The following is a 72,089-nucleotide window of genomic DNA, read 5'->3' as shown; positions in this document are numbered from 1 at the left end:
TATTTTGATTTCTTTTTTGATTTCTTCTGTGATTTGTTGGTTATTCAGCAGCGTGTTGTTCAGCCTCCATATGTTGGAATTTTTAATAGTTTTTCTCCTGTAATCTTACTGCACTGTGGTCAGAAAAGATGCTTGGAATTATTTCAATTTTCTTGAATTTACCAAGGCTAGATTTATGGCCCAGGATGTGATCTATCCTGGAGAAGGTTCCATGTGTGCTTGAGAAAAAGGTGAAATTCATTGTTTTGGGATGAAATGTCCTATAGATATCAATTAGGTCTAACTGGTCTATTGTATGGTTTAAAGTTTGTGTTTCCTTGTTACTCTTCTGTTTAGTTGATCTATCCATAGTTGTGAGTGGGGTATTAAAGTCTCCCACTATTATTGTGTTATTGTTAATTTCTCCTTTCATACTTGTTAGCATTTGTCTTACATATTGCAGTGCTCCCGTGTTGGGTGCATATATATTTATAATTGTTATATCTTCTTCTTGGATTGATCCTTTGATCATTATGTAGTGACCGTCTTTGTCTCTTTTCACAGCCTTTGTTTTGAAGTCTATTTTATCTGATATGAGTATTGCTACTCCTGCTTTCTTTTGGTCCCTATTTGCATGGGAAAACTTTTTCCAGCCCTTCACTTTCAGTCTGTATGTGTCCCCTGTTTTGAGGTGGGTCTCTTGTAGACTACATATGTAGGGGTCTTGTTTTTGTATCCATTCAGCCAGTCTTTGTCTTTTGGTTGGGGCATTCAACCCATTTACGTTTAAGGTAATTACTGATAAGTATGATCCCGTTGCCATTTACTTTATTGTTTTGGGTTCAAATTTATACACCATTTTTGTGTTTCCTGTCTTGGGAATATCCTTTAGTATTTGTTGGAGAGCTGGTTTGATGGTGCTGAATTCTCTCAGCTTTTCTTGTCTGAAAAGCTTTTGATTTCTCCTTCATATTTGAATGAGATCCTTGCTGGGTACAATAATCTGGGCTGTAGGATATTTTTCATCACTTTAATTATGTCTTGTCATTCCCTCCTGGCTTGAAGAGTTTCTATTGAAAGATCAGCTGTTATCCTTATGGGAATTCCCCTGTGTGTTATTTGTTGTTTTTCTCTTGCTGCTTTTAATATTTGTTCTTTGTTTTTGATCTTTGTTAATTTGATTAATATATGTCTTGGGGTGTTTCACTTTGGGTTTATCCTGTTTGGGACTCTCTGGGTTTCTTGGACTTGAGTGATTATTACCTTCCCCATTTTAGGGAAGTTTTCAACTATTATCTCCTAAAGTATTTTCTCATGGTCTTTCTTTTTGTCTTCTTCTTCTGGGACCCCTGTGATTCGAATGTTGTAGCGTTTAATATTGTCCTGGAGGTCTCTGAGATTGTTCTCATTTCTTTTAATTCATTTTTCTTTTTTCCTCTCTGATTCATTTATTTCTACCATTCTATCTTCTAATTCACTAATCCTATCTTCTTCCTCTGTTATTCTAATATTTTTTGCCTCCAGAGTGTTTTTAATTTCATTTATTGCATTATTCATTATATATTGACTCTCTTTTATTTCTTCTAGGTCCTTGTTAAACCTTTCTTGCATCTTCTCAATCCTTGTCTCCAGGCTATTTATCTGTGATTCCATTTTAATTTCAAGATTTTGGATCAATTTCACTATTATTATTTGGAATTCTTTATCAGGTAGATTCCCTATCTCTTCCTCTGTTGTTTGGTTTGGTGGGCATTTATCCTGTTCCTTTATCTGCTGGGTATTCCTCTGTCTCTTCATCTTGTTTAAATTGCTGAGTTTGGGGTGTCCTTTCTGTATTCTGGTAGTTTGTGGAGTTCTCTTTATTGTGGTGTTTCCTTACTGTGTGTGGGTTTGTACAGGTGGCTTGTCAAGGTTTCTTGGTTAGGGAAGCTTGTGTCGGTGTTCTGGTGGGTGGAGCTGTATTTCTTCTCTCTGAAGTGCAAAGAAGTGTCCAGTAATGAGTTATGAGATGTCTGTGGTTTTGGGGTGACTTTGGGCAGTCTGTATCTTGGAGCTCAAGGCTGTGTTCCTTTGTTACTGGATAATTTGTTTGATATGTCTTTCCCTGGAACTTGTTGGCCCTTGTGTGGTGCTTGGTTTCAGTGTAGGTATGGAGGTGTTTGATGAGCTCCTGTCAGTTAATGTTCCCTGGAGTCAGGAGTTCCCTGGAGTCAGGGTTTGGACTTAAGCCTCCTGCTTCCAGTTATCAGTCTTATTTTTACAGTAGTTTCAAAACTTCTCCTATACAGCACCATTGATAAAACATCTACGTTAAAGATGAAAAGTTTCTCCACCATGAGGGTTACCCAGAGAGGTTCACAGCATTACATGGAGAAGAGAAGAGGAAGGAGGGAGTTAGAGGTGACTCAGATGAGATGAGGTGGAATCAGTAGAGGAGATAGTGGGCTAGCCAGTAATCACTTCCTTATGTGCACTCCACAACTGGACCGCTCAGAGATGTTCATGGGGTTATACAGAGAAGAGAAGAAGGAGGAAGGAGGCAGAGGTGGCCAGGAGGATAAAAGGGGGGAATGAAAAGGAGGGAGACAGATCCAGCCAGTAATCAGTTCCCTAAGTGTTCTCCACCGTCTGGAACACACAGAAATTCACAGAGTTGGGTAGAGTAGAGAGGGGTTAGGGAGGAGACACAGGTGGCCTGGTGGAGAAAAAGGAGAGTCCAAAGGTAGAGAGAGCAGTCAAGCCAGTAATCTCGCTCCCTAGTGAAAAATGGGTCCTGAAGATTGGGTTCTTAAAGGTACAAAATTGGGAACAAATATATAAAAGCAAAAATTAAAATCTAGAGTAGAGTTTGGAATTTCAAAAATACAATGTTAAAGAAAAGAAGACGGAAAAGAAAGAGAGAAAAACAAAGAAACAAAAACAAAGTTGCAAAAATTATAAAGAAAATATAGGTATAAAATTGATAACAAGTGCCAAAAAGCAAAAGTTAAAAATCTAGAGTAGAGTTTGGAATTTCAAAAATACAATGTTAAAGAAAATAAGAAGGAAAAGAAAGAGAGAAAAACAAACAAAAACAAAGTCACAAAAATTATAAAGAAAATATAGGTATAAAATTGATAACAAATACCAAAAAGCATAAATTAAAAATCTAGAGTTTAGTTTGGAATTTCAGGTATACAATGTTATATAAAAGAAGAAGAGAGAGAAAGAGAGAAAAAAAGTCACAAAAATTATGTATATATAAAATATATATATAGGTACAAAATTGATAACAAATACCAAAAAGCTAAAATTAAAAATCTAGAGTAGAGTTTGGAGTTTCAAAAATACGATGTTAAAGAAAAGAAGAAGAAGAAGAAGAAGAAAAAAAAAAAACAAGGTCAAAAAATTATAAAAATATATATATATGAAGTTTGCTTTAAAAAAATAGTTTTTTTTTTTTTTTTGCAAAGTAATAGTAGGTTATAAAAGTGAAAATTAAAGGAATAATAGAGGACTTAAAAATTTTTTTTTAATTAAAAAAAGAAAGAATGATCGTAAAAATAGTAAAAATATATCTAGGACTTTCTCTGGTTTTGTTGTAGGTATTGTGGGTTCAGTTCATTTTTGGCTAGTTCCTTTGTCCGACTTATATTCTCAAGATCTATAGGCCCCTTCCTATGTAGACGGTACTAACCACAGGGTTTTAATCTATTGCCTGTAGCTTCCAAGGCGGTTCCCTCTGTTATAGCTTCTTCTGTTTTCTGGTCTCCTCAGTGTCTGGTTTCCGCCCTGACACAAAGGGGACGGTGGAGGACACTTTTTTTTTTTTTTTTTTAGGCTCACTTGTTTAGTCATGTTGTGGGGAGGGAGGGACGCTGCAAACAAATAACACTGGCGTGTGCTCGCAGTGACTCAGCCACACTGGGTCTGCCCCTGCTCACCCCGCATGTAGCCTCCCTGCCCACACTGCTCAGGCTCTAGGTTGCTCCACCGGGAACCCTTGGTGGCCGGCCCTGGGCTGCTTGCACCTGCCTGGTCCAAGCTGCTCAGGTTCAGGCACTTGGGTAGTCCTCAGAGGCGCAAACTCGGTTGGCCTGTGTTTTGTGCCCTTCCCAGGTCTGAGCAGCTCAGGTGATGAGGTGTTTGGTGAGTGCGATTGCTGTGACTTATCGCCTCCTCGCCGCTCAGTTATCTAGGTGTACAACCGGCGCACCTTCTCAGGTGGATGTTGACCGTCCAGACCCCCAAGAAGACTTTGTTAGCAAAGAAGCCTGCTTACAGTTTTATGGATAACGTCTCTCTGGAGCTGCAATTGCCCCCTTCCAGCTCTGGCTGCCTGTCACCGGAGGGGGATGGTCTGCAGCCGGCTATCTCTGTTCAGTCCTTTGTTCCGTGCGCGGGCCTGGCGGTGTCTTAGGTTAGGGCTGGCTTTTCACGTGGTAGATATACCACAGTCTGGTTTGCTAGCCCAAATTATTTTGCTCAGATAGTGCTTGGGGTATTCAGGCCAGATCCTTACTCTAAGTGATGCAGCCCATGCCACGCCTGCCTGCCCAGCCCCCGCTTGCTAATGGCAGATGCAGGCGTCTGCACTGCTTCTCCGCTGGGGGAGTTACCGTAGGGCTTGTAATCTGTGGGTTTTAATTGTTTATTTATTTTTCCTCCCTGTTATGTTGCCCTCTGTGCTTCCAAGGCTCCGCACAGATTTGGCAGTGAGAAGGTTTCCTGGTGTTTGGAAACTTCTCTCTTTTTAAGACTCCCTTCTTCGGAAGGAACTCTGTCCCTCCCTCTTTTGTCTCTTTTTTTGTCTTTTATATTTTTTCCTACCTCCTTTTGAAGACTTGGGTTGCTTTTGTGGGTGCCTGATGTCCTCTGCCAGCATTCAGAAGTTGTTTTCTGGAATTTACTCGGCGTTTAAATGTTCTTTTGATGAATTTGTGGGGGAGAAAGTGCTCTCCCCGTCCTACTCCTCCACCATCTTAGCTCCTCCTCCCTTAACTAGAGTTTTAAGTTGATTTTCTTACAGAGAAAGGTTGTCAGGGATAGCCCCCCCACTCCCCCCATTAATGTTAGAAGAGTTGGTGAAAGTCGTGAAATAGTAAAACAGACAAATTTTGGTTTTGGTGTAGATGCTCTGGCAGGTCCAGGGGGGTCCCTTGAGCCCTGACTCGCCTTTGCATATCAGGTCTCTCCGCATGACCTTTGTCATGGGTGGGAACTCCCGTGCTGGCTCCTGACAGGCAGGCAGATTCTTTACCACTCTGCCACCTGAAAAGGATTCAAAGATGCTAATGGTATTTAATTAGTATGATTTGATATCTGTTTATAGTGTAAGGCAGTAGAAAGAGGAATATAAGCTATAGAGGAAACATTTAAGTTGGAATTCGTTCTGAAAATACTTGAAAAAAAAAAAAAAAGATCAGGGATGGATAGAACACAATTGTGCCCAGACTGACAGCTTTGGGAGGAGTGGGATATTCCAGTCTGGAGTACTCTGGAATATTCTCCATACGCCCCAGTGCTGAGCACCAAGCCTGGCTCAAAGCTGACAGCCAGCCAGTGTGTGTTCATCCAGACTGAAGCACGTGCATGTTTGCATGTGAACTGCTCTCTTAGCTCATCAAAAGGAGTATCTTAGAGTTTTTCACTTCTGATTCCTCCAGGGGTTCCTATCATGCTCCCCTGGATTATTGGGAGAAAACTGGATCCTGAAATTAGCCCAAGGGAGTGAGAACTCAGAAGGCCTTGCCTTGAAGTTCAGAACCTTGAAGCAGCCATGCAAGATGTGGCCAGGACGAGCTGCCAGTGCTGCTGGGCTGGTGTGTAGAAGAGGCCCCCTGGCCAGCTCATCAATCCCTCTTCCCAGGAGCCTTAGCATCCAGAGCAAGGTGCTGGCTCTGAGGTGCTCCAAGCTGCAGGTGCTTCATCCATATTATTGTTTCTAACCTGCTGATGTAGGCAGCGTGTAAGTACAAGGAAAGGAGCAACTTGGGTTCACATGAAATCCACCTGAGCTGCCTGCAAATCCAGCAAGCTGCTGCTTGCTGCCTGCCTTCCAAGAAGAGATGTGGCAGCTCTGCTACTGAATCTCAGCAAGTCCTCTACATGTGTTTGTGATAGAAGCTTCCTCTTCCAGAACACAGATAGTGTTGGCTGTTTGTTTTCCTGAGACAATCAACTTGTGTTCTTTCCCAGCAGAGCGCCTACACAGCCTTAGGCTTCTATTTCTCTGGATTGTGGAAACATGACTCTCCTTTTCAGCTCTCCTTGGAAAACTGTTAGGGACCTCCTAGAGAGGAAAGCTATTGCTTGGGGTTCTAAGTGGATTCAGGGGATGAGTAGGGTGGTGTGGGCACAAATGATACACATACCCGTTTCATTAAGTGAGACAATGCAGATTGTCCACAATATCAAACGATACACCTCTGGAAATCCTAGCTGGCCAGGAGGTGGTTCACAGCTTAAGAAATGGCTTCATAACTTATTCAGAGTGTGGCAAGTCCTTCAGGATTCTGAGCCTAGTTTTTCAAGCTACTCAATGACATGGGAAAGAACAGGAATGTTCTAATGTGAAAAAAATGTAAAAGAGACCTAAGTCACATAATAATAACCTTACATAGTGTCTCAAAGAAGCCTACAGTAAGAAAGAGTTTTAGGTATTTGAGGAGCTTTTGGATATATGAGAACACAGAGGAATTTGTCTGTATCTGCTAGGTTATCCGATTTTTTTTGGTATATAATTGTTCATCAAAGTCTCTAACAATCCTTTGTTCTTGTATCCTATCATTTGTAATGTCTTCTCCTTCATTTAGAATTTTATTTCAGTCCTTTCTTTATCTTGATGAGTCTAGCTAAAGATTTGTTCATATTTTTAAAAAAACAGAGCCTATTAGTTTCGTTGATCTTATGTTATTTTTTTAGTTTCTATTTCATTTATTTCCATTCTGTTCTTTTCCTTATATTAATTTTGGGCTTGGTATGTTCTTCTTTTTCTGGTTCCTTATTAGGTTGCTTATCTGAGAGCATTCTTTTTTCTTAATGTACACATTTATTGTTATAAACTTTCCTCTGAGAACTTCTTTTGCTCCATCTGTTAAGCTTTGGTGATATTCATTTTCTTTCAGAGAAGGCAATGGCACCCCACTCCAGTACTCTTGCTTGGAAAATCCCATGGACGGAAGGCTGCAATCCATGGGGTCGCTAAGAGTCAGACACGACTGAGCGACTTCACTTTCACTTTTCACTTTCATGCATTGGAGAAGGAAATGGCAACCCACTCCAGTGTTCTTGCCTGGAGAATCCCAGGGACGGGGGAGCCTGGTGGGCTGCCGTCTCTGGGGTCGCACAGAGTCGGACACGACTGAAGCGACTTAGCATTTAGCATTTTCTCTCTCTCTCTCTCTCTTTTTTTATTGGGGGGGGGGTGACTAATATCTATTGTTTAGCTGCTGTGCTATAAAACCCATCATAGTGTCATGCCAAAGGTGCAAGTTTCTTTATCTGACTTTCAGGAATCTAGTAGAAAATTAATGTAAGACATGCTGGAGCAAAACAGAGCAAAAAGCACTGAAGCTTGCAGAGGCCACTTCCACCTAGTAAAGTCCCCACATGTAAGATTGCCACCCAGAAATAGAGAGAGCCATGGTGTGCTCTACTTGGGCATCCTGAAATAATCCCAGAACTGCATGTTACAGAGATTTCCTTCAGTTTCTTGTTTGTAACTCAAATGTACAGAATGAAACTAGTTCCTCAGGCAGTATCAAAGCAGCTTTCCTCATGTCACAAAAATTTCCATAAGTTTGAGACTTAAAAATGCATCCCCAGTGGGGGCTGTGGTGTCAGAGCCCACAGCAGGAGCCCAGGGGAGAGGCTTACAAGCCTCCACTCTCACCCTGGCTCACACACCACACACCTTATTTAGAACAGGTTACTCTAAATCAGCAGGAAATTCCATGCATGATTAGATCGCACAATGACCCATTCACTGGGTTGAGTGCTCACAGTGTGGCCACGACTTTTCAGGGTGCAGCGATGTAGCAGGGACTGAGACACCATACTTCCTGTCATTGTGGCATTTATAGTCAAGCAACGTCTGAAGTAACCTCATTTATAAAGAGGCAGAAACCTGGTTTTGGTAGATTTGATTGTCAGAAAAAGAGACAGTAACCTTTACACTTTACTGTTCTTGTATTTGCTGTGTTTGTGTTTTTGCATCAATTTTTCCTCCTAGGACTCCATCTCAGACCAGTTATGTAGTAGTCTAAGAAACTAGCAGAAGTCCACAAGTTGGCTCCAATACCCTTTTTTTTTTTTTTTTTTGGTGGGTGAAGTAGCATAATCCACTAAATCTCTTAAGTTTTGGTACCGCTCTGTCATCTGGGAGTACTCTAGGAACTCTGAATTAGAGAAAAGTTGACAAATAAATTAGAAATCCCAGTGAGGTTGTTTGGATGTCTGGGTCACATGTGTTCCCAATTCTGTTCTGAGATATTCCATTGACTATCGATGCTGAGACGCCATGTCTTATGTTGACCTGGCCTTTGTAAAGCAGGGGAAAGTGAAAGGGAAGTCACTCAGTCATGTCCGACTCTTTGGGAGCCCACAGACTGTAGCCTACCAGGCTCCTCTGTCCATGTGATTTTCCAGGCAATAGTACTGGAGTGGATTGCCATTTCCTTCTCCAGTGGATCTTCCCAACCCAGGGATTGAACCTGTGTCTTTCACATTGTAGACAGATGCTTTACCGTCTGAGCCACCAGGGAAGTCCTCTTGTAAAGCAGAGGGGTCCTGGTCAAAAATGTGGTCAGCATTCCACTGCAGAATCATGGTATCTCCCTAAGAGGAATATTAACCTTGGTTTCCATCACTCATTGAGAAGATAGAATAGAAAGTTTAAATGCTGGCTCCAGCATTTACTAGCAGTACGACCCTGAGAACTTAAGCAAGTTAATATAACCTCTCTAAACTATTGCTTTAGTTCATCATCAATAAATGAGGCTAATAATATTTACCTTGTAGTGCTGCAATGGTTAAATAATAAAGTCCGTGGCAGAGGGTTCATATACACTGTGGGCTTCCCTTGTGGCCTGCAATAAATAAATAAATAATCGGCCTGCAATGCGGGAGACCTGGGTTCATTCCCTGGGTTGGGAAGATCCCCTGGAGAAGGGAAAGGCTACCCACTTCAGTATTCTGGTTTGCTTTACACTTGTACCCCCAGGCATCCCCTCACATGCTGATTGTAAAGCAGAGGGGTCCTGGTCAGAAATGTGGCCATGTCCAGATGAGCATTGACCAGTGGAGCGTTAGCAAGAGTGATGCAACTGAAAGCCTGGTAAGTCCTTGTACATTGGGCTCTATTTTCTTGGAATCCATCTGCTATGCTGTGAAGAAGCATAAGCAGCCATGTGGAGAAGCCCACTTGGAGGAGAATGGAGGCCTTAAGCCAACTCCCAGCTGGGCTCCCAGCCTGCAGCCAGTACTGATTTCCATCCATCTGTATGAGTCCATTTTAGATCTTCTAGATATCCAACTCAAAGCCAGCAACATTCTTGAAGCCTAGTAACCCTGAAGCCTAGTAACATTTTGGTCAACCCCCAGAGCTGTAAGAAGGAATAAGAAATTGTGGGAAGCCATTAGATTTGAAGTGATGTGTTCTGCAGCAGTTGATAGCTAAAACAGAATCATGTGGAGTCCTGCCACCACAGGTGGCATTGATTTTGTGTCTGGTGGAAGAGTGGACAAGTTTGGAGGAATGACAAAGAGTCTGTTTGGTGCAGGCTGAAACACAGTGGAGGCTATCTTACTGGAAGCTGCAGGAAAGATAACTTGAGTTCTATAGCCACAGAACAGTTACCAGAACTATGCTGGTGGAAATATGGGAACTAGAAGAGGCACCTCATGAACTTGCGGTCTGGCTAAGGATTTTCCTGAACAGGATGTTGAAAGTGTCATCTGCCTCCTTTTAGACACCTGTGGTAAAGTCCAGGAGGAGCTACTTGAGCTAAAGAAGGAAATGTTTAGATTTTGAGCAAATTTAGAAGAACTGAAAAGGCACTAGACCTTGTGGGTTTGATAATAAAATTGCTTTCATCTCTCCAAGGAAAAATTTCTCAAAGTGAAAAATGGCCTTGGTTTGAAGATGAAATCCACAGTTCTGTTAGTAAAACATGACCTCAGGGTCAACGTCTCTGTGAAAACATGAGCAAGATTTAAAGAGTATCTCAGTGATCCTCTCAGCTAAACAAGAAAACTTCTAAGAATCTTAAAGGTACCATGTAAAGAAGAACTACCAATCATCCAGAGGAATGGGGAGAAATGTTACATTGTTATTAAGTCTTTAAATATATGGGTGGTTTCTTATGCAGCAATAGATCAGCCAAACAGGTCACTAATGGTTTTTAGATGCACTTGTATAATGGTAGGATAAAATATTTTTGACTTCACGTTTGACTTTTGCCATATAGTCAGAAAAGGGCTACTTTTGCAAAAATATTCAAAATGTTCATTTTTACCCACATGACTTTGTATTTTTGTCAACATCTTTATTTTCTCTTCTTAAATTGTTAACTGGTCAGGTTGTATATAAGGGCTTCCCTTGTACGCTCAGTTGGTAAAGGATCTGCCTACAATGCAGGAGATCCGGGTCTGATTCCTGGGTCAGGAAGATATCCTGGAGAAGGAAATGGTGACCCACTCCAGTATTATTGCTTGGAGAATCTCATGGACAGAGGAGCCTGGCAGACTACAGTCCATGGGGTTGCAAGAGTCAGACACGACTTAGTGATTAAACCACCACCTTCACAAGCTGTGTATATTCTCATTTATTATTGGCTTGACATATTTCAAGCAGTTCTATGATATTTCTTTCATCAACTACATGAAATCCTGCACCTTTTGCAATATTTACAATTTCTTTTCACTTTTACTGTCCTTGAATTTATTATTTGCTATAATGTTGGTAGGATGGATACTAATGTCTTGAAGAATGGGTCTTCAGTTAGACGTTAATTTTATAAGTAGTCAGTTTATTAATGAATAATTTTTCTTTAAGAAGTTGTGCTTCTTTTAAACAACCCAGACATTGGATTCTCATATAATGAGAGGCACTCCGGTACCACTCAATTTATAACTGAACAGGCCCTAGGACCATACAGGGCTTAACGTTCTGGTAGAAGCTGAGTTGAAGTATGTGATTCAGGCTCACTGTCTAAGAGGAGCTTATGTTTTGCACCCTGAATCTAAATATTGGTGCAACCCACTCAGATGTAACTTTGGGGTGCGAGAGAACTAGAGAGAAGTCTGGCCCACTGAGCATGTCAGTGTAAAGTGTGGAAGAGTTGGAGAAAAGAAATGAATGCTCTGTGAAGAGACTTTCTGCACAGTGTACAAAAGGACACTGGCATGAAAGCTCTCCCCATCCATGGAATCCTCCAAGGCACCATGAGCCTGCTCCTGGCAAGTGTGACCTGAGACATGTCCTGGGTGCTGGGCAATACAACCAGTACATCTTCATCTCTTGTGGGAAGATAGAGGAAGGAGTGGGTAAAGAAGTAGTAAAGCAGGAAAAAAGGAGTAAAGAATCTCCTGTCTCTAGAGTGTCCGTCATACTGGAGAGAATCCATCCATTAGGTGATGGGAGGCTGGTTGGTCAGAAAATAGTGAAAGGAGGTAGGTATTGTACTCAGAGGGCTGCTACTGCTACTGCTAAGTCACTTCAGTCGTGTCCGACTCTGAGCGACCCATGGACTGCAGCCTACCAGGCTCTTCCGTCCATGGGATTTTTCAGGCAAGAGTACTGGAGTGGAATGCCATTGCCTTCTCTGACTCAAAGGGCAGATCCCTCTATATTTCCCTCTCACGTTTCCCCTTTGGAGAGGAGATAAGAGAACTGAGCAAAGGAAGCCACACTTCTGGGCAGCATTGCTTTAGCAACTGTGATAGAAGCTGGTTACAGGAATGAACTCTCCTCCAAATGGAAGTTCAGAAGTTATTGCTAAAAGAAATCTGTAAGAGTTTTTAAAAGCCCATTTCCCCCAAAGTCTGTTATTAAAAATAGGAGGGAATTGACTCCAGGAAAGGACTGAAGTGGAACGAGAAGCTCTGGAGTGAAGATCTAGAGATTTGTGTCAGATTAAGCTGAGATTGGGAAGAGGAGAGAGATCCAAAGGAACGTATTGTACGTCAAGTGGATTTCTTTAAAAGAGTTATTCCAGAAGAGATACCTGCTTCTCTTGCTGAGTGTTAAGCTTAGGTATTTCCACAAAGCACTCCTGTTTGTAAATAAAGAGTAGAACATGTATAGCTATATTATACTATAGTTATAATTTACTCCCAAAGCCCGCATTTTTTTTAATTTGAACACACAAATTGAATACATGAAAAGATGACATTTAAACTGAATAAATTGTTTCAGTGTTGGATAAACTTTCAGCTGAGGTTGTACATTTATAGATACAGAACATATATATTAATCCATTCATTTAACAATTATTAAGTGCCTGCTCACTGCTTGTCATTACATGTAATGTTCATATTATTAATGCAAATTTAGAAAGCTTATTTTTAAGAGTCACTGGCAGTAAGTCATAGAATTTTTAAATGGAAAAAAGTCAGTAATGGAAAATTTGGGGAAAAACAGATATTCTTCTGCAATGTACTTTATCTTAGAGGTAGAAGTTGCTGAAATACTGACCACATTATGCCTTTGCAATGAGAGCACAGATAGAAAGGTTAATAGGTGCCGAAGGCAACTGAAAAAAAAAAAATCAGGGGAAAAAACATTCTAACTGTGATGCCTTTGGGGTTTTGCTATAAATGAACCTGTTGGACTTTTTCCTGATTCCAGAAAAGAGGCCGCAATCTAGTGTTATTTATGTTTCAGTTATATTTATTAATCCTGTTATTCCAATGCTTTCATAGTACACATAAGAATTCCTGAACTGCTTCCAACTTTTCTATTCATTTCTCAACAGTCATCACAGTGTCCCATCAAGCCAAAAATCCTGTGAGATCCTTCCTCCAGAATAAGAGCCTGTTTCTCAGAAAGCTTTCCAACAGGATTGTAGCTCTTTTATGCAGCTACCAAAACATCAAACCAGCAAATTGAAAACACACAGTGGTGTGTATGCTTGGGTCTTAATGAAATTTCCCATGTCTGCTATTCAGTCAGCTTCATACATTCTCAGGACAGGTACTGAAGAGCTGAGGACTCAGGCAAGTGCTCGGAGGTGAGAATTGGTCCAGGATACACAGTGTGTGAATTCACAGTCTAGAGAGTGGACCCAGCTGTGGGTCTTCTCCTTAGAAGGAGGGCTCTTCCCTTTTAAGAACTGTGTCCCATTCAGCCTGCCATGGAGACTACCTCCCTTGGAGACTTCATATCCTGTGGGAAAGAACCACTTATTGATAATATCTCAGGGTGAGTCAGAACAGCATTAGAATAATCACACAGATGCCCTCTCTCTACTTCTCAACTGCGGCTTATTTCCATTTGCTTCCAAGGACACTGATGTGAAAGGGAACAGTGTGATATTGATGTCAATGAAACCCACCTTGCTCTCAGTCTGAGGGTTGGTTATGCTCTGAAATATAAATGGGAACTTGGTTCCTTAGAGACTCATCTGAGCCCCACCATGCTAAATTTTAACCGTGGTCAGTTCCATGGACTTTATTTAAGTGAAGGTGTTTCCAAGGACATTGAACAAGGTTCTCAAGCCATTCTTCCCCAGGTAAAGGCTGTGTCTTCTAAGGCAAGCCTTTCTCTCCCCAACTTGTTGATGGCATCAATTTGACTTTTTTGGTGGATATTCCCCCCAAAAGGAGGGTGCTCTGTTTTATTCACTTCTGTATCCCCACAGCCTAGAATAGTGCCTGACACATGGCAGTTGAAAGGAAAATGTTGCAAGTTATTTGCTGAAAAGTACATGTGATTGACAACAGTGTCAAGATGCCCAATCTATGCCTAACCACCTCCATTTGGCATCTAGAAACTTACACAAGAGGATGGTGGGGATTTAGTTTGATAGACTTAAAATTGCAACAGGAATTTTTAGACCCTCAGCTCAGCTTCTGGAAAAATCAACTAGTCTCCCTGTTTCTGTTTTGCCAACTGTGAAAAGGGGTCTGGCCAAGTCTTCACTGTGACAGATTGAGGAAAAAATGTGAGTGCAGTGTTTAACACCTAACAGAGTGATGAATTCCGGCCAGGTGCTTGTCAACTCCACTCTTAGCTCCTTCTTTTTCTGAAATGTAGACATGGAAACCTATAGAGTGAGATGTCTATCAAGAGTCCATCTCTCTTGTTTCTATCTTCTCCTGATAGAATTATCATGGATTCACACCAGAAGGGTTGTTTAGGCTAAATATTGGTCCCCAGATTGGATGGATTGAAGCTATTATAGACAATGCCTTCATGTCCTAAACCTGCCTTCTGAACTCTGTATGAGCAGGCAAGGGAAGGACAATGTATGTGGCATATCAGCAGTCCCATAACTTCTCTGTTATAGGACAAGATTCCCACAGAGTTTGAACACAGAGTTATCTTTAAGGAAGGCACTGTTTGGGAGCCAAGGTACCCCAGGCAAGGATTCTTAACCCCAAGCCCCATTCCCAGCACCCCTAACTGCCTGTAGTTATGTGACCGTGGCAAGGCATTTAACCCTTGGGACTCAGCTTCTTTTTCTGTGAAATAATACTGGTTCCCTGCCTCCCAAGGGGACAGAAGGAAGACTAATTTAATATTTGCATAGCACATTGAGAACCTCCAAGAAAGGCACCATACAACTGGAAAATATGATATAATGGAAACAATGTCTTTTAAGTTGTTGGTCTCTGCTTAACCTTTCCACATGTCTCTGGTCAGCCCTGTTTCACATGTACAATATTAAAACAACAGGTGAAGGGGTTTGATTGGACAGTGTGCTAGTCAGGCATTGTCAGAAAAAAAAAAATATATATATATATATATATATATATATATATATATATATATATATATATATAATATCACCAATATGATATGTATATGGAAAAGGTCAGTTTTCATTCCAATCCCAAAGAAAGGCAATGCCAAAGAATGTTCAAACTACTGCACAATTGCACTCATCTCACACGCTAGTAAAGAAATGCTCAAAATTCTCCAAGCCAGGCTTCAGCATTATGTGAACCGTGAACTTCCTGATGTTCAAGCTGGTTTTAGAAAAGGCAGAGGAACCAGAGATCAAATTGCCAACATCCGCTGGATCATAGAAAAAGCAAGAGAGTTCCAGAAAAACATCTATTTCTGCTTTATTGACTATGCCAAAGCCTTTGGCTGTGTGGATCACAATAAACTGTGGAAAATTCTTCAAGAGATGGGAATACCAGACCACCTGATCTGCCTCTTGAGAAATTTGTATGCAGGTCAGGAAGCGACAGTTAGAACTGGACATGGAACAACAGACTGGTTCCAAATAGGAAAAGGAGTTCGTCAAGGCTGTATATTGTCACCCTGTTTATTTAACTTATATGCAGAGTACATCATGAGAAACACTGGGCTGGAAGAAACACAAACTGGAATCAAGATTGCCGGAAGAAATATCAATAACCTGAGATATGCAGATGACACCACCCTTATGGCAGAAAGTGAAGAGGAACTCAAAAGCCTCTTGATGAAAGTGAAAGTGGAGAGTGAAAAAGTTGACTTAAAGCTCAACATTCAGAAAACGAAGATCATGGCATCCTGTCCCATCACTTCATGGGAAATAGATGGGGAAACAGTGGAAACAGTGTCAGACTTTATTTTGGGGGGCTCCAAAGTCACTGCAGATGGTGACTGCTGCCATGAAATTGAAAGATGCTTACTCCTTGGAAGGAAAGTTATGACCAAACTAGATAGCATATTCAAAAGCAGAGACATTACTTTGCCAACAAAGGTTCGTTTAGTCAAGGCTATGGTTTTTCCTGTGGTCATGTATGGATATGAGAGTTGGACTGTGAAGAAGGCTGAGCGCTAAAGAATTGATGCTTTTGAACTGTGGTGTTGGAGAAGACTCTTGAGAGTCCCTTGGACTGCAAGGAGATCCAACAAGTCCATTCTGAAGGAGATCAGCCCTGGGATTTCTTTGGAAAGAATGATGCTAAAGCTGAAACTCCAGTACTTTGGCCACCTCATGCAAAGAGTTGACTCATTGGAAAAAACTCTGATGCTGGGAGGGATTGGGGGCAGGAGGAAAAGGGGACGGCAGAGGATGAGATGGCTGGATGGCATTGCTGACTCGATGGACGTGAGTCTCAGTGAACTCCGGGAGTTTGTGATGGACAGGGAGGCCTGGCATGCTGGGATTCATGGGGTCACAGAGTCGGACACAACTGAGCGGCTGATCTGATCTGATATATAATATATATCAGGACATACATATATTTATATATACTTAGGATATAGGCATATATTTTTTCATTATGCTTCACTTCATTGCACTTTACAGATATGTTATTTACAAACTGAAGTTTTGTGGTTAAACTTGGTGTTTGCCTGGTGTTGAGCAACTTGGTTGGTACCATTTTCCCACCAGTATTTGCTCACTTTGTGTTTCTGAACTTATCTTACTAAGGTCAGCCTCACTAACCCCAAGGCTGAGGGCTTACTCTGTCAGTAGTTGGGACCTATACCAATGCCTTATTATGGTCCCAGGAACTATTTTTGGCTCAGATTATGAACTCTTTATTGCAAACTTCAGACTTAAGTTGAAGAAAGTAGGGAAACCACTAGACCATTCAAGTATGACCTAATTCAAATCCCTTATGATTATGCAGTGGAAGTGACGAACAGATTCAAGGGATTAGATCTGACAGGCAGAGTGCCTGAAGAATTATGCATGGAGGTTCATAACACTGTACTGCTGCTGCTAAGTCACTTCAGTCATGTCCAACTCTGTGCGACCCCATAGAGGGCAGCCCACCAGGCTCTGCCGTCCTTGGGATTCTCCAGGCAAGAACACTGAAGTGGGTTGCCATTTCCTTCTCCAATGCATGAAAGTGAAAAGGGAAAGGGAAGTCACTCAGTTGTGTCCAACTCCTAGCGACCCCATGGACTGCAGCCCACCAGGCTCCTCCATCCATGGGATTTTCCAGGCAAGAGTACTGGAGTGGGGTGCCATCGCCTTCTCTGATAACACTGTACAGGAGGCAGCAATAAAAAACCATCCTCAAGAAAAAGAAATGCAAAAAGGAAAAATGGTTGTCTGAGGAGGCCTTACAAATAGCCAAGAAATGAAGAGAAGCAAAAGGAAAAAGAGAAAAGGAAAGATATATCCATCTGAATGCAGAGTTCTAAAGAATATCAAGTAGAAATAAGAAAGCCTTCCTAAGTGATCAATGCCAAGAAATAGAGGAAAACAATAGAAAAGAAAAGCCTAGAGGTCTCTTCAAGAAAATTAGAGGTATCAAGAGAACATTTCATGCAAAGATGGGCATAACAAAGGGAAGAAATGGCATGAATCAAACAGAAGCAGAAGATATTAAGAAGAGGGGGCAAGACTACACAGACGAACTATACAAAAAAGATTTTCATGATCCAGATAACCATGATGGTGTAATCACTCAACAAGAGCCAAACATCCTGGAATGTGAAGTCAAGTGGGCCTTAGGAAGCATCACTACGAACAATGCTAGTGGAGGTGATGGAATTCCTGTTGAGCTACTTCAAATCCTAAAAAATGATGTTATGAAAGTGCTGCACTCAATATGCCAGCAAATTTGGATAACTCAGCAGTGGCCACAGGACTGGAAAAAGTCTGTTTTCATTCCAATCCCAAATAAAGGCAATGCCAAAGAATGCTCAAATTACCACACAGCTGCACTCATTTCACTTGTTAACAAAGTAATGCTCAAAATTCTCCAAGCCAGACTTCAACAGTATGTGAACCATGAACTTCCAGATGTTCAAGTTGGATTTAGAAAAGGCAGAGAATCCAGAGATAAAATTACCAACATCTATTGGCTTATAGAAAGAGCAAGAGAATTCCAGAAAAATATCTACTTCTGCTTCATTGACTCCACTAAAACCTTTGACTTTGTGAATCACAACAAACTGTGGACAATTCTTAAAGAGATGGGAATAGCAGACCACCTAACCTGTCTCCTGAGAAATCTCTATGCGGAAAAGATGCAATAGTTGGAACCAGACATGGAACAACGGACTGGTTCCCAATTGGGAAAGGAGTACATCAAGGCTATATACTGTCACCCTGCTTATTGAGATTATATGCAGAGCACACCATGTGAAATGATGGCCTGGATGAAGCACAAGCTGGAATCAAGATTGCCAGGGGAAATATCAATAACCTCAGATATGCAGATGACACCACCCTTATGGTAGAAGGTGAAGAGGAACTAAATAGCCTCTTGATGAAAGTGAAAGAGGAGAGTGAAAAAAGCTGAAAAGGCTTAAAACTCAACATTCAAAAAACGAAGATCATGGCATCCAGTCCCATCACTTCATGGCAAATAGATGCAGAAACAATAGAAACAGTGAGAGACTTTATTTTGGGGGGCTCCAAAATCACTGCAGATGGTGACTGCAGCCATGAAATTAAAAGATGCTTGCTCTTTGGAAGAAAAGCTATGATGAACCTAGACAGCCTATTAAAAAGCAGATACATTACTTGGCTGACAAAGGTCCCTCTAGTCAAAGCTTTGGTTTTTCCAGTAGTCATGTATGGATGTGATCATACATGATCACATGTTGGATCATAAAGAAGGCTAAGAACCAAAGAATTGATGCTTTTGAACTATGGTGTTGCAGAAGACCCTTGAGAGTCCCTTAGATTGCAAAGAGATCAAACCAGTCAATCCTAAAGGAAATCAGTCCTGAATATTCACTGGAAGAAATGATCCTGAAGCTCCAATACTTTGGCCACCTGATGTGAAGAACTGACTCATTTGTAAAGACCCTGATGCTGGGAAGGATTGAAGGCAGGAGGAAAAGGGGATGACAGAGGATGAGATGTTTGGATGGCATCACTGACTCAATGGACATGAGTTTGAGCAAGCTCTGGGAGTTGGTGATGAACAGGGAAGCCTGGCGTGCTGCAGTCCATGAGGTTGCAAAGAGTCAGTCAAAACTGAGTGACTCAAATGACTGAAGTGACTACACTGAACCTCTTCCATCTTGGAGGGAGCAGAGACTTGTCCTCACTGGAGTAGATACATTCTAGGTGTAGATCTGCCTTTCCTGACCCACAGTGCTTCTTCCAGGAACTCTGTCCACAGAACCTATTTTCAAGCATCGTGGTACTTCCTGTAGCATTGCTTCTGATCAGTGATTTTCATAGCATCTCTTCTTTGATGGCAAAGGGAATACAGCAATGTGCCCTTGGCCATGGAATTAACTGGTTTTACTGAGGACGTCATCCCCTAGAAACAAATGGGCAAATTTTGAAAGCTTACTGAGACAGTGTGACAGCTAATGAAAACTCAAGTGTGTCAGATGGGAGTCAACATCCTGAAAGGGTGGGGTGCAGTTGTAAAGGGTATTGTACCTTCATATGCTGTGAAGGATATAGTGTATATTTGAAGCATAATGGTGCCATCTTCCCCCCACAGCCAGAACATATGGGTCTTGTAATCAAGGGGTGGAAGTGGCTTGTTTCACTACTGACCCCACAACACAGCTGTAGAATTTTTGCTTCCCATCCTGGCTTCCTTGAGCTCTGCTTCTTTGGAGATCTTGGTCCCCAAAGGGGAGCTGCTCACCAGGGGATGCTCACATATGTCCAGGGCTCCAGGTGAACAACTCCAATCAGGGAGGCACTTTGCAAGACCTTCTAGAGAACAAAAACATGACTGATGTGTCTGTGAAGAATCCAGTAGAAGGGAAACCCTCACAGACCCCTGCATCCGGAAAAGGCATTCTGGGTAGTACTAAAGAGTTTTGATTCTGTCCAGTTTATACAACAAGAGAGACATCAGCTGTGCATACTGATTTTTACTTATTTGTTCATCTAAATGGAAAGAATAATCAGGGTCTTAAGGTCTATGGAAACAGAAAAACTTTTTCCAGCCCTCTGAAGCACTAGATACAATTAAAAAAAAAAAAAAAACTTCCTTATTCTTTTGTTTGCATAAGTTACAGCACTAACTTAAAATAAACAACTTAAAATAGAGCAGGGCTGCTGGTGAAAACAAAATTAATATTAGTCTGGTTCCTCCCTCATTTAGCCATCACTGGTGATTCTGTGAAGGATATTACTATTTATAAACTCAGCTTCTTTTTAAATATTCATTTATTTATTTAGCTGCACTGGTTGTAGTTGTAACATGTGGGATCTAGTTCCTGGATCAGAGATTGAACCTGGGTTCCCTGAATTTGGAGCATGGAGTCTTAGCCACAGACCACCAGGGAAGTCCCCTCTACTTGTTTCTTGATAAAGGGCCCACGTGTGCCTTTAAAACATTGCTTGTTTTGTCCATATTCTAATGCTGTAGTTAAGAACATGAACTCTGAGATCTGATGCTGGTGTTTGAATCCTGGCTCAGTTCCTTTCTGGCTATGTGATCCTGGGTAAGTCACTTAATCTCTCCATACCTAAGTCCCCTGTCTCTAAACGAGGATGATAGCAGTCCCCATTTTGAGTGTTTGGAGCGTTCATTACGTTAACATAGGCAATATGTTACAATAGTGCTTGGCACATAGTAAGCAGTGAATAAATGTTAGCAGTTGTTATTGTTAATATTATAATTTGGCAATGCTTGCTCTAAGTTAGCGTGACAGAAATATAAACCATTTTATATCCCCTCTTTCTCTACAAACCTGTAGAACACCTGCTAAATGACTGTTATGGATTGAATTCTGTCCCTTGTTCACATCCCCTCCTCTCTGCCCTGAATTCTTCTGTCCAAGTTTTAACCCCCAATGAGAATGTATTTGGAGATAGCACCTTTATGGAAGTGATTAAGGTTTAATGAGATCACAAGAGTGCGGTCTAATCTGATAGGCCTGGTGTCCTTAGAAGGGCCAGACATTTCTGTCTCTCTACATGTACAAAGAAGACAGGCCATGTGGGGACACAGAGGAAAGGTGGCCATTTACTAGCCTGGAACCAATCCCATTGACACTCTGATCTTGGACTTCCAGCCTCCAGCACTGTGGGAAGTAAATGTCTGTTGTTTAAGCCCCTCAGGCTGTGGTATTTTGCCATGGCACCCTGAACAGACTAAGACGTTATGAAACATTTTAACTCATATATTGAAGGAGAGACAAACGGGCAGTCCTAACATAGGATGCCTGATGCCATCCTCAAATGCCATTTCTCCTTGTGGGAAAAGCTTAACTCTACCATCTCCCATGGTGGTGGTGGGGTTATCAGGAGGAGTCATATACCATCAGGACTACTGTCCACTTGCTTCCCTCAATATAACTGTTTTCTACAGAATTAATCGAGGCTCCAGGCTGACTTCCAGCTATGTAGAGGTTAGTTATTGTCCGTGGGGAGCTCTTAATCTTACTTCTTTCCTCTTTCAACACAGATGATTTTGTAGGAATAAGAATTTGGTCCATTGAGTCACTGCTTCCCTGGTGGCTCAGATGGTAAAGAATCTGTCTGCAATGTGGGAAATCTGGGTTCGATCTCTTGGTTGGGAAGATCCCCTGGAGGAGGGCATGGCAACCCACTCCAGTACTCTTGCCTGGAGAATCCCATGAACAGAGGCACCTGGGAGGCTACAGTCCCCGGGGTCACAAAGAGTAGGACATGACTGAGCAGTTAAGCACACATCTATCCACTGAGTCACCAGTTGGATTCTGGATTGGTGTGACCTTATGGATCTTTAGCTTTCATTCCCTCAGAAGCTGGGCCACACTGGCTGGAGTCCTGGCCATCTCACTTCAAGGCACTCTCAAAGCCTTCCCAGGGTCTTCTGGTTCCCTGAGACCATGCTGCTCATGGCCTCTTCCTCCTAAGTCCCTGCCTCACGCCAGCTGGATTCCTGCCCTATCACAAGAAGCATGCATTAATTTAATTGTCCTAACTGAAGACTTGGGGATCACAGGAAGATTTGGTTATCACAGGATGTGAGGCCTTGGGATTTTCTCTCTTCCCCAATCCCCACTTTCCTCCTTACCTTTCCTTTCCAAATTCTCTAAGAACTATTCCTTTCAGTCAGAAAAGACTTTGGCTGAGTTCTAAGACTTAAACTTGCAGAAAGCCTGGTTAATAAGATACTTGCAGAACAAAAGCCTTCCATTTTACAGCAGTTTTGTGTATCAACTTATTGTAAATATAATATGTATGACATATGCAAGGTGATATGTATATTATATCCATGCTATTTCATATATATGATGTTTTGACTATACAAAATATTTATACTTATAAATAATCTTTTTTTTCTTACTAAATGAAGAATAATTAAGGCAATTGGGAGATAAAAGGAACTGCCTAATTTAGAAATAAAGATTTAGCTGTGGAGTTTAGGTCTCTTCAGAGTCACTCATTGACTTGTGAAAAGCTCTTTGGAACTTCTGAATCTATTTCTCAGGTGTAGGGTGTTCAGAACCTGAACGTAGGAATGAGGTTAATCATGAGACCATGTAGCTGTAGGAAAAACAAAGCAATGTGGCTTTGGCTTTTCAGATGTTGAAGGCTTTCCTAAGAGCATGGTTAAAACATAAGAGACGAAAGGGAGAGAGAGATTCAGAAAAGTTTATTAGATCACACAGAATTTCCAAGGTAAACTCTGCGACGGTAAAGTTAGATTTCTGTGTCATTACAGTGTAAATGAACTACTCAGAAAATGCAAAAACGTATGGTGAGTACTCATGGCAATTGATGGCAATCATTCTAAGAAGGCCATGTCTGGAGCAAGCTTTGTGCTGGCAAAGCTTCCACCTGGTCGGTGCGCAGGGCGCCAGAAGAGGGCTGGGTCGCCTCTCCTCACACTGACTTTTCCGCTGCGGACCTCCGCGCTGGCCCAAACACCGAGTTCGGCCCGGGGGCTCCCGGTCCAGCGCCGATTGCGCTGTCTCCCCAGCACCGGGCGCCCCTGGACAGCTTCCTGCCTCCGCCCCTCCCGCTGCCGCCCAAGCCGCAGCCACGGATTGGGGGTGGGGGGACGGGCAGGAGGCTGTGGTCTCCGGTCCTCCGCGTGCCCTTTTAAAAGCCTCCCAAGCTTGGCCCCGCAGGGGGATCCCGGCGGAGGAGGGAGCAGCACGCTGAGGTTCTGCAGCGGTGCGCGGAGCTGAGCGCCCCGGGCTGCGCCTCCCGCTGGTGGGGCCGGGCACTTCGGGTTCCCCGACGCTCTCGCTGCCGCCGCGGGGCTCCCCCTCTCCCCGACCCTTGCCAAGCGCCCCAGATAGCGCGCCTGGGGCGCGGCGCCCATCCGGCGGCTTCCGCCACCCGCCCTCGCCGCCGGCATGCTGCGCCCGCTGCTGCTCCCCGCGCTCTGCCTGGCCGGCGGGCTGGAGGCCGCACGCGGCTGCCAGCTGCCCTCCGAGTGGAGACCCCTGAGCGAGGGCTGCCTAGCGGAACTGACCGAGATTATCGTGTAAGCCAAGGTGCTGGCGCTGCAGGAGGAGCGGCACGGCTTGTACAACGACCTGCCCTGGCAGTATGAGGCCAGCGACGCGGGGCTCTTCTACTCAGCTGAGATCAAGATGCTGTGCGACCAGGCGTGGGGCAGCATGCTCGAGGTGCCCGGGGGGCTCCAGGCTCAACCTCACCGGCCTGGGCTATTTCTCCTGTGACTCCCACACCGTGGTCCAGGATTACTCCTCTTTCTTCTTCCTCAGGTGAGCCTGCCACATCTCGCCCATACCATCCCTTCGGCCACTTGGCATGGCCAGCAGAGGTACCTTTATCCCCAGCAGGCTCAGGAACTCCTCCAGAATCCTGTCTGTGCGATGTTAAGTGATGCCCTGGTCTCCCCTTGTCTCCTTCCCATTTTGTGCTCTTTGGTGCTCCTCACATTGAGTCTACAGAGATCTTGGGTGCCTCTGGCTAACACTGTTGGAAAAACAGGGATGGCTCCCTTGCTTGACCAGGAAAGAGTGTTTCAGGCCAAAGCTCAAGGTGGTTTCCAGCAACAAACAGCCTATTTCCAATAGCAGAGGTTTATGTGGGGGGTAATGGGGGAAGAAGGCCCTGGTCACAGTGCTCTGAGGCATATGAAGGGCAATCGGACAGAAGCCCTCTCTGGTTGAGTTCCATGCAAGTTGGCCTGTGGTGCAGATGAGATGCCTGTGGATAAGAGTTCAGGCAATGGCGTCTCCTGGAGTTTGAGATAAGAAAGTGGAACACTAATTGAGGTGGAATCCTTATAGAGGAGGAAAGCTATATTTTAAAGTGGATGCTGTGGGAATTGTTTGGGATGGACAGTGGTCAAAACCAATCCAAACACCTTTGGAATCAGATGGTTGTTGGAATTCTGGCTCCGTTCTTCCTGTCATTTTGAGCAAGTTACTGACCTTGTCAAGAACCTCAAGAGCCTCACCTTCATAATGTGCCAAACAAGGTTGGTTGAGATTAAATCCTAGGAACTGATGCAGAACACCTGGTGCAGGTTAGATGAGGAACGTGTAGTTACTCAATCCTGCACACCTGCTTAAATGCCAAGATGGGACTGGTGTGGAATGCAGCCCAGTTGTCCTCTTGTTTCACTCAGATTCGCTCATATCAGCTGCCAGCAGACCTCAATGCCAGGCTCTTCCAAATAGCAAAAGTTTATAGAGGAAGGGCCTGGGGGCAGGGATATTAAGGGATTGGGAAAGTGCTCACAGGGCTTTGAAGAACAGAGAGGTGAATTAGACCAGGCCTTGTCTGTTGGGAGACCCCTGGAATCTTGTGAAGTTCCATGAAAGTTTGTCGTGTGGTCACGACGAAATGCATGTAGATAAGGGTTCAGGTTATGGGCTCAACTGAAGTTTGCAATACAAAACAGCAGGTGGAACCCTAATGCATTGGTTCTCTCCAGTTGGAGGAGGAGGCTGATACAGAGGAACCTCAAAATGGAATCTAACAGATAGTGATTGGACAATAAGTCTCATCTTCTCAGTATGTGGCATAGCATTAAGGATATTTGGAATGGCCATGACCTTGGTCTGCAGACTAACTTTTAGCTCTTGAGATTTCACATCACTGAGAAAGAAGACAGAAGGTTCCACAGAGGGGCGTCCATAAGCTCGCTGTAACACATGTTTTCCATATTAAAGCCAGAATATCTAAGTTTAGAATACATGGTGTGCTTTGTGTTGGCTTGGGTGGTTTAGCCAGATTGCTGCTGCTGCTGCTGCTGCTAAGTCGCTGCAGTCGTGTCCGACTCTGTACGACCCCATAGATGGTAGCCCAACAGGCTGCCCTGTCCCTGGGATTCTCCAGGCAAGAACACTGGAGTTGGTTGCCATTTCCTTCTCCAGTCCATGAAAGTGAAAAGTGAAAGTGAAGTCGCTCAGTCATGTCTGACTCTTAGCGACCCCATCGACTGCAGCTTACCAGGCTCCTCTGTCCTTGAGATTTTCCAGGCAAGAGTACTGGAGTGGGGTGCCATTGCCTTCTCCATTAGCCAGATTTAGTTGAATTAAAAAAAAAATACTGGAGAAGTACAGTTTCTAAATAAAACTGGCAAGGAATGAGATAGTACCTTCTTGATATGGAGAAACTTAGATTTTTACATGTCTTTATTTAGGGAAACCAGCTCTAAAACTATTCAACAATAAAACTTTATTTTCCAAAGTAAAAAGAGCCACAGTACTTAAGAAGGCATTATTTTCTTTTCTGATTTTATAATGAAATACAGTTTTTTACACTGGCTCTCTGGTGGTCAACCAACTCTTTCCTCTTTTTCTCTGACATATTTATAAAACATTAGGGCAGAGATACAGAGTCAAATGGTAGTCTGACAAGATTTCTATTTCACAGGGCTGTGTTGCCCTGATGTGTGTTAACAACCACATACAAATCATTCCTCTGTTATTCTGGGCCCCTCAGAGAGGAGAACAGATTCTGGTCAGTGTCACAGGGGAAAGTGGCAGTGGAGACTCCCTGTTGAGAATGCCTACTTTGGGCTGGAGTGCTGCTTCCATCTCTCCTTTTCCTTCTCTGGACTTCTCTATCTTGCCAACAGGTACTTTATGCAGGGTTCTGTAAAAATGCTTTTTATACTGTGCTTACTCTGCCAAATACTTTACTTACTTTAAAAAAAAGTGCACTCCTTACACCAACATTAAACAAATAAGGATGCGGTTGTCATCTTCATTTTATAGACTGTACATTTAAGCTTAGTGAATTTAAGAAATTTGTTGTGCGTCAAACAGGAGATACGTAGCAGTGATAGGACTTGAATCTTGAGTCATTGCAATTGGCTTTCCTTTGCCCAGGAAACAAGAAGCACTCCACTAGGAGAAGGAAAGCAGCTTGGGAGATACACAAATGTTCACCCGCACCCATCCCCCAATTCACATGTTTTGAAAAACTTAAGGATAGACACGTGCAGTGTGAAGTAGAGAAACAATCAGAGAGAGTGACTCCTCTAATGTGAGCCATGTAGATGTGTAATTGGAAGCTGCATGTAAATCAGTGAAGTTAGAATATGCCCTCACACTGCACAAAAATATCTCACAATGGTTTAAAGACTTAAACATAAGACATGACACCATAAAACTCCTAGAAGAGAGCATGGGCACAATGTTCTCTGACATAAATTGGACCTTTGTTTTCTTAGGTCAGTCTCCCAAGGTAATAGAAATAAAACCAAATATGAACAAAGGGGACCTGATCAAACTCACAAGCTTCTGCACAGTAAAAAAAAAAAAAAAAAAAGACAACCTAAAGAATGGGAGAAAATATTTGCAAATGGTGCAATAGACCAGGGCTTAATTTCAAATATACAGACCATACAATTCAACAAAAACAACAACAAAAACCCAATCAAAAAATGGGCAGAAAACCTTAATAGACATTTCTCCAAAGAAGACATGCAGATGGCCAGTAGACACATAAAAATATACTCAGCATCACTCATTCTTAGAGAAATGCAAATCAAAGCTGCAGCCAGGTACCATCTCCTATCAGGCAGAATGGCTATCATCAAAAGCAGAACAAATAGCAAATGTTGGAGAGAGTGTGGAGAAAAGGGAACCCTCCTACACTGTTGGTGGGAATGTAAGTTGGGGTAGCCACTATGGAAAACAGTATGGGGGATCCTCAGAAAATTCATAGGACCACCATATGATCCAGCAGTCCCCCTCGTGGGCATATCCCTGGACAAAACTGTAATTCAGGAACATACATGCACCCCCCATATTCATAGCAGCACGATTCCCAACAGCCAAGATATGGAAACCACCTAAATGTCCCTTTATAGTTGAATGATTAAAGAAAATGTGGTATGTATATATGAATATTACTCAACCATAACAAGAAAGAAAGAATGCCATTTGCAGCAACATGGATGGAACTAGAGATAATTACACTAAGCGGAGTAAGTCACAAAGAGAAGAATAAATACCATATCATATCACTTATATGTGGAATGTAAAATATGGCACGAATGAACCTATTTACAAAACAGAAATAGACTCATGGATACAGAGAATAAACTTGTGGTTGCCAAGGGGAATGGAGGGAGGGAGATGGATGGACTGGGTGTTTGGGGTTAGCAGATGCAAACTGTTACATTTGGAATAAACAACAAGGTCCTACTTTAGCACAGGGAACCATATCCAATCTCCTGGGATAAACCATAATGGAAAAGATATTAAAAAATGTATTTATATGTATAACTGAGTCACTTTACAGCAGAAGTTAGCACAACATTGTAATTAAATTCTACTTAAAAAATAAAAAAGATGTTGTATAACTGGCCACACTGTCACAATCTTCTGTTGACTCTTGATTCAAGATGGTGCATCCCATGGGTGTCCAGTCTACACCTCTTGCCTCCTTTTTTTCCATTAGGATGGATGAGAACTATAACCTCTTGCTTCATGAAGTCAATTTCCAAAATGCCATCTTTCCAGACACTCAAGAGAACAGAAGGATATTTTCTAGCCTTTTCCAGTTTTCAAAGTGTTCACAAGGGCAGCAGCTGGCAACTTTCTTCAGTGACTGGGAGGTCCAAGAAGACACTAGGGTAAGAATTGGCTATACCCTGTGCTACAGCAAAATAATAAGATAGCTATGACTCATGAATGTTGTGAGCAAGGGAGTCAAGAGTCCCCTTCCAAAGTCCAGATCAAGAAGTATTTTTCACCCTCTCCACAGCCCTCCCAGAAGTTAACAAGCACTGCTCATAAACTCTGGAGTCCTCAGGCTGAACTGTGTGGCATGAGGTTCCTCACAAAGTGAGGGGACAAGATGGGCTGAAGGTTGGCATGCTGTGCCTCAGTTTCCTTTTCTGTAAATTGGAAGCCATTGTAACATCTGTATCTTAGGGCTGATACGACATGATTTAACTATGTAGGGAATGTCAATAGGTAAAGCCTTTAGTGAGGTGTTTGAGAGTAAGCACTCAATACACTGAGCTGTTATGACTACTTCTGTTGTTGACTTCAAATACTTATGTATGTTTTTACTTGGCCCTGCTGGGTCTTAGTTGTGGCATGTGGGATCTTCAGTCTTCCTTGCAGCATGCAGGATCTTCAGTTGCAGCATGCAAACCCTTAGTGGCAGGATCTAGTTCCCATGGAACAGAAGGATTCAGATCACTCTGGGCATGAAGATAGAAAAGGCATCTTTCAGTCTGAGGGAGATGCCTGAGTTGTGGGGATATTTCGAGGACTATTGCTTTCTCTGAGTAATGCCATTGTTGCAACTGAGCCAGGGGAGCAGGGAGGCCATGGCCCATTGCTCCCAGTTCCTACCAAGATGTTTATAGGACCACATGACAGACCACAGGAGACAGTTCTGATGTGGGTTAATGAACCAATGTGCATGTATTAGGTGGTTTCCTTCTTTCCCCCATCTGTGGTGCTCTTGGTGGGGGCGCTGTCTTTCTCTTGTCTGGTGGGTTGGCCTAGGGGAGTGGCCTTGTTCTTCCAAACCTCCTGCCCAGGGCTCCATGGCACCTGGAGGCTTTCTTCATGTTCTTTGCACAGAAACTGTTCTCATCGTAGGCAAGCACATCTGACTGCAGAAAAGTGTTGATTCTTCCTTTCCATACATTATCCAGGGTTCCTTCCTTAGGCCTGCCCTAGTGACAGTTCTCAACTTCCGACCACTCTTCAAGATTTACTAAAATTTTCTGAGTGCTTGTCATATATTTCACTCCCCACATGGATATAAGCACCTTTATTTCCCCTTGCCCCACCTTTTTTTTTTTTTTGGCCTACCCAACTCTTAATCTGTGCCAGCACCCACTCCACATTGAACTGGACCCACCAAGGATAAGCCTGAGTATCCCCAGCCTGGGTCAGATGCTAGCATGTTCCAATTAAATCTTTTTAGTTTTGGTCCTGTGGTTCTCCATTTTGTGGGATTTTTGTTTCATGTACTAAATCCTTGGTAATAGTACATTAGTGTCAAGAGATCAGATATTGATCCAAATATACCTCCCAGCTGAGCCCCAAATTTTTAGATATATAACTGATTAGCTCTGTGGTCACACAATGAAGCTATTAACATTTTACTACAATTAAATTTTCCATCATTCGCAACAAATAGAACAATGGGACTGTGGATAATTGTTTTAATGTGAAGGCAGTCCTATTTGGGTGGTCAGATGTTGATCTTGGGGAGAATTCCTCTTCCCTTTCATCATCCTTGTCTCTTAGATAACAGAGGGTGGGTATGTGTGTTTGCACTGAGTCAGAAGCTTTTGGGGAAGAGAATTAATTGTTCCAGGTTGCTGAGCTGGTACAGAGCCAAATTGAGGTGTTGATGGACTTTGTATGTATCACATCTTGGCTCCTTCTTCTGCCTACTTTGAAAGGTACCACATCAGAGCTGAGTTAAATTAGCTAGTTCATTTGAGAATTTAGGTTTAAAATAAAACTAAGGTGCTAGCATTTATATTTTATGATATTTCTTGACAAATTTTTACTTTCTCTGCAGTGATTAAAAAAGTTGTGAATTGAAGGTGTCCGAATTAGCTGAAGAGTTATGGATAGTTACTTGTTCCTTTCTTGAAAAAAAAAAAAAAAAAAACAACTAAACTAAAACTAAAAATTATCTGCCTTAAAAAAACAAAAACAAAAACTTATGTTCAGTTGTGCTGGATCTTTGCTGCCATGAGGGCTTTTCTCTAGTTATGGCAAGCAAGGGCTACTCTTTGTTGCAGTGCACAGGCTTCTTATTGCAGTAGCTTCCCTTGTCGCGGAGCACAGGCTCTGAGCACATGGGCTTCAGTAGTTGTGGGTTGTGGGCTCACTAGTTTGGGCACACAGACCTAGTTGATCTGCAACTTGTGGAATCTTCCTGGACCAGGGATTGAATTGGTCCCTGCTCTAGCAGATGGATTCCTATCCACTGTGCCAGCAGGGAAGTCCTTTCTGCTTTTTCTGTTTGAAGATGAGTATCGTGCTTTCTCTCCTATGCAGGGTAAATAAATCATGTTACGACACAAACAATCTGTTTTTCCTAAGGTGATGGGTCTTCCATCTTAGATGGGATCAGAGGAGCTTGTTTGGGCCAACTTTTTATTCCAGTTAGACTCTTGCTAATGGGAACATGTGAATCCTTCATTTGTTCTGAGACCATTATGAATGGCCCTGGACGGTGCACATTGCACAATTTCCCTATATCACATGCTGTGTCTTAGATGATGATGAATTCAGGGGGCACACTGATGAATTCTCATCATTTCCACTGTTGCTGCTGTACTTCTCTAAGTCCCTAGTCAGCTCGAACAGTGTGTTTAGATCGTGGTCGTGAAGGGTGCATCTCCTCCTTCTCATTCTCTTGCAGCATCACATGAATATGGGACTCTAGGGTCAGTCTGGAGGTTAAGAAATGGAACCAGAGGAAAATCTGATGTAGGGAAACTTTTTGTGATACATACCCAGGACAACCTGCAACTCCGTCCTCAGTAGCCAAATCCTCCCATTTTCTAATTCCATCCTTAGACATCCCACCATTCCCCCCGCCCCTTGCTTCAGTCAGTGGAAACATAAGCTTGCTTTCAAAAGTTGCCAGGGAATCAGCAGCACTCCTAAGTGTTCAGCATCTCTCTGGTTCAGTATCATGGTGTTAATGGGGCCTCTGGGGATGTCTTTGGCAAGTTAGATTATTCATCCCATTTTCTGGCAGGGTTCTCTCCACGCCAGGCAAGAACATTTTCCTTTCCTTTTCCCTTCCCTGCTGGGTGAGTGTAACAATCAAAACAAAAGTTGGCTGTTTTCCTTTCTCCAAAAGTCCTGTCCCCTGGGACCACGACCCAGACTGACCCACACATACATCAATCAAACCTAGAGTGTCATGGGACTGACATAAACTCTGTGGAAGACCTCCTGTCATCTTTATTTTTTCCCTTTTTACAGTTGGGAAGGATGGTGAGGGAGGTGTCATCCTCATAAGGCAATCAGGATGGGCTGTGCCATTTTCAGAGGTGTGACCTCAGGCAGAATCCTTAATTTCCCAAAACTTCAGTTTTCTCCTTCCCTGATAGCTCTGTTGGTAAAAAAAAAAATCTGCCTGCAATGCAGGAGACCCCAGTTTGATTTCTGGGTCAGAAAGATCTGCTGTAGAAGGGATAGGCTACCCACTCCAGTATTCTTGGGCTTCCCTTGTGACTCAACTAGTAAAGAATCCCCCTGCAGTGCAAGAGACCTGGGTTCGATCCTTGGGTTGGCAAATCCCCTGAAGAAGGGAAAGTCTATCCTCTCTAGTATCCTGGCCTGGAGAATTCCATGAACTCTATAGTCCATGGTGTCACAAAGAGTCGGACACCACTGAGCGACTTTCACTTTCAAAACATATAAACTGTTTCAGGTTGTCCTAAGGACCCAATTAGATCATAGGTTTGAAAGGACTTTGTCAGTTGTAAAGAGTAATGGAGGGGTTTATGACTATAAATGGATAGTTAGAAAGTATGATTTTAAAACTTAAAGATGATTCAACTTTTAAAAAGCTTCCTGTGTCTTCCCAGGGCAGTAGCAGTGGGAGCAATGCTGACAGGGTAGGTGGTGGAGAGGGGAACAGATGATGGGGAAGCTCTCATGTGTGTTGTAATTCATTCAACAGAATTTACTGGGTTCTGGTCACAGAACACTTAAAAATTCATGTACTGAATTATAAACCATGTTCATGTGGATTCCCAAATCTGAAAGTATAAAATGGTAGTCAGTAGAGTTTTTTCTCCCACCTCTGACACCCATCCACCCAGTTCCCACCTACCCTCCAAACGAATAACCACTGTTAATAGTTTCTTGTAAGCTTCCAATGAGTATTCTCCCCCAACAAACACTTCAGTCAAGATTCACTGTCTTCTTTAAGGGCATGGCCACCCACTCCTATATTCCTGCCTGGAGAATCCGATGGACAGAGGAGCCTGATGGGCTTCAGTCTATGGGGTCACAAAGAGTCAGACATGACTGTGTGACTAACACACACTTTTGGTACCAGTGGCACTGCAATGTGCACACGTGGTTGTGCCCTGCTTTGTTCACAAGTGGGTACGTGTAAGTAGACATGTAAGTTGCTGTATCTAGACATGTACGTTGGTTTAAACAGCTGAATCGTATTTCATTGTATTAATGCCTTACTGTGTATTTATTCCGGAGAAGGCGATGGCACCCCACTCCAGTACTCTTGCCTGGAAAATTCCATGGATGGAGGAGCCTGGTGGGCTACAGTTCATGGGGTCGCGAAGAGTCTGACACGACTGAGTGACTTCACTTTCACCTTTCACTTTCATGCATTGGAGAAGGAAATGGCAACCCACTCCAGTGTTCTTGCCTGGAGAATCCCAGGGACGGGGAAGCCTGGTGGGCTGCTGTCTATGGGGTCACACAGAGTCGGACACGACTGAAGTGACTTAGCAGCAGCAGCAGTGTATTTAATCAAGTTCCCTGTTGATAGGTAGTTACACTGTTTCCAGTCCATGGATATTACATGGAGTGTGGACATGTATGACATTGTATCAGTACACACCTCATTTTGCGAAATTGTTGAGTCCAGGCTTTAGCAAGTGACTGTTGAGTGACTTCCAGGAGGCAGCTGCTGTGTTAGATACCAGAGTTTCAATGTTGAGAAAAACTTTTAGAATACAATATTAATATATTTATAAAAATATAAATTTTAGAGTATAATTATTGTTAAGATTTTATCTAAAAGCTCATATCATATTTACATATTTTAGTTTATTTTTTGTTGTTTAGAGGTACTTTCTTGTTGACAAGCTTGTGACAGATATAATAACATATCAATTTTTAACTTATAATAAACCTAGGCACTATGAAAATTTTGTGCTTAATGTTGATGACTCTTAGACATGTCTATAGTAGAGTAGCGAAAAAAAAATACTAGATATTTAATATTGACTATTTCCCAGTTCACGTGAATCTGAAATTCATTTAGGTCAATGTTTTCTTGTATTTCCAACTGTTTGATTTGTAAGGGCTTCCTTTTCTTGAGACCATTTAAATAAGAACTCAGAACTTGAGCAATATTATCAAAAACAGAAGACTTACACTGAGACATACATAAATCCAGACAGACAGACAAGGGATCTTCTAGTTTTCTGCCTGATATTTAAAATATTTCTTTGAGCCGCTTTTTTTTGGGGGGGGGGTGCGGCGGGAGTGGGGGAAGGCAAGTGGTGGCAAGAATACTGGAGTGGGTTGTTATTCCCTTCTCCAGGAGATCTTCCTGACCCAGGGATTGGACCCAGGTCTCCCACATTATAGGCAGACACTTTATCATCTGAGCCACCAAGGAAGTTGTTGAATTCTGTGGCAAGGATGAACTTCAAGTGTTGCCCTAGGCAGGCCTTTGTAACAAGCTAATTGTTTTTAATTACATATGCAAAAGAACCAGCTTTACAGTTTCCAAGAAAAAAAAAGAAGTTTCCTTGTTACCAGTTTTGTCTGGTTCTATAGAATATCATGGCCATCCTAGGTCAGGTCATCTTTCCTTTCTGTAGTCATAGTTTTATCGCTGAATCATAGACAGATCAGCTGATAAAAAGCTTGGATTTTCTCTGTGGGGTGGATTTGCTTGTCCTTGTGTTTCACCTGGGGCAGTAGCAAGGCCTGTGGGCCTCTCCTGGAACTGGGTAGGGGGACGGGGTGCACCAGGAGTGCGTGTTGGGGTGGGGGGTGGCGCACAGGGAGCGCATCTGGGGCAGGGGGTCCCAGTTGTGCTCTCAGGGGTTACCATTGCGGCTGGGAACGCCGATTTCATGCACTCCTGGGTCCCCAGGGATCGGCATCCAGTGAGCGGAGCAGAGGGGTGCGGACCACAGGTAAGGGAACTGGGACTTGGTGGAGCAGGGAACCACGTATCCTGCCCTCTCTGTTGGCACAGTCTCAGAACCCCCTAACCTGGCTGTCACAGAAAGGCCTTGCCTTTGGGGTCAAGGCCTTTACCGCTTTACCCCTTGGCATAAAGCTCAGACCCGTGTGGGTTTTCCCAAGCAGCCTAGTGCCTGCTGGAAGTCCAAGGGATTTATCCTGCCTGGTGATTTCACCTGTGGGGACTTCATAACCCTTACTCTGGCCGGCTGGCCCAGCCCTGCTTCTGCCACTTCACAGCCCAGCGGGCCCTTGACCACCTGCTGGGATGGGAAAGGGAAGGGTCCACCAGTTGCACCCTAGAAATTTAGTAGGTTGCATGGATTTAAACATCTGGTGGCCACCCAGGCAGAAAAGAAAGGAGGTGGGCACCTTGCTGCCCTTTCATGGTGGAATCTGTGGCTGTCCTGCTGAGAGAGGGGCTTTCCATGGTGACACTGTGCAATAAGTTTGGTGTTTTGGAACTGAATAATTAGAACATGTAAAAATTTTAAATTATGTGGTGCTTTAATTAAAAATAAAAAAAAAAAGCTCCAAGCTTTTTGCAAATTGAGGTCTAAAAATTGAAGGCCTATTTTCCTTCCACTGTGGCATTCTATGAAGAAATGTGCGTTTTTTTTAAGAAAAGAGGCGGAAAAGTGAGGGAAATAGAAAACCCAGAGGTGCCCCTGTAGTTTGGTGAAGGGCTTAGGAGGTCACCTGCAAATGCTACTGGCTGTCGGGAGGCAGTCTCTTCCTGTGGCTGATGGGCACAGAGCTCTGCAGACTTGTCCTTTGCATGGATGTTCTTGTTGGTGGAAATCCAGCTCAGAGCCATCTCCTGATGTGTAAGAATTTCCCAGACTAGACCCCTAGGCAAATCCCGCAGGGTCAGGGGCTCCTTCCTTCATTGTATCTGTCTGTTTGACTGAAAACCAGCAATGACATATTTTTCTCTCGATCTGGTCTCTCATCCAGGCCTTGGAGTAATATTTCCCCTTCCCCTCAATAGGCTTGGGTTCCAGGGATGAATTATAGTCAGTTGTCCATGATTTTGCAAATGAGGAAACTGAGAGCCAGAGACGGTGAAGGACTGTCCAAGGAAGAATGGGATATCCTTCCAGGAACCCTGGCTCCTGGGTTTTTAATGAGCTTCCCACCCAGCATGGTCATTAATTGGCAAGTGTTGACATTGAGAACAAACTATTGGTGGAAATGTAAAAGGCTTTTTTAAAGAATGTGCCTATCAGCTGTGCATCTTATGGAGTATTTTCATTGTACTCCTCAACCCTTGGAAAGTGCTGGGCACAGGGCAGATGCTTCATCATTTTTATTGAATAAGTTCAATTTCACATAATTATATCCATAGTGTCAGCAACACTATGAGGTATATTAGAACAGTGATTGTCAGAGTTGGTACTTCACAGATCAGTAAAGAAAGAAAACATTTTATTAAGACTGTAAGATAATTGCTAAGTTTTCACTTTATCCCACAAGGATATTTTAAAAAATGAAACAAATCTCTCCCTTCATCACCAAGGCTATCGGAGGTCTGTTGAGGACCCCACACAAGGGAGGTTCTACCTCTTGGGACACCCCTGCTTCAGCATCTCCCTAAGCCAGCAACCTGGGATAGTCGAGTACACTTGAAGTTCCTTCCTTGACCTCTGGAGTTTTTTTGGAAGACAATTTTTGACAGACAGGGGTGGGGAAGGTTTTGGGATGTTTCAAGTGCAGTCCATTTATTGTGCACTCTATTTCTATTTTTGTTCCCTGGTGGCTCCGTTGGTAAAGAGTCTGCCCACAGTGCAGGAGACCCGGGTTCAGTCCCTGGGTCAGGAAGATCTCCTGCAGAAGGAAATGACAGCTCACTCCAGTATTCTTGCCTGAAGAATTCAATGGACTGAGGAGAGTGGTGGGCTACAAAGGGTTGGACATGGCTGAGTGACTGAACACTTATTTCTAGTATGATTTCATCAGCTCCACCTCAGATCACCAGGCATTAGATCCTAGAAGTTGGGGGCCCCTGCTTTAGTTCCCTCTTTCATCTTCTACACAGCTGCAGCCTACTTTCTCCCCTCTTCCACGTGCAGAACTACCTACTGGGCTTCTCTGAGTGTGACTAAGAGTCTCCTACCCTCACGTCCTTTACTCTGAGTCCCTTCTCCTAACTGGGTTTCCCTGATCTCCGTTTAGGCACTTTTGCCCCAGGTAGTGCTAGTGGTAAAGAACCTCCCTGCCAATGCAGAAATCCGATCCCTGGGTTGGGAAGATCCCCTGGAGGAGGACACAGCAACCCACTCCAGTATTTTTGCCTGGAAAATTCCCATGGACAGAGGAGTGTGTCGGGCTCTGACAGTCAGACGTGACTGAAGCAACTTAGCACAGCATACCAGAGGACCTTAGCACTACAGACTCACGTGATGGTTCTGGCTCTTTGGAGTCCCTTGTCATTCAACGTGTATGTTAGGGTCAGCTTGTGTATTGCTTCCTAAAGGCCCCGAGAGGGTAACAGGGGGGAAGGCCGGGGGTCTCCAGACAGAGGGAATAGGATGCAAGTGTCGGACATTTTTTTCTCTCTCTCTTAAGCAGCTGGAGGAAGCAAACTAGTGTTACATTTTTTCCCCTTCTCTATACAAATTTAAAAGGAGGTTTCTCTGAAAAGTCTGTGTTGCCATGATGATTCCTGGCTCCACCTGAACTTAACTTTTCTCAAACCTGGAGCTAAGCAATGCATTTTTTCGTAAGGAAATGTTTGTCTTAAGCTATATTAATATACTATATATTTCCGCTAGACTCTGTCTTCAGGTAGGTTCCCCCTAAAGGCTCAGAATCAACTTGACAAATCAGTATGTCTTACTCATACCTTGTTCTTCTAACCTATGTTAATGAAACGATATATTTGCCTGGAAATCTGCCTTTCTTCAAGATTCATGTCAATCATTTTATGGCCCAGGATGACTCACCTGCTGCCAATGTTATCTCAATGCATGTTGCAGGTGAGGGGCGTAGTGCAATTCTCTGAGACATTGCCTTTCTTTCCTTAGCAGACTGCTAGTGGCTGTATAATATCTAGCTAAAGACCAGCAGGGGGTACTCTTACTGCGCCCATCTGAAGTCTATGTCAGCAGCTTTCTCTATCTCTTTTATACTTTAATAAATCTTTATGACACAAAAGCTCTGAGTGATCAAGTCATATTGGATCTTCATTTCAGATTGAAGATGCATTCCATGGTATTGCCATCTTAAGTCTTTCCATCGCTATGGGATATCTGTACATGTATTCAGGATATTTTTTCAGCAATCATGTATAATTTCCGGTGTGCCTGTCTTGTCATCCTCATTATATCCATGGCAAAATATTTTATTAATGTTGAAATTATTGAAAGGGAATTGTTTTTTTTTTAATTCCTTTTCAGATTATTATTTGCTAGTGTATACAGATAAAACTGTGTATATTCATTTTTATCAGTTTGGACAGCTTGATAGTTGTCTTTACTTTCTTTACTTTCTCATACTTTAAGATTATCCTGGCTCATATGTGTACTGCCTCACCCTTAATCTCAGTCATTTATTCAAAGAACTTCTGTCCTTTTATTTTTTTTTTAACATTGAATTATTTTTGATTGTGCTGGGTCTTTGTTGTTAGATGTCTAGTTGTAGTGAGCAGAGGCTGCCCTGTAGTTGCCGTGCTATGGCTTCTCATTGCAGCAGTTTCTTTGGTTGCAGAACTTGGGCTCTGGAGCATGCAAGTACTTCAATAGTTGTACGGGAACTTAGTTGCCCCTGGGCATGTGGAATCTTCTAGCACCAGGGAGTGAACCCATGTTCCCTGCATTGGTAGGCAGATTCTTTACCACTGGACCACCAGGGACATTTCCTGTTCCCTTTCATTAGAGAAAGATATACAAAACATACATGTGGGAGCTAAATATGCTCAGCTGACAATACTCGGAAATATATAGATGTATTCCAGCTTACCTTTGAACATATTCAGTTAAAGGTAATTTTTGATGATGTCTCCATGGATCTTGGAACCTTTCCTTTTGTTTCTCTGTAACTTCCCATTCCAATGGTCAGATACCTGGCTTCCACCACTTTTCATGTATAGAATTCAGTGCTTGTCCCATGTGGTTACTGTAAAAACTGTCAGACTGTCTTCCAAAGTGGGCTGTGCATGCTTCCCACCAGTATCTTGAGTATGTTTCTGTAGGATAGTTTACTATCAGTATACCCTTCATGGCCAGGTGTCTATTTCAATCTTTACCAATTATGAATGGGCTTGTTTACTCTAGTGTTCTTGGACAATTTGAGTACAGATTCTTTGTCAGATATGCATGTTTAAGGAAAACAATTGTATTTATTTTTGGCTGTGTTGGGTCTTTGTGTGTGGGCTTTTCCCTAGTTTGGGTGAGCGTGGGCCATAAGTAGTGGTGTGCGGGCTTCTCACTGGAGTGGCTCCTCTTGTTGTGGGGCACAGTCTCACGGGCTTCAGTGGTTGCAGTATGTGAGCTCGGCATTGTGTCTTCCAGGATCTAGAGCACAGGCTTGGCAGTTGTGGCACATGGGCTCCATAGCATGTGGGATCTTCCCATAGCAGGGATCACACCTGCCTCTCCAGCACTGGCAAGCGGATTCTTTACCACGGAGCCACCAGGGAAGCCCTCAGGCATATTTTTGACTCTAGTTTTCCACACATGTACCTGGAGAGAGAGGCCAGGATCAAGAGGCCTGGCCACTGGGAGTTCTCAGCCACAGTTCTGGCTGTGCCATCCAAAGCTCTGGGGCCTTTGGCGAGTGCCTAAGCTTGCCTGGGACTGTTTCCTCCCCTCAGAAATGCCCTGCTGTTAGACTGTAGCCCACCAAGCTCCTCTGTCTCTGGGATTTCTGAGGCCAGAATTCTAGAGGGGGTGCCATTGCCTTCTCTACAAGGTAGCATTTGGAAGATATTTTCTCCTGGATTGTGGTTTTGATGAAGGAAGGGGGATCCCTTCCAGGGCTTGAGAGTGGATTCTTATCTGACACTTTGAAATGAATTGTCTGAGGAGAGGAGTACCATCCAAGTGAGAGACTTCATTGGGAAGGGCTGTCGGGGCAGAGGGCAGGAGGGTGAGGGAAACGGAGAGAACTGCTCTGCCACGTGGCTCACTGTCTCAGGGTTTATGGTCATTGGGTTAGTTTCTGGTGTGTCTCTTGCCAGTCATTCTGAATTGGGATCCTTCCTGGGGGTACACGAATCACTCCACCAAGATGGATTCCAGTGAGGAGGATCCTGGGAAGTTGGTAGGACCTCTGGACTGCGGTCTCCAATCTCTTTTTTACCTCTCCAGAATCCTGGTTGGTGGTAGTTTGTTAGTTCCTTGTTCCTTACCAGGACCTCCTGTTGTAAGATGATTCCTGCAAGTGTTTTCTCTTCTCTGTTGCCTGGCAAGGGTTGGTGGTCATTGGTTCATTTAACAGTGTGTCTTTTGGTTCTCTCGAGTAAGGTCCTTCACAAAGTAAATATATAAAATTGTAAAAGTAAATGTTTTAAATAATTTATATTCCTAATTTGGTAAGTTGGCTTTTTTGTTGTGTGTTAGAACTCATCACCAGACCAAAGATCATGTAGATCTTTTGTTGATTTCTCAAACTGCATAGTTTTGAGTTACGGTGTTAGTTGCAAAGTTTGTGTTTCTGTTTATTTCACCTTTTTTTTTTTTTAACAGTTATTTATTTTTAGTTGATTAATCATTGCTTTACAATATTGGTGTGATTTGTCATACATCCACATGAATGAACCATAGGTGTACATGTGCCCCCTCACTCTTGAATATCCCTCCCACATCCCATCCATCCCCACCTCTCTAAGTTATTACAGAGCCCCGGGTTGAGTTCCTGAATCATACAGCAAATCTCCACTGTTTGTCTGTTTACAAATGTTGGTGTACATGCATCCATGCTGCTCTCTCCATTCATCTCACCCTCTCTCTCTTGTTCCCCACCCTTGTCCATAAGTCTGTTCTCTATGTCTGCATCTCTGGTGTTGCTATGTGAACAGATTCGTCAGAGCCATCCTTCTCAATTCCATATTTTTCTCTTTCTGACTGACTTCCCTGTTTAATACACTCTAGGTTCATCCCCTTCATTAGAACTGACTCAAATATGTTCCTTTTTATGGCTGCATTCCATACAGGCTCTGATTGTTCCTTAGCCATGTTTTGAGGAGGGTCATGGAGCTATTCTGCTCCATTTCAGTTTGGGCTTCCAGTTTGAGCGTTCACAGCAGAACTGCTTCTGGGTGAGCCCTCTGAGGTCTGTGAGCACAAGGCTGCCCGCTCTTCTCTGGCAGCCCTCAGGGGGCTCCAAAATCCCCTCTGACCCGCAGGCACAGGAAGCTTTTTCTTCAGACTGGGCTCGGTGACCAGCTGGTGGGAACTTTGTCTCTTCAGGGCCATCAGGGCTCCGGCTGCTGGGTAATGGAGCTGCCTCCCAGCTGAGAGGAGCGGGGTTGCCTCAGTGCCCGCCAGCAGGGGGCGCTGAAAGACAGAAAAATGAGGACGAAGTAGACATTTCCTGTGTCCAGCTGAGCGCTGACCAGAGGTCAGTCTCAGGACTCAGCGAGGGAAAGAGCTCCATGTGCAAAATGGCGGGTTTTCAGTTCGATTTCTGTTAGAAGATCTAGAGGATGACCTTTACTGGTGTTCTTCCGAGTAGGTGGCCAGTTTTCCTGTCATTGTTTCTTAAGAAAACTGTCCTTTCCTCTTCCCTTGTTCCTGGTTTGATTTTCATGAACTGACCACGCACATGTGGGTTCATTCCTGGGCTCTCTATTCTTTCCTGGAGTCTATGTGTCTGTGTTCCTGCCAGTTCCTCACTGTGCTGATTACTACAGGTCTGTGATGTAGTTTGAAGTTGGAGAGGAAGATGCCTCCAGCTGTTTTCTTCTTTCTCAGAGTCTTCTTGGCCGTTTAAGGTCCTGTTCAATATTAGCAGCCTAATATTAGGAATATTTCTATTTCTGTGAAAAAGGCCATTGAATATTATTTTGTGATTGCAGTCAATGTATTTGTTGATGGCTTTGGTTGGAATGGACATTTAAATTCCTCATTGTTCCAGTGCATAAGCGTGGAATAGTTTTCTGTTTATTTGACTTTTCTTTGGTTTCCTTATAAGTGCTTTCTAGCTTTCTTCTTTTTCAATGAGACTTTAAACACAATATTTACTAAATTAGTTCACACTTGTGCTGGTTAAATGGCATGATTTGCTGAAACTTGTGGGTGAACTAAATGTTCTGTTGGCTGAATTTTATGATTGGCTTAAACTTCTGAATGAACTAAATAGTCTTTGAAAATTTCCAGTGTGAAATTGTTTACCCAAGATGAATTCTTATATTTTCTGTTAAGAACATTGATTTTTAGAAAATGCATATTTTCCAATCGTAAGTATTCATTGAAAATCAAACTTAAATTTCTTTTTTTAATTAATCCATATGTATTTTCTTTTTATGTAGTCTTTATAACCTTACTATTTAATGTATTTCATTAAGAATGTTTGTATTTTCCATTATAAAACATCCAAATTACTTTCTCCCACATTTGAAAACTTTGATATTAAATATTTTTTTCAAGTTTTACCTAAGTTTTAAATTTTTCCCGTTAATTTCAGACTGCCATAAAGAGTATCTGGATCATAGCTCTTTCTTTTTTATATATATATTTTATTTTATTTTTTAACTTTACAATATTGTATTGGTTTTGCCATACATCAAAATGAATCTGCCACAGGTAGTCTAGCTTTCTGACTACTGGTCTTTTATGTCCTTGATTAAGTTTGTTGCTAGATGTTTTATTCTTTTGGATGCAATTGTAAGTGGGATTTTCTTAATTTTTGTTTCTGATTGTTATTAGTGTATATAAATGCAAGTGATTTTTGTATATTGATTGGGATTGTAAGTTATAGTATTTTATATGATTGTAAATTGATCAGAAATTATTAAGGTTTACTGAATGTAGTCTAACAACTTTTTGTGAAGTTATGGGGAAAATTTTATTTGTAAAATCTGTTTCTCCTGCAATACGTCATCCAGAGGACCCAAGGCATGGTGGTTACTAATAGACTTCCCACAGTACTTCTTCATTCCATGTGGACTCCTTCAAGGGCAGTGAGTATCACAGCTTCCCTTGAACTTTGTCTGGGTAAGTTTTGACCTCTATAGGAATGTTTCATGCCTGTCTAATCTGATTTTCTTTTATGGTATTGACTTGTTTGTTTTGAGACATAATTTACTTTCCGGTAATTTAAAATGTACAGAAAACACCTAGCAATAGGAAAAAGTGCTCGCATTTGCCACATCATCTAAAATACTCTATGTGTTTTAAACAAAATGGGTGCATTCTCCTTCAAAACCTGCACATAATCTCCAAAATCAGGAAATCATATGGTTTCTACAGTATAATGTAACCCACAGCCCCACTTCCATTTCAGCAATTGTTAAATTGTATGCATATATCTTTTCTTCCCATCCTTTTTTTTTTTTTTAAGTATGTTACTGAGATTTTCAGTGATTTGGACAAACTTGATGGATTTAAAGAAACACGTGTACCCCATTGTTCATTGCAGCACTGTTTATAATAGCCAGGACATGGAAGCAACCTAGATGTCCATCAGCAGATGAGTGGATAAGAAAGTTGTGGTACATATACACAATGGATTATTACTCAGCCATTAAAAAGAATACATTTGAATCAGTTCTAGTGAGGTGGATGAAACTGGAGCCTATTATACAGAGTGAAGTAAGCCAGAAAGAAAAACACCAATACAGTATACTAATACATATATATGGAACTTAGAAAGATGGTAACAATAACCCTGTATACAAGACAGCAAAAGAGACACTGACATATAGAACAGTGTTTTGCACTCTGTGGGAGAGGGAGAGGGTGGGATGATTTGGGAGAATGGCATTGAAACATGTATAATATCATACATGAAATGAGTCACGAGTCCAGGTTCCATGCACGATACTGGATGCTTGGGGCTGGTGCACTGGGACGACCCAGAGGGATGGTATGAGGAGGGAGGAGGGTTCAGGATGGGGAACACATGTATACCTGTGACAGATTCATTTTGATATATGGCAAAACCAATACAATATTGTAAAGTTAAAAAATAAAATTAAATTTAAAAAAAAAGAAGGGGAAAAAATAAATAAAGCAGACATGGTGAATATGGGATCTGCGTGGCCTTTTCTATATGGATAGTTTTCACTGAAGATGGTTTTAATGCTTATTCATGTTTATTCATGATACTCGGGGTTCCATTCGAATCGGTGCAGGGGCATCAGGCCTTATCTCGAGTGGAAGGGGAAACCAGTGTCTTTGGCATTGTGGAATGACCCATGAGGGTTCCTGTCGAGTTTCAGTGTGAGACCAGCCTCCTCTTGAGGTGCAACGGGAATGTCAGGATTCCTTTCCAGACAAAGCAGGGGAATTGACCCTCATCTCCAGACAAGGAGGGGCAAAGGGGCTCAGATTGAGGTGTTCTGGGAAACTGGGTGTTCCTCTCGAGTGAGGATGGGTATGTCAGGTAACTTCTGGAGTTGCCTAAAGGGTGTCGAGTACTGTTTCAAGTTTCAAGAGGGAATGTGGGATTTCTCTCGAGATGCTGCAGAGGGAAAGGGCCTCATCTCGCGTTGAGGGGAGAATCCCATGGTTTTCCTTGAGGCTTGGCGTGAAGTTTGGGGTTCCTCTCGAGTTGCGACGGGGACTTCAGAGTCCTGCTCGTATTGCCTCAGGGAAGTCAGGTCTCATTTTGAGTTGTGACGGGCAGCTCGGGATTCATCGCAAGTCACTGCAGGGAAAATAGGCCTCATCTAGACTTGTGTCCAGAAACTCTGTGTTCCTCTCCAGTGGCGACAGGGATCTCGGGGTTGTGTTCAAGGTTCACCTAGGGAGTCAGGCCTTGTCTTGAGTTGAAGCAAAGCACTCTGCTCTCCTCTCCAGTTGCGACGGATATCTCCTGGAGCCCTTTGAGTGGGCTAAAGGGACTCAAGCCTCCTATGGAGTTTTGAGAGGGAACTCAGGATTGCTCTCTAGGCCCTGCAGGAAAAGAATGGCCTCATCTGGCGATGCCGGGGGAATCTCGTGGTTTTTCTCAAGTTGAGGCGGGAAGTCAGATTTTTCTCGAGTTAAGACAGGGAACTCAGGGAGCCTCCCGTGTTGCTCCAGGAAGTCCAGTATCAATTCCAGTTGTGAGGGGGAGCTCGGGATTGCTCTCAAGTCACTGCAGGGGAATCAGGCTTCAATTTGCATTGAAGTGGGAATCTCGAGGTCCTTCTCGAGTTGGGGCAGGAAACTTTGGATTCCCTCCAGTTGCGACGGTGACCTCAGGGAGCTTCTCATGGTGCCTATGGGAAGTCAGGAATCCTTTAGAGTTGTGAGGGGCCTCTCAGGATTTCTCTGTGGTGGTGCAATTGAACAGGGCCTCATCTCCAGTTGAGGCAGTAAGCTCAGGGTTCCTCTCCTGTTCTGACGTGGATCTCGGGGTGTGTCTGCAGTTTCAAACAGGGAATCAGGTCTTAACTTGTGTTTAGGCATGGAACTCTGCTTTCCTCTCGAGCTGTAAAAGAGGTTTCAGGCCTCCAGTCGAGTTGAATTAGGGACCTGGGGCTTTTCTCGAATTTGCAACCAGGGTATCAGTCCTCCCTTCATGTTGTGAGTTGATTCTCGGGGTTCCATTCAAATCTGTGCAATGGAATCAGACTTTATCTCGAGTGGATGGGGATATCCATGTCTCTCAAATTGTGGCAAGGACCCTGGTTCCTCTCCTTTATCAAGTTGAGACCATCCTCCTCTTGAGGGGCAACGGAGACGTTGCATACCTTCCCAGATGAAGCAGGGGAATTGACCCTCATCTCGACTTGAGGAGGGGAAAACGGAGCTCTTCTTGAGTTGTGGTGAGAAATTCAGCATTCCTTTCAAGTGGGGACAGGTACATCGGGAAGCTTCTAGGGTTTCATAAAGGGTGTCAAGTTCCCTTTCGAGTTCCAAGAGGGAATGTGGGATTTCTTGGGAAACGCTGCAGAGTAAAAGGGCCTCATCTTACGTGGAGGGGAGAATTTTGTGTTTTTTGTGGAGTTGTGGTGGGAAGCTTAGGGTTCCTCTCGAGTTGTGTGGGCACCTGGGGGACCCGCTTAGGTTTCCTCAGGGAAGTCAGATCTGCTTTCAAGTTGCGAGGGGCACCTCGGGATTCCTCTCATGTCTCTGCAGGTATTTATAGAGCCTCATCTCAAGTTGAGGCATGAGCCTCAGGCTTCCTCTCCATTTCTTACATTGATCTCACGGTTTCTGTTTAGTTTGAATGGGGGAGGCAGACCTCGTCTTGTGTTGAGGCATGGAACTCGGCTAGCCTCTCGAGTTGTGAATGGGATGTCAGGCCTCATGTCGAGTTGGATTTGGAACTTGCAACTTTTTCTGGAGTATGCAACCAGCGTGTCAGTGCCCTTTCATGTTGTGACTCAATATTCGTGGTTCCATTTGAATCAGTGCAGGGGTATCAGGCCTTATCTCGAGTGGATGGGGAAATCGATGTCTTTGGCATTGTGGCACGACCCAGGAGGGTTCCTTTCCAGTTTCATTGTGAGACCAGCCTCCTCTTGAGGTGCAATGGGAATGTCGGGATTCCTTTTCAGACAAAGCAGGGAAATCGACCCTCATCTCGAGATGAGGAGGGACAAAGGGCCTCAGATTGAGGTGTGCCAGGAAACTTGGTGTTCCTTTTGAGTGTGGACAGTTATGTTGGGGAACTTCTTGACTTGCATAAAGGGTGTGGAGTACCTTTTTGACTTTCAAGAGGTAACGTGGGCTTTCTCATGAGATGCTGCAGTGGGAAAGGGCCTCATCTCACATTGCAGGGAGAATCCCTTGGTTTTCCTCGAGGTTTGACAGGAAATTTTGTGTTCCTCTCGAGTTGTGACGTGAACCTCAGGGTCCCGCTCGTATTGCCTCAGGGAAGTCAGGTCTGATTTCGAGTTGTGACGGGCACCTCCGGATTTCTCGAAAGTCACTGCAGGAGAAATAGGCCTTATCCAGACTCGTGCCCAGAAAGTCCGTGTTCCTCTCCAGTAGAGACAGTGATCTCGGGGTTGCATTCAAGGTTCACCTGGGGAGTCAGGTCTTGTCTTGAGTTGAAGCAAAGGACTCTGCTCTCTTCTCGAGTTGCAACGAGTATCTCCTAGAGCCCTTTCAGTGGTCTAAAGGGAGTCAAGCCTCCTGTGGAGTTTTGAGAGGGAATTCAGGACTGCTCTCTAGGCCCTGCAGGTAAACAAGGGCCTCATCTGGCGATGACGGGGGAATCTCGTGGTTTTTCTCGAGTTGCGGTGGGAAGTTTGGGATTTCTCTCAAGTTAAGACAGGGAATTCAAGGAGCCTTTCGTGTTGCCCCAGGGAAGTCCAGTCTCCATTCCAGTTGTGAGGGGGAGCGCAGGATTGCTCTCGAGGCACGGCAGGGGAATTGGGCTTCAATTCGCGTTGAAGGGGGAATCTCTAGGTCTTTCTCGAGTTGCGGCAGAAAAATTTGGGTTCCCTCGAGTTGTGACGGTGACCTCAGGGACCTTCTCATGGTGCCTATGAGAAGTCAGGAATCCTTTAGAGTTGTGAGGGGCCTCTCAGGACTCCTCTGTGGTGGTGCAATTGAACAGGGCCTCATCTGCAGTTGAGGCAGTAAGCACAGGGTTCCTCTCCTGTTCTGACATGGAACTCGGGGTGTGTCTGCAGTTTCAAACAGGGAGTCAGGTCTTGACTTGTGTTGAGGCATGGAACTCTGCTTTCCTCTCGAGCTGTAAAAGAGGTTTCAGGCCTCCAGTTGAGATGAATTGGGGACGTGGGGATTTTCTCGTATTTGCAACCAGGGTATCAGTCCTCCCTTCGTGTTGTGAGTTGATTCTCGGGGTTCCATTCAAATAAGTGCAAGGGAATCAGGCCTTATCTCGAGTGGATTGGGAAATCTGTGTCTTTCGAATTGTGGCAAGACCTCTGGGTTCCTCTCCAGTTTCAAGTTGAGACCGGCCTCCACTTGAGGTGCGACAGGGACTTCAGCATTCCTTTCTAGACGAAGCAGGGGAATCGACCCTCATCTCAAGTTGAGGAGTGGAAACCAGGGCTCTTCTTGAGTTGTGGTGGAAAACTCGGTGTTCCTATCGAGTGGAGACGGGTATGTCAGGGAACTTCTTGAGTTGCCTAAAGGGTGTCAAGTACACTTTCGAGGCTCAAGAGGAAACGTAGGATTTCTCTCGAGACGCTGCAGTGGAAAGGGTCTTCATCTCGCTTTGGGGGGAGAATCTTCTGGGGTTTCTCGAATCGCGGCAGGAGACTTTGGGTTCCTCTCGAGTTGCAACCGGGACCTCAAACCTGCTCGTGTTGCCTTAGGAATGTCAAGTCTCCATTCAAGTTGTGAGGGTCCTCTTGGGATTCCTTTCCAGTCAGTGCAGGGGCATAGGGCCTCATCTCAAGTTGAGGCCAGAACCTCAGGGTTCCTCTCCAGTTCTGACATGGATCTCGGGGTTCCTATGGAGTTTCAACAGGAAAGTCAGGCCTTGTCTCGTGTGGAGACATGGAACTCTGCTTCCCTCTCGAGGTTTCATAAAGGTCTTAGGCTTCCTGTCGAGTGGACATAGGGGTCTGGGGCTTTTTCTTGAGTTGCCACGGGGCTTCCACACCTCCTTTCATGTTTTGAGTCGATCCTCAGGGTTCCAGTCAAGTCAGTGCAGGGGAATCAGGCTTACCTGTAGTGGCTGAGGAAATTGGGGTCTTTTCGAATTGAGGCACGACTCCCGGGGATGCGCTCAAGTTTCAAGATGAGACCAGCCTCCTCTTGAGGGGCAACGGCAACGTCGGGATTCCTTTCCCGACGAAGCAGGGGAATGGACCCTCATCTCGAGTTGAGGAGGGGGAAAACGGGGCTCTTCTTGAGTTGTGGCATGAAACTCGGTGTTCCTCTCAAGTGGGGAGAGGTATTTTGGGGAACTTCCTGAGTTGCATCAATGGTGTCAAGTATCCTTTCGTGTTTCAACAGGGAATGTGGGTTTTCTCTCGAGACACTGCTCTGGAAAAGGGCCTCATCTCGCATTGAGGGGAGAATCTTGTGGGTTTCTCGAGTTTCGGCAGGACACTTGGAGTTCCTCTTGAGTTTGGACGGGGACCTCAGGGACCCGCTTGTGTTGCCTCAGGAAAGTGAAGTCTCCATTCGAGTTGTGAGGGGCCTCTTGGGATTCCTCTCCAGTCGGTGCAGGGGCATAGGGCCTTATCTCAAGTTGAGGCTGGAACCTCAGGGTTCCTCTTCAGTTCTGACATGGATCTCAGGGTTCCTATGGAGTTTCAACAGGGGAGTCAGGCCTCGTCTCATGTGGAGACATGGAACTCAGCTTCTTTCTCAAGGTGTAAAAGAAGGGGCAGGCTTCCTGTCGAGTGGACACAGGGTTCTGGGGCTCTTTCTTGAGGTGCCACAGGGCTGACACACCTCCCTTCGTGTTTTGAGTCAATCCTTGGGGTTCCAGTCAAGTCCATGCAGGGGAGTCAGGCTTATCTGGAGTGGATGCGGAAATTGGGATCTTTTCAAATTGAGGCACGACTCCTGGGGATGCGCTCGAGTTTCAAGCAGAGACCGGCATCCTCCTGAGGGCCGATGGCAATGTCGGGATTCCTTTCCCGAGGAAGCAGGGGAATCAACCCTCATCTCGATTAGAGGAGGGGGAAAACGGGGCTCTTCTTGAGTTGTGGCGTGAAACTCGGTGTTCCTTTCGAGTGAGGACGGGTATCTCGGGCACCTTCCTGAGTTGCATCAAAGGTGTCAAGTACCCTTTCGCATTTCAAGAGGGAATGTGGGGTTTCTCTCGAAGCACTGCTCTGGAAAAGGGCCTCATCTCGCGTTTTAGGGAGAATCTCGTGGTTGTTCATGGGTTGCGGTGGGAAGCGTGGTGTTTCTCTCGAGTTGCAACGGGTATCTCAGGGACCGGCTCGGGTTGCCTCAGAGAAGTCAGGTCTCTTTTCGAGTGCGAGGGGCCCGTCAGGATTCCTCTCGAGTTGCTGCCCGTGAATAGAGCCGTGTCTAGAGTTCAGTTGGGAAACTCAGTGTTCCTCTCCAGCGGCAACCGGGACCTCGGGCTTCCTATCAAGGTTGTACTAGGGAGTCAGGTCTCGTCTGGTGTTGAGGCATGGAACTCTGCATTCCTCTCGAGTTGTCAAAGGGGTGTCAGGTCTCCGGTCGAGTTCAGTTGGGCAATTTGGGCTTTATCAAGAGGGTGGGCAGGGGCGACAGGCCTCCCATTATTTTGTGAGGGGATACTCGGTGTTTCATTGGAGCCAGTGCAGGGGAATCAGGACATATCTGGAGCAGAGGGGGAACTTGGTGTCCTTATTCCTTGCAGTAGGATCTGCGGGGTTCCACTCGAGATTGCATTGTTGACACAGACCTCCTCTTGTGGTGCGAGGGGAAGTTAGGATTCCTCTTGAGTTGAAGCAGGGAATGGGCCCTCATCTCCAGATGAGGTGGAATACACAGGGTTCTAGTCGAGTTGTGGCGGGAAACTCGGCTTTCATCTCGAGTTGTGACGGAGATCTCTGGGCCCCCTTGAGTTACCTAAAGTGAGTCAAGGTTTCTCTCGAGTTTTGAGAGGGAACCTGGGATTGCTCTCGAGGTGCTGCAGGAGAAAAGGGCCGCATCTCGTGTTGACGGGGTTACCTCCTGGTTTGTCTCGAGTTGCGGCTGGAGGCGTGAGATTCCTCTCCAGGTACCACTGGGAACTCAGGGAGCCTCTCGTGTTGCCTCAGGGAAGTCAAGTCTCCATTCGAGTTGCGAGGGCGAGCGCGGGAGTACTCTGGAGTCACATCAGGGGAATCAGGCCTCAATTCGCATGGAAGGGGGAATCTCAAGGTGTTTCTCGACTTGCGGCAGGAAGTGTGGGTTCCCTTGAGTTGCCACGGGGACCTGAGGGAGCCTCTCATGTTGTCTCTGGGAACTCAGGAATTCTTTTGAGTTGTGACGGGCCTCTCGGGGTTCCTCTCAAGTTGGTGCAGGCGACTAGGGCTTCATCTCGAGTTGAGGTGGAAAACTCAGGGTTCCTCTCCAGCTCTGACAGGGATCTCGGGGTCCCTATGGAGATTGCCCTGGAGAGTCAGACGTCATCTCGTGTTGGGCCATGGAACTCCGCTTCCCTCTTGAGGTGGAAAAGGGGTGTCAGGCCTCCTGTCGAGTTGAGGTAGGGATCAGGGGCTATTTCTAGAGGTGCCACGGGGTTCTCAGTCCTCCCTTCATGTTGTGAGTTGATCCTCGGGGTGACATTTGAGTCGTTGCAGGAGAATGAGGCCTTATCTCGAGTTGATGGGGACATCGGGGTCTTTTCTAACAGTGGCACAACCCCTGGAGTTCATCTCGTGTTTCAAGGTGAGACTGGCCTCCTCCTGAGGTGCCACAGGAACATTGGGATTCCTTTGCAGATGAAGCAGGGGATTGGATCCTCATCTCGAGATGAGGAGGGGAAACCAGGGTCCTTTTTGAGTTGAGGTGGGAAACTTGGTGTTTCTCTTGGGTGGAGACGAGTATGTTGGGGAACTTCTTGAGTTGCCTAAAGGGTGTCCAGTACCCTTTCGAGGCTCTAGTCAGAAGGTGGGATTTCTCTCGAGTCACTGCAGCGGAGAGGGGCCTCATCTCACATTGAGGGGAGAATCTCCTGGGGTTTCTCGAGTCACAGCAGGAAACTTGGGGTTCCTCTCGAATTGTGACAGGGACCTCAAAACCACTCATGTTGCCTCAGGTAAGTCAAGTCTCCATTCGAGTTGTGAGGGTCCTCCCGGGATTCCTCTCCAGTCGATGCAGGAGCATATGGCCTCATCTCTAGTTGAGGCCAGAACCTCAGGGTTCCTCTTCAGTTCTGACATGGATCTCAGGGTTCCTATGGAGTTTCAACAGGAGAGTCAGGCCTTGTCTTGTGTGGAGACATGGAACTCAGCTTCCCTCTTGAGGTGTAAAAGAGGTGTCAGGCTTCCTGTCAAGTGGACATAGGGGTCTGGAGCATTTTCTCGAGGTGCCACGGGGCTGTCACCCCTCCCTTCATGTTTTGAGTCAATCCTCGGGGTTCCAGTCAAGTCCGTGGAGGGGAATCAGGCTTGTCTGGAGTGGATGGGGAAATTGGGATCTTTTCAAATTGAGGCACGACTCCTGGGGATGTGCTCGAGTTTCAAGGGGAGACCAGAAACCTCCTGAGGGCCGACGGCAACATTGGGATTCCTTTCCCGAGGAAGCAGGGGAATCTACCCTCATCTCGATTAGAGGAGGGGGAAAACGGGGCTCTTCTTGAGTTGTGGCGTGAAACTCGGTGTTCCTCTCGAGTGGGGACGGGTATCTCAGGAACCTTCCTGAGTTGCATCAAGGGTGTCAAGTACTCTTTCGCATTTCAAGAGCAGTGTCTCGAGACACTGCTCTGGAAAAGGGCCTCATCTCACATTGAGGGGAGAATCTTGTGGTTGTTCACAGGTTGTGGCGGGAAGCAACCCAGGAGATTCAAACCCAGGAGAAGCAATCCCAGGAGATTCTCCCCATTCTGCAGCTTCTGTGGTGTCTTTTCCTGGAGATTTTTCTGGCCACCTAGCACATATTTTGTACACACGCTCATGCACACATGCACACACACACACACACAAACACACACACACACACACACACACACACACACACACACACACACACACAGGCTTTGTTTTTTTTCCGAGCCCAGGAAACTCTCACTTCAAGTCAACATGTGAAACCCTGCAGTGTTAAAACCTGGAAAATCTGATTCCCAAAAATTTCCCCATTTTCTAAATCAGACACAGATCGTAGCTAGTCTAGGCCGTGGGGGATGAAGAACAGAAGTCACACCTCCTGAGCTCCGGCCTGGATGGGCAACTAATACAGACATGGCCTGTCTGCATTTGGAAGATCAAGCCTGGGGAAAAGGTTCTCACTGAATTTTCCAGAAGATGCTGCGGTTAGGGAAATGGGAGGCCATGCCCACAGTCACAGGTCTGGAGAGGTTGTTTCTGTGTTTGGGGTCAGAGAGCCTGCAAACTCCAGGAGCAAGAGTGTGGGTGGCTGCCAATCCTTTTCCTCTTGTCTCATGACAGAGTGTCAAGGAGGAAGAAAAGGCACCCCCTAAGAAGTACGCCTGATGCTGGGAGGGATTGGGGGCAGGAGGAGAAGGGGACGATAGAGGATGAGATGGCTGGATGGCATCACTGACTCGATGGATGTGAGTCTGAGTGAACTCTGGGAGTTGGTGATGGACAGGGAGGCCTGGCATGCTGCGATTCATGGGGTCACAAAGAGTCGGACACGACTGAGCGACTGAACTGAACTGAACTGAACTGAAGAAGTACGCCATCAAACAGCCCAGGGACCTGACCAGCAGGTTTGAGCAGGAACAGGAGATGAAGAAGCAGGAGGCAATCAAGGCTGAGGAGGAGAATCGGCGGAAGCAGGAGGAGGCACACCTCTTGGTGGGTCCACCATCCTCAGCCCTCAAGTCATGAACTGGGCTCCAGAGAAGGAGCTGCTAAGAATGGGGAAATGGACACAGGCCACGAAGGGATGTGTTTATGAGCCCCCAGGTTCAAATGCCCTCCTCCCTCTTCCAAAAACCCCGCCTCCAGCCTGCCAGGTGGGAATCCCAGTGGTGGTCAGCCAGATGCTAATACTACAGAGCTGTGCTGCCTGGGTCAATTCATTGTGTACTGTGCAGTTCTGAGGTCCTCCTTGTTCCAGACCAGGAGCTCACTGAAGATATACCTGCATACACTCTACATCCATCCTCCATCAACCTTCCCACCACCCTCCCACCACCCTCCCACCACCCTCCCACCATCCTCCCACCGCCCTCCCATCACCCTCACACCACCCTCCCACCACCCTCCCACAATCCTCCAAACCCCCTCTCACCACCCTCCCACCACCCTCCCACCATCCTCCCACCATCCTCCCAGCACCCTCCCACCATCCTCCCACCCCCTCCCACCATCCTCCCACCCCCCTCCCACCACCCTCCCACCACCCTCTGATCACCCTCCCACCACCCTCCCACCATCCTCCCATAACCCTCTGACACCGGGGATGTGATCAAGTTTCAAGGTGAGACCAGCCTCCTCTTGAAGGGTGACGGCAACATCAGGATTTTTTCACCAATGAAGCAGAGGAATCGCCACCCATCTTGAGTTGAGGAGGGGAAAACGGGGCTCTTCTTGAATTGCAGCAGGAAACTCTGCATTCCTCTCGAGTGGGGACGTGTATCTCGGGAAGCTTCTGGGGTTTCATAAAGGGTATCAAGTTCCCTTTCGAGTTCCAAGAGGGAACGTGGGGTTTCTTGGGAAATGCGGCAGCCTAAAAGGGCCTCATCTTGTGTGGAGGGGAGAATTTCGTGTTTTTTTTTTTTTTATTTTGTGGAGTTGTGGTGGGAAGCTTAGGGTTCCTCTCGAGTTGCGTGGAGACGTGGGGGACCCACTGGTGTTTCCTCAGGGAAGTCAGATCTGCTTTCAAGTTGCGAGGGGCACCTCGGGATTCCTCTAGCAGCGCTGCAGGGATGAATAGGGCCTCATCTCGAGTTTGGTGGGAACCTCCAGGTTCCTCTCCATTTCCGACATTGATCTCAAGGTTTCTGTGGAGTTTGAACAGGGGAGGCAGGCATCCTTTTGTGTTGAGGCATTGAACTCGTCTTGCCTCTTGAGTTGTGAATGAGGCGTCGGGCCTCTTGCTGAGTTGGATTTGGAGCCTGAGTCTTTTTCTGGAGGATGCAACTGGGGTGTCAGTGGCTCTTCGTGTTCTGACTTGATACTCGGGGTTCCATTCGAATTGGTGCAGGGTCATCAGGCCTTATCTTGAGTGGATTTGGGATTGTGGCACGACCCATGAGGGTTCCACTCGAGTTTCACTGTGAGACCGGCCTCCTCTTGAGGGGCAACAGGAACGTCGGGATTCCTTTCCAGAGAAAGCAGGGGAATCGACCCTCATCTCGAGATGAGGAGGAGCAAAGGGGCTCAGATTGAGGTGTGCTGGGAAATGGCGTTCCTCTCGAGTGGGGACGGGTATCTCTGGGACCTTCCTGGGTTACATCAAGGGTGTCCAGTACCCTTTCGTGTTTCCAGAGGGAATGTGGCATTTCTCTCTAGACACTGCTCTGGAACAGGGCCTCATCTCGTGTTGAGAGGAGAATCTCGTGGTTTTTCTCGAGTTGCAGCGGGAAGCTTGGGGTTCCTCTCGATTTGCGATGGGGACCTCTGGGACCTGCTTGTGTTGCCTCAGAGAATTCAGGTCTCTTTTGGAGTTGCGAGGGGCATGTCGGGATTTCTCTTGAGTCGCTATCAGGGAACAGGGCTATGTCTAGAGTTCAGTCGGGCAACACAGTATTCCTCTCCAGCGGGGACAGGGATCTCGGGCTTCCCATCAGTGTTCAACTAGGGAGTCAGGCCTCATCTGTTTGAGGCATGGAACTCTGCATTCCTCTCAAGTTGTCTAAGGGGTGTCAGGCCTCCGGTCGAGTTCAGGCATTGAATTTGGGCTTTTTCAAGAGGATCAGCATGGGAGACAGGTCTCCCATCCTTTTGTGAGGGGATACTTGGTGTTCCATTGGAGCCGGTGCAGGGGAATCAGGACTTATCTGGAGTGGAGGGGGAACTCGGCATCCTTTTTCCTTGTAGCAGGATCTGCGGGTTTCCACTCGACATGTAATTGGTGACACAGGCCTCTTATTGTGGTGCGAGGGGAAGTTGGGATTCCTCTTGAGTTGAAGCAGGGAATGGGCCCTCATCTCCAGATGAGGTGGGAAATACGGGACTCTTCTCGACTTGTGGTGGGAAACTTGTCTTTCATCTTGACTTGTGACGGGGATCTCTTGGCCTCCTTGAACTTCATGAAGGGAGTCAAGCCTCCTCTCGAGTTTTGAGAGAGAACTCGGGAATGATCTCGAGGCACTGCAGGAGAAAAGGGCCTCATCTTGTGTTGATGGGGGCATCTAGTGGTTTGTCTCAAGTTGCGGCGGGAGGCTTGGGATTCCTCTCCAGGTACCACGGGGAATTCAGGGAGCCTCTCGTGTTGTCTCAGCAAAGTCAAGTCTCCATTCGAGTTGTGTGGGAGAGCACGGGATTGCTCTCAAGTCATGGCAGGGAGGTCAGGCCTCACTTTAGATCACTTCCTCTTCTAAATAGTTTATGTATGTGGTTAGTCAGTCATGTCCAATTCTTTGTGACCTCATGAACAGTAGCACACAGAAATACAGAAAGGTTAAGTGATTTGCTCCAGGACACACAGCTCAGAACTGATGGAACTGTGACACAGGCCCGCACATTCTGGTTCCTGTGTAGCTACTGCCTCTCACACTAGTTTCTGAAGCATCCAGTTGTCCCCAACAGCTGTGTTAGCTCTCGTAACCATTGGAAGATCTGTGGTCATTTACATATGTGGATATTTAAAGTGATGGCCGATGTAGAGCCTGGATTAAAAAAAAAAATTTGTTTACCATAAGGTAGTTTTCTGTCTTTCCCCATTTGAATAGTTTATAAATTTGTTTATAAACTATTTTATAGTTTATAGTTTTCTGCCTTTCCCCATTTGAATAGTTTATAAAATAGTTTATAAATTTGTTTTTATTTGAGAAAATCTGATTTAAAGCATGGATGATGTTGTGTTTGAGTGCTAGTGGAGAGGTCAGTATCCTGCAGAGGGCAGACAGGAAATATTTTAACTTTGTGGATTGTAAGGTGTCTATTGTAACAACTCATCTCTGTTGTATGGCAGGAAAGCAGCTGTTAACAATATGCAGACAAAAGAGACAAAAACCAATGATGGCAGATTTACTAGGTTATCAGTAGTTAAAACAGTTGTTTTTTCTTTTTTTTTTTTTTTTTTAGTTGCAAGAAGCACAGGATCAACTTACAGAGGCTGTGAGATGTGCTGAGAAAACACAGGATCACGTCCAAAAGTACAATTTAAAGCAGCATAGAAAATAAATATAAAGCAGATAAACAGTATAATATGAGAATAGATCAATAGTGATAATAAGCACATTATCGTGAAGCTGTGTAACATTTCAGCTTTGAGCTGTTTTGAGATGCATAATTTCCCCCATTATTTCCATATTTTGCACATTATCCACAAGTGAAAATTGAAAGTTTTAATCGCTCAATCATGTCTGACTCTTTGCAACCCATGGACTCTAGCCATCAAGGCTCCTTTGTCCATGAAATTCTCCAGGCAAGAAACCTGGAGTGGGTTACCATTCCCTTCTCCAGGGGATCTTCCTGATTCAGGGATTGAACCTGGGTCTCCTGCATTGTCAGCAGATTCTTTACCATCTGAGCCACCAGGGAAAGCGATTAGTCACAAATAGAAAGACAGTACAGTGACCAAATCATCTACTTTTCAAAATTCTAAGAACCTATGTAATTGAACCTGCAGATGTTTGTTCAAAAACAGTGTGATATTTTAAAAATCTATGTGTGAAGGAATGCTGTGACAGTCTAAAGGTTAAAACTATGCCTTCCAAGACAGAGAGTGTGGGTTTGATCCCTGGTTGGGGAGCTGGGGCCCCACGTGCCTCACAGCCAAAAAAATAAAAACATAAAACAGTGGCAATATTACAGTAAATTCAATAAAGACTTTAAAATGGTCTATGTCCAAAGAAAATCTTTAAAAAAAATGTGTGAGAATAATTATTTTAAAATCTGCATTTTCGGCTTGAAATTGAAAATGTCAAGCTACAAACTACAGTCAAAAAGCAAGTGGGCAAAGTTGAACAGCTTCAGAAAAAACTGTTAAGCACAAGATTGGTAAGTCAACTTCTTAATTTCTGTTATACTGAAAAAGGATTTTAATTTTTTTACTAGTAATATATAAGAATATTTTGGGCAATATGAAAAGTCTCATTGATTAGCTTATTGTATTTTTATTGATACTGCTTGCTACTAGTACTGTGATTCCTCTATAGAAGAAATCAACTGAAATTCATAAAATTAATGATTTTTATAGTAAGATTTTAATTTAAAAAATTGTGACAGTCCAAAAGCAATATTTTTTATAGACCACATTTTGTTTATTCATTCATCTGTCAATGATATTCCACCTTCTGACTACTGTTAATAATGCTGCTTTGAACATTGGTACACAAAGATCTATTTGAGTCCAGAAATTTGAGTAATGATTTGATTGAGAATTTTGAGTTTCTTTTGTAATCCAGATCTTTCTGTGAGATTTCTGAGAATGAATCATTTTAAATATTGTAGTTTGTTCTCTTCATTAAGAATGAACACTATGTCTGTATAGAACCATTTTTCTGAACAACTGTATTTTTCATTTGTTGGATTTTTTTTTTTTTTAAGAGATGGGGGTTGCATGGGAATTTTTCAAAGATTATTTTAGTAAGGTGTGACTTAACAAAACCTGGAATGTGTTGAACCATTGATGAAAATGATTTTAGAGCATCTCTAGAAAGTAAAATATAAATATAGGCAGTGTTTAAAAAAACTTTCATTAACATTTAGTATTTTATGTGTAAAAGTCGCTATTTTTAACAAATAAATGTTGGCAATTTAAATTCCAGAAAAATGATGAAATGAAAAATCATTTTAAGTTGTTTTAGGAAAAGTCATCAATTTTGAAATCTGTTATTGGCATCAATCAAGTTTAAAAACTGTATTTACTATAAACTCATATTAACTTGTGAACTCATGAGAAATAATATTTTTAAGAAAGAATAAGTCTCTCTAGGTGTTAAAAATAATTTTCTTAAATTGTTTTTTTCTAAGTCTGAGGATGAAAAGGAACAATTAAAGAAATACATTGAATTAAAACAATCTCTGGAACATAACTTGGACAAAGAAAAGAAGAAAAACAGTGAGTTCAAAAGAGAGATTACTGGGTAAGATTTTAATATTTCTGATAATCTCAACTATTAATAAAAGTTTAATTTTATTTTATTTAAAACCTTAGACACAAATTCATTTTTAAATGTATTTTCATAATTAAACACATTGCCCTATTTCAAAGTTTACTGTGGAAAGTCAGCACAATCTGAAATGTTTTTGAGTGCAGCAGTGTTACACTTAACTGTAATGATTTCTAAAACAGTAACAACTGTGCCTCTGCATATAGTAATGTCACTCTCTTCCTCATCATCTATGCTGAATTTTTACTTCTGCAAAGTATCTTTGTTCTTTTTGGTAATCCTGCCTTTTTTTTTTTTTTTGGTTCTTTCTTTTTTTTATTTTTTTATTTTTTTTTTAATTTTATTTTACTTTTAAACTTTACATACTTGTATTAGTTTTGCTAAATATCAAAATGAATCCGCCACAGGCATACATGTGTTCCCCATCCTGAACCCTCCTCCCTCCTCCCTCCCCACACCATCCCTCTGGGTCGTCCCAGTGCACCAGCCCCAAGCATCCAGTATCACGCATCGAACCTGGACTGGCAACTCGTTTCTTACATGATATTCTACATGTTTCAATGTCACTCTCCCAAATCTCCCCACCCTCTCCCTCTCCCACAGAGTCCATAAGACTGTTCTATACATCAGTGTCTCTTTTGCTGTCTCATACACCAGGTTATTGTTACCATCTTTCTAAATTCCATATATATGCGTTAGTATACTGTATTTATGTTTGTCCTTCTGGCTTACTTCACTCTGTATAATAGGCTCCAGTTTCATCCACCTCATTAGAACTGATTCAAATGTATTCTTTTTAATGGCTGAGTAATACTCCATTGTGTATATGTACCACAGCTTTCTTATCCATTCATCTGCTGATGGACATCTAGGTTGCTTCCATGTCCTGGCTATTATAAACAGTGCTGCGATGAACATTGGGGTACACGTGTCTCTTTCCCTTCTGGTTTCCTCAGTGTGTATGCCCAGCAGTGGGATTGCTGGATCATAAGGCAGTTCTATTTCCAGTTTTTTAAGGAGTCTCCACACTGTTCTCCATAGTGGCTGTACTAGTTTGCATTCCCACCAGCAGTGTAAGAGGGTTCCCTTTTCCCCACACCCTCTCCAGCACTTATTATTTGTAGACTTTTGGATCGCAGCCATTCTGACTGGTGTGAAATGGTACCTCATAGTGGTTTTGATTTGCATTTCTCTGATAATGAGTGATGTTGAGCATCTTTTCATGTGTTTGTTAGCCATCTGTATGTCTTCTTTGGAGAAATGTCTATTTAGTTCTTTGGCCCATTTTTTGATTGGGTCATTTATTTTTCTGGAGTTGAGCTGTAGGAGTTGCTTGTATATTTTTGAGATTAGTTGTTTGTCAGTTGCTTCATTTGCTATTATTTTCTCCCTGCCTTCTTTTAATTGTATTCCTTCCCTTCATCATTCAAGTAATTTGTTATCTAAAAACCTACCTGTGTTATTGTTGAACAACATTAAAAAGTATCTTGATTTGGCTTATATTTTCTTTTTGCCCCAAAGTTTTAGTTATAAAATGTACATCAAAAATCTATGTGTAACTTAAAGAATAATAAAATTAGTGACCATGTTTTGATCAGTAAGATAAAAAACTGCTTCTGTGTTTTGGCTGAGTGCAGTTAACCCTCATCATCTACAGATTCAGCCAATACAAGATCAAAAGTATTCAGGGAAAAAATTTGAGAAAGTTCCAGAAGGCAAAACTTTGATTGGTCTCAAGCTGGCAACTATTTCCATAGTGTTTACACTGTGTTTATAACCATTTGCAAAGCGTTTACATTGTATTAGATAATGTAACTGATCTAGGGATGACTGAAAGTATAGGGAAGATGTGCTTAGGGAAACTTGAGCATTCGTGGATTTTGTGTCCACGGAGTGTTGGGGGATTTTTGAACAAGTCCTCTGTGGATGCCAAGGGATGATTATACAAAGGGTTCTTCTCTGATTCTCATTAATATTTTTTCTCTTTTAATTTTCTCTACATTGCTTTGCATTTTGTTAACAATGTGCTGGGCAAGATTTCTACATCTCTCAAAACAGTCTTGAAGAGACTGGTACCCTCTCTCTCTCTTCTGATTTCCTTTCTTCTAAAACTCTCAGCCTGGGTTATTTCCCATTTAACTCAGGCTCAAAAGATTTTTCTTTTTCTTTTTTTAATTTTGAGTCAGAATCTTGTTGGTTTTTTGTATCTACTTCCTTTTCTTTTTGTAGAGGCTGTGGTCAGTAGGAACAAATGTGTCTTGTGTCTTTTCAAAAAACATTCCTATATAATATCTCTTCATCTTTAGCTTGAATACTGATATCTGGTTTATAATTAATATTTAATACTAAATTAATATTTCACACTAGTATGCTAAAATTAACATTAACTTATTTATAAGAACTCATATATTACATATATCACACACAGTATATTTAAATGTGATAAAATTTTTCTTCATAATATTTATCTGATTAGAATTTAGTTATCCTTTCAAGGAATATTAAATCTGAACAATGAGAAAAGATTGTAATTTATAGATTTGTTTGTTTTATCTGATAGAACATATATCTGTTTAATTATTAAATATCTACTCTTAAAGAACTTACTCATTCTATACATTTCTACAGATTTAAGAAACTCTTAAAAATGACAAGAAGAAAGTTAAATGAATATGAAAATGGAGAGCTTAGTTTCCATGCAAATTTAAAAACCAGTCAAACTGAAATGGATATTCAACTTAATATGCTAAAACATAAGATAATATTTAATCAGTTTTAGAACCACAAAATCACTTAATTTGGGGAAATATAAATCATTTCATGCTTTGAGCAGTGAAACACAGATTTGTCTATTAATTTTTTAGGTTGGACACTAGTAAAAAAGACTTATTTTCCCTATATCATTTTGAGATAAAAAGGGCACACTCTTGACTCTCTCTGTCTTGAACCCTGGCTGGTGATCTGAAGCTGAGCAGCACAGCATAAATGACCCCAAAGCATCCGTTGTTTTTGGTGACAGGTTTGTTGAAATCTAATGAACATACCATGCAGTTTATTCATTTAAACTGTATACTTCAGTAACTTTATATGTGTTTAAAGAGTTATACAGGCATGTTAGAACATTTACATCACCCTCCAAAGAAATCACTGTGCCAGTTTTCCTTTCCTGATCTTCCCAGCCTGAGGGAACCATGACTCCACTCCCTGACTGTGTAGATGTCCCTTTTCTGGACATTTCGTGTCAGTGGAATCACACAATATGGGATCTTTTGTGACTGCCTTCTTTCATTTAGCATAATATTTTCAAGGTACATCGAACATGTATCAGTATTTCCTTGCTTTTATTGCTCAATAATATTCTATTGTACGGACGTACCACATTTTATTTATCCATTCATCATCTGATGGACCTTTGGGGTTGTTTCTACTTTTTGGCCAATGTCAGTAATGTTGCTGTGAACATTTATGTCTAAGTTTTGGTGTGAACATATTTTTTTCATTTATTTTGTGAAAACAGTTATGAGTAGAATTACTGTATTACACAGCAACTCTGTTTAACCTTTTGAGGCCCTGCCATACTGTTTTCCAGCATGGCTGCATTATTTTATATTTTTATCCAAAGTATGTAAAACGTTCCCATTTCTATACATTCCTGTCAACACTAGTCATTACCTGTCTCTGTGAGTATAGCCATCCTAGCAAGTATGAAGTGGCATCTCGTGGTGTTTTATTTCTCTCTCTGAGGAGAGGACAATGAAGATTAAGTTCTAGATTAGTAAGTACTCAAAGCTACCCATCTCTTTTAGAATTTTAGTAAATTGAAATGAGGTCAAAAGTCTGATTTTGGTAATTAAACTATTTCTAGTTATTGCTTATAGTTCAAATCATATGTCTTACTGCTTACTAGTCTTCATTGCTTTCAAACTTGAGCAGAAATTCTAAGGAGTCACACCTGCTTATGTGTAAGAAATTGTAATTGAAGGGAACCCTGAAAAAACTTCTTCCTGAATAGTTCTTAAGTCTTCCTTCTAGTTATATGTTTCTCATCAACACTGTCATTAAAAATCTCACCTTTTATTACATTCCAGTTTATAGGAGACCAGTTTCTACCTGCATTTTAGTTATGTTTCTTTATTTTCTCTTTTTCAAAAGTCCATTTTTCTGTTTTTTTCTTAATCAGCTTTACATTTAGTGGCTTCAATAAACAATATTGGTTTCGTTCAAAATCTACACTTAGGAAAACGTGGCCAGGACGGCTGGCTTCTCGTCCCCTCTGCTTCAGGTGGGGCAGCTCGAGGGCTGGGGGCTGGAATCAGGTGAAGTTGTTTTCATTCCCATGTCTGATAGTTAGTTTCTGTGGTTGGCTGGACTTTGATGAAAGCAGACAAGTGAAACACCTACCCTGAGCACCTAGGCTCTCTTTGCAGCCTGGGCTTACTCACAACTTGGAGCCTGGTTCCCAGGTTGAGAGCCAGGCAGAAGCCCTGCTGCCTTGTCTAACCTCACTTTGCAGTTCCCACAGCATCACTTTCATCATCTTCTGTTCAATAGGAGCAAGTCACTTATACTTGGCCTATATTCTACCGTTTTTTACAGAATAAAGTTTTTAAAACTAATGGGTACATTTAAAAACTATCACACTTACTCACTGGCCACAATTTTTTACATTCCTTCCAATGAAAAATACCCTTTTCCCTACCCGTCCCCTCACAAGTCTCAATTGTTAACAGTGTCAGGCCCAGGCTCAAGCAGAGGTCTTACCGTCTTCATCAGGTATAGGTGGCACATGCAGATGAGGTTTCTGGGTGTGATTTCTAGAGTGTGACCCTGTGAGCACAACCCTCTCAGTACTAAGACTTGAGAACTAAAGGGACAAGTCATCTGCCACCCACACCCCCACCATTGTGCTGAATGACTAGCCTCTCCCGTTCAGAAATGGGAAACGGGAAGCACCATAGTCCATAGCAGCTCTGAGGTCCAGTTTGGTGCTGCCAGCCCTTTGATGAGTGTCGGGAGCAAGCGTGAGGACCTCTGCCCATGGCAAAGGTCATGAAGAAGGAGGCTCGACATATGCAAAGGCAGGATCGAGCCTCAGGAGTCCCTCTGGAAATTCTCGAGCATCTACCCCCAAAACCAGAGGCTGCCTACTTTACTACTTTGTGCTCTCACCTACACCTCTGACTTTCCTGGGGGCTGTCCCCCACCACCTCTTTCAGAGAAGTAGTTAACTTAGAGCTCCAGTTAATAATAATTCCTGGGCGTGACAGAAGTGTTTTAACCTACAAACTCCTCTGAAGGTTCTCTAGCCTGCCTCACAGGCTTGTCCGGCCACATGTGATTGCTCACAGCCTCCCAACTGTGAGAGGCATGAGATGCTTTAAATCTTCTAAAAACAGGTTCTTTAGAGAAGTTAGAAAACTATTAGTATAAGTATAGTGGGCTGATTAGAAATTGTATTGGTGAAGGGTTTTTCATTTGTTGAGCCAATGTTTACTGCTAAGTCTCCACATCCCCTGCCCTTATACACATTAATGAATATATAGAAGAAATAAGTATTAATCTTTTATATTAATCACGTTAGACCTTAGGCTAAGAAAATTCTTTCCTTAATTAATACCCACTACACCCTCACCCTATAGGAATGTAACTTTATCTGGTACCTTTGGAAGGTGGCATCTGTTTTAAAAATAATCACCCCTGGAGAAATAAGTGTTCTGGTTGACTGACCACAGTCACAAGGAGAGGATCATAAATTGTCAGCAGGCCCCCTGGCCATAAGATGATGTAACACCCCTAACACCTCTGTATACATTTGTATGAAGCACCTGACTTTAATAAAAGTCAGGACTGCTGATCCATGTGACTTTTGTATAACATCTCAGTGTATAAAAACAGACCCTGGAAAAATAAAAAATGGGATCAGTTCCTCGAAAGACTGGTCTCCCCATGTCGTTCTTTCTCTCACCTTCTGGCTGAATCCCCATCTGGAACGTGGAGGCTCGTCAAGCCTACTAATTATGCCTGGGCTTCTAAGATCTGACCGGGTAGGCCTTAGCGTCTCCTCTCCTTCGGGAGAACAGGAGGACGCCTGCGGCCTACGTAGGTGATGTAAATTCCTTGCCTTGAAATTTTACTAGCTTTCCACATAAACCAAGTTATTCAGCCTCTTTTCTCCACTGAATTTTCCTACTGAGCTATCCTCATTCTATAACTCTTTATATCTCTAATTAATATTTAATTAAAGCCAGTGGATTCGCCGACGCTGTCTTTCCTTTGAATTTCCCTGGATCCACCGGGGCTGGACCCTGGCAGATGAGGACTTGGTCCTGCCCATAGGAGTGTTTCTCCTTTGCTCTACCCTCTGGGCTCTTTTCATAAGAAATGACCTCTGTCTGTAGCTGAGTCATGTTTCTTAAGCCAGCTTCCTCTTTATTGAACTTCTAAGAAAATCCCAAAGGCCTATTCTCATTTGTATATCTTGGTGTCTGTTAGGCAAAGCACTTTTTTTTTTTTTTTTTTTTTGCTCCCAGGGTTCTCTTTAAAGCTTTTAGTGTCCCGTGAATTGGATTGAGGTTCACGTCATTGGAGAGGCTACCCTCAAAAATATTTTTCGAGAGAAGCTCTGCACCTTGAGCTTCTTGTGAAGCTTTGTAGAATGATGCCTTTAAAATTCTTATGCCCTTAAGGTCTTTAATTTGAGGCACCACCTTAAGTCTTTCCAGGGTTTTAATGAAGGGTTTTACAGTCTACAGGCTTCACCTTTAGACATATTTTCCTGGCAGCACCCTAGATTTGATCTTAGCCCAGAAGCTGTTTCTCTCTTTTAGCATCATGTGACCACTGGACATGTGGAGATGCTGTAAAGGAGATAACAGATATTGAACCCAAATATAATTGAGCCTGGTTCCTTTATATTTAATAGTCTTCCCCCCCCCTTTTTTTTTTTTGATAGCTTATCCCTCTCATTGATGTTACTTTCAGCTGGTTCATAGCAAGAGTCTCCTTTCCCCTATGTTTCAGTGTCGTTTTCTTCTCTTGCCTAGAAGCTATCACCAGTAGCCTCATTAAGGGCCATCAGGATTCAGTTTACAATGTCAAGAATCCCTTTGGGTTTTCATTTATTTCTCTGAGTCCATTCAGATCTCACCTACCTCCAGGTTGAAAGGCATTTTCACATCTTTTGGTTCTTTTTTAATGGCATTTTTAATATCAGTATCTATGCCAGGTATTTATTGCCAGCAAATTGTATAATAAAACACGTCAAAGCCTAGTGGCTCAAAAGAGCATTTACTTTGTTCAAAAAGTTGTGTTGAGGCAAGGCTCAGTGAATGAGGCCAGCACGTTTCTTTTCCAGTCGGCATCAGCTGGGATGTCTTGAAGGTGGGGACAAGAGTCATCTGAAGATTAGTTCATGGACATGTCTGGCAGTTGGAGCTGGCTTTTGGATGGGACATTAGTTGGAGGCAGTCAGTGGGGGCACTGACAAGGTGCTCAGTATGTGTTCTGGGCTTCTTTGCAGCATAGTGACTGATGCTAAGGGTGGGCTTTCCCACAGAGCAAAAGTCAGTTTCCCCAGACTCTGTCCAGTAGAAATCAGTTACTGAGCCCAGGACATATTTAAGGGGAGGGAATTCCAGAGAAAAGTGTCAACGAATTTGTAGACAGTTTCAATACCACCACCTCCATTCACCTCGACTTACCAAGTAATCATTCTGTCTAAAGGAAAGTTCTTTGCAACTTGGTGTCACTGAAATTCCCGCAAATCTTGTTTGTTCTTTAGTTTGGTATGTTCTGTTCTGTGAAAAGTAACAAATGGTTACAAAAATGAGGCATTTTTTTTGTTGTTGTTGTTCAGAAAAATGTATGGATCATCTCACTAAGTTATTAGGAGGTGGGATTTCTTTAACCTTTTGAATTATTTTTCTTTGAAATGCAGTTAAAATTAGAAAAAAAAACTATTCATAGCTCAGAAAAATACGGGATTAGAATCCATATTTATAAGATTTATTAATGAGAGTCTTATTTTCACTATCTTCTTTTTGGAAATGTTTATTAACTCAATCCTAGATAACTCAATAAAGTATCCCTCAAGCTTCTTTAAAACATGGGGCATTAAGATGAGGGGAAGGAGTAAAAGACATTCTACTAAGAGGTAGAATGACTTGTAGTCATTTTATGGAGAAAACAATAGAAAAGAGTGTAAAATCAAGTGTAAATTTTGTGTGACAAAGATGATGACAGTGAAGAATATATTTTGTGACTCTTGGTGATTTGAACTTCTTTCTTGAGTCTTTCAGTAATCCCTGGTCCTACATTCTACAATACAGATACCATCATATCTATTTGATCCTGGGTTTGAGTTAGGCTGTGCTCAGTCCACTTGCCTCATTACCAAACAGTATTGTTCTTTCTTGCAGATTGATGATCTTACAGCAGAGCTGGAAACTGCATCTTCAAAATGTCTGCACCTGGATGCAAAAAATCAAGTTCTTCGAGAGGAGTTATTATCTATAAAAGGAATGCAAAAGAAATGTGAAAAACTGGAGAAGAATAAAAAGAAGTTGGAGCAAGAAGTAGTGCACCTCAGAAGTCATATAGAAATGAATATGATAGAACACAGTCAAGTACAGCAGTATAAACGAGAGATTGAAGAAAGGGTGCCGGGAGCTGGTGAGGCATTCCACTCATGACAAAGGTCATGAGGAAGGAGGCTCGGCATACGCAAAGGCGGGATCGAGCCTCAGGAGTCCCCCCAGATATCCTCGAGCATCTACCCCCAAAAAACCAGAGTTTGCCTACTTTACTGCTTTGTGCTCTCACCTCTGACTTTACTGGGGGCTGTCCCCCACCACCATCTCACTCTCTCTGTCAAAGAGTTAACTTACAGCTCCAATTAATAAAGTTCCTGGGCAATTAGGAGTGTTTAAATCCAAACCCCTCAAATGGCTCTCTAACTCGCCTGACAAGTTTACCTGGACTCCTACAGCTATGCATAGGATTGTTTACAGTCTCCCAGCCTCAAGAGGTGCGGGAAGCTTAAGATATTCAAATAGCTTAGAGCCTCTCAGAGAGTTAGAAACTATCAGAATAAAACTAGTAAAAGATTTCATTGATGAGCCAATGCTTGTTGCCAAGTTTTCACATCCCCTGTATTGTATCCTTGAATATATATTAATTAATATAGTTGGTATGTAGAAAAAATAAGTAGTGGCCTTGGTGTTAGTAACTTTAGACCCTTAAGGTAGTAAATTCTTTCCTTTGTTGTAAACCCATTACACATTCGCCCTATAGGAATGCAATTTTATCTTCAGAAGATGGTGCCAAACCTTAAAATAATTACTCTTAGAGAAAATAAGTCTTTGTTGATAAGTCTTTGTCAAGAGTCATAAAATGTTAATAGGCCTTCTGGCCAGAAGATGATGTAAATCACCTAAACCATTTGTATATGATAAATTTGCAGGAAAGAAACCCTGGTTTTTGATAAGGATCAAAAACTGCTGACTTTGCAGCCCCTATGTGTAAGTTAGAGTATAAAAGCCCCTGTTGAAAATAAAGCTACGGGCCTTGTTCACCAATGCTTGGTCTCCCCATGTCATTCTTCCCTTTAACTTCCAGCTGAGTCTCCATCTGGAGCGCGGAGGTCCTCTGCGACCATTTATTTGCCTGGGTTTCTAAGACCCACTTGAGAAGGTGTCTAAGGTGGGGCACCTTCCGCTATTCAAGAGGGCGCCTCCGGCTTCCGTGGTCAGAGCTAACCTGGTGTCACGGGTTATATTGATTTTCCGCATAAACCAAGCTACTCAGCTTCTTTTCTCCACTGAATTTTCCTACTGAGCTATCCTCATTCTATTACTCTTTATATCTTTGATGAATAAATGAATAAATAGTCGCCTAGGCCGTCTCTCCTTTGAATACCCTGGATCAGCTGGGGCTGGACCTCGGCAAAAGGGCAAGACAGGATCTCGTAGAGAAGTTAAAGGAAGTCAACCTATGTTTGCAGGTTAATTTGTTCATCTGTCATGATGCTTGAATTCACCTCATTGTAAATTACGTTTTGGATCTATACAGCTTATGTGTTACCTCTACTTCCCTTAGAGCATTTGGTTTGGTAGTTTTCTGGAAGGAAGGGGACACTTGTTTCTCCCTTTAAATATTTCCATTTTCATCATAGTTATCACCAAATTGACCTATCAGAATGATTCTCACTAGAAAATCTTTTCATTTATAAGACCAATTGGTATAAAACAAGACTACTAGGAGGAAAAGAAAATATTGTGGTTTAGAACTGGTACCATCCTCTTGAATTATTTTTAAGTTGTCTTGTTCAATTTTTAAAATTTTAAGTTGATCCTCTTGTTCTTTGAATTATCAGATTATATATTCACCACTATAACAATAATTCCACTTTAATTTTATAATTTACAGTTAATTCACTTCACATTGATGTTAATTATTTTAAACTTCTACTCTTTTCTTTTTTTAACATTTAAAATTGCTTTCTGAATCACTCAAAACTAAAGGGAGCAAATATAATTTTCCATGTTAATGATTATTTTAAAAATGTTATCTTTTTAGATTTGCCTTAGATACAAGCAGCTCTCTGGAGAACTTAGAGCAGTTACAAGAGAAGAATAATGCTTCTATAAAAGTCAGATGGAACTCAGAATTAAAGACTTGAATCTGAACTCTCCAAGGTGAAAACTTTGCAAGAAGATTCTCATAAAGCAGAGTTGGAAAAATATAAGCAACTCTACCTAGTGGAACTATAAGTTAGAAAGTCATTGGAAGGTAAACTAGACAAGTAAGTCAAAACACAGAATCACAGAAAGTAAATTTAGTTCATTAATTTGTCTCCAAAGCCTAACTTTTATAGAGCACAGTTCATGAGATTAGTAGGAAGTGAAAACTAACTAGATGGTCACTGCTAGAGGGCGGCCTAAGACAAACTATTAATACTGTGTCCTTTTAAGTTTTACCACACAGAGTCAGAAATGACTGAAGTGACTTAGCAGCAGTAGCACACTGCATAAAGGCATGCTTGTGAAATTGGGGGCAACTAACCCAGGAGTGAAAGACAGGATAATTCACAGAGTGGCTAGAAATAGTATGGTGACATTACTGAGTGGGTGTGTGGAGAATGGAAAGGGCAGGTGGCACCTCCAGTGCCTAGTCCAGGTTTCCCAACTGTCTGAAAGCAGAGCATTCCTAGGAAGCCTTTCATAAGCCAAGACAGCATACAGCAAAGAAGCAGGTACCCGAGGGCACGTTCTGCTACTTGAAGCCTAAAATGAATATGCACAACTGAAGCACAGGTGTTCCCATCTAGGGTTCAGGGTTATGGTGACTTGACCCTTAGATGTGGGGTGTGGCTTCCAGGGAAGGACCTCAGTGGGGCCAGTCTCCCTGCTTGGGGAGTGTGATGCCTCTCACTGTAAAATGTACGCTGAACCTTTTTATATGAAATCAAAAAGTCTCTTCAAAAAAAAAATTTTTTTTTTGATTATCAAAAACAGATGCTGAGGTAGGCCTTTCCTAGAGGTGAAGTAACATAAAGTGAACTTTGGAAAATCAGAGGATACTTGTAATTGTTCCTGGGGCTGTTTTAGCTCTTTTCAGTCACCCATTGACTTTCTTGTTCTCCCCTCTAGATTGTGACTCTAGATGATTCCTCAGAGGCAAAAGCTTAAGTTCTCTCAGGTCATGAGTGAAACGTGTATACAAGGGTGGTGAAAGCAAATGCTTGAAAGTAGCTTCGTGGGATGGGGTGTTTCTTCATTCCTGAACTGTTTCCTGGAGGCAGGTGTGTCCCAGAGGGCAGGAGGTGTCACTGTGAGGCCACCTCCCTTTCTCTCTGATGCCCTTTCTCTCCTCTCCCAACTGTGACTTGTTACTCGAGGAGCCCTAAGACACATGTGTACTTCTTTAGAACAAGGTTACAACTATCATTGTGTACAGGAGGTCTGCTCTGTGTTTTCATTGTTCAAACGGTTTATTGGGAATTCCATTTACTATATGGCAACTGTAAAAATGCAAATCATTAAGTTGGTGTTTTCCATCTTCCCCAGGACTCATGAGAGGCTGGCAGTGATCAGCACCAAACTTGAGGTGGAGAAAGAGCAAAACAAATCCTTACTCGGCACTCTTAGCATGAGGCCAGTCCTAGAGACCCCTTGTGTTGGGAATTTCAATAATCCTTTAGTGCTCAATGCAAATCTTACTCCAAGAGCAAACCTAGGTTTTTCTACCTTAATTCCATGCCCTTCGAATAACAGCATGGAGAATTACTTGACCAAAGTTAGTTCTATTATCTCTTCTCCACTGGGTTTCAGATTTCTGATATGAATGATCCTTGTTTTTGATTTGGTGAACTTCTGGGTTGTTTATTTGACTTAATGCACACTAAGTAAAAGTCATAATTAGCTGTGCTAATAAAGGAGACAGACATTTTATGATTTTTTTTTTTGTCCCAGAGTTCTTGATGTTAAGAAATACTTACTAAATTATTAAATTTCTTGAAAAGCTGCATTTAAATTCTACTTTAGAAATGCAATCTTATTGCCTAGTATCTAAAAGTATTCTTTCAGATGTTTCACTTCCTTTCTAATTGATTTCAGTTGGCAATGGTTCATAATCATTTCCAAGCTCTGCAGTACCCAACGAAGTTTTTCTGCCTCTAAGCATAAGTGAATCACTGGCATCTAAACACTAACCACATATGGATGCCTTTTGTTTAAAGGAATCATAGATAAATCCTTTTTATGAATTAAACAAACTTACATTACTAAACCAAAACATTAATTTCCAGTTTTCGCTTAACATTTTTTGTCATTTGCTTACAGAAATTTTGTTGTTTCTTACAAAAATGACATTTTTGTAATTTTCTTTAATTGCTATTTTACCTATAGCATTTTTATTTAAAATTTAAAAAAAAACAATCTTGCTGAGCATTTGTAGAATATTTCTAGATTTGTATTTAATTCAAACATTTAAACATTATAAATGAAGCTCACTTTATCTCTATCTTTACATCACCTGGATGAATGGTATCTAAGATAGCAATGATGGGGAGTCTTTAAATTGCAACCAGTTTTCACTGTTCAATCATTGTGATTAAAATATCCATTTCAGTCAGTGCACACAGGTTTATAGTTTTAATGGTGTTTTCCTGATGTTTGTGATGCACAGAAAAGTAGCCCTTGTTAAATGCAGTCTCAACCAGTTTTCTCACTTGGCTTCTTGCCATTGTAGGAGAGCAATTAAGGTTTCTTTCACAGCACTGCATCTATATTGGGTCTTAGTACTTGAGAGCTGTGAAACTGGAGGATGTGCTTTAGCTGTGTGGTCACAGTGGGCCTCCAAACACTTCATCCCAAGTCAGACACTTGCCCACGCAGGCCTAAGAGGAAGAAGCAAATGCTTGATTCCTGTCCCAGACACAGGCTGTCTACTGCACAACCAAGTTCATGGTGCAGTGGGCACATACACCTTTCCAAAGTAGAGATCTGGAACCAAACAAGCACTTTGGGAGAAGTTCCTTCTCCCAAACTCACCAGTTAGGTAAATCTCCTCACCTCTCAAAAGGAGGGTAGGAGTATAAGTCCTCACCTTGAAACTTTTCTCCTTCAAGTTCCCTGTCATGTGTGTTTTTAAAAATATATGTTTATAAATTAACTATATCAAATGACTGCTACATATAGGAGTTTGACAATAATTTGTTCTTGCCTTTAAAACATTATTTAGTTAGAAAGCTACTATGTCATGTCATGCCACAAGCATTACTGGACTATGT

The 72,089-nt window shown here is 43.1% G+C and overlaps 1 pseudogene across 1 annotated transcript; it reads left to right on the top strand.

Moving 5' to 3' along the window:
- The first annotated feature begins 23,353 nt into the window (after positions 1–23,353).
- On the top strand, positions 23,354–67,876 carry LOC147343921 (coiled-coil domain-containing protein 3-like; annotated as a pseudogene). Its single transcript, XR_015155398.1, has 5 exons — positions 23,354–23,728; positions 27,891–28,065; positions 42,429–42,503; positions 58,161–58,273; positions 66,718–67,876. The product of XR_015155398.1 is annotated as a coiled-coil domain-containing protein 3-like (transcript).
- The last annotated feature ends 4,213 nt before the right edge of the window (positions 67,877–72,089 follow it).

This window comes from Bos grunniens, chromosome 26 (assembly GCF_055505025.1).
Source record: "Bos grunniens cultivar Pamir isolate PY7600 chromosome 26, Bosgru_T2T1.0, whole genome shotgun sequence".
NCBI classification, from domain to species: Eukaryota; Metazoa; Chordata; class Mammalia; order Artiodactyla; family Bovidae; genus Bos; species Bos grunniens.
The sequence above is the reverse complement of the archived record's forward strand: the minus strand, read 5'-3'. Positions and strand labels throughout refer to the sequence as shown.